General features: G+C 43.3%; 2 protein-coding genes across 2 annotated transcripts in view; both read left to right on the top strand.

The window, feature by feature from the left end:
- Positions 1–33811: 33811 nt before the first annotated feature.
- HTATIP2 (HIV-1 Tat interactive protein 2) lies at positions 33812–50286 on the top strand. The gene is made up of 5 exons (XM_032794602.2): positions 33812–34045; positions 34136–34243; positions 37409–37546; positions 49916–49977; positions 50058–50286. The coding sequence occupies exons 1-5, from the start codon at positions 33851–33853 to the stop codon at positions 50284–50286; spliced, it is 732 nt and encodes a 243-aa protein (XP_032650493.1). The 5' UTR covers positions 33812–33850.
- An 8878-nt stretch (positions 50287–59164) lies between these two features.
- PRMT3 (protein arginine methyltransferase 3) overlaps positions 59165–72089 on the top strand; it is a 108732-nt gene continuing 95807 nt past the window's right edge. The window contains exons 1-3 of the mRNA XM_032794571.2: positions 59165–59273; positions 59354–59486; positions 69175–69257. Coding sequence (XP_032650462.1) covers positions 59249–59273; positions 59354–59486; positions 69175–69257 — 241 coding nt within the window. The 5' untranslated portion in view covers positions 59165–59248. The remainder of the gene's footprint in view (positions 59274–59353; positions 59487–69174; positions 69258–72089) is intronic.

Below are 72089 nucleotides of genomic sequence, written 5' to 3'. Positions count from 1 at the left end.
GAGAAAAAACAACTGCGTGAGGTTTTTAGACTGTAGTGGTCTGGGAATAATATGTGGTTTTAATGTAAGGATATTTGTTTGAGGCACTTAGAGGAAAATTTATACAGTATCCGAGAAATGGAGATTGTATAATTAGGCTAGGACAACACAATAAATATGGACTTCCAAAAATGAAAGTGTCTGTGTGTGTAAACACATTCACACACATGTATACAGAGAAGTTGGAGCCATAAGTATAAACATACATATATACATACATACATAGCGATAAAACTATGATAACAATAAGAGCAAAATGGACAGCTGAACTGTATTCATTTCTTTCAGGCAGTCCTAATGAGAGCAAAATGGACAGCTGAACTGTATTCATTTCCATAGGGCAGTCCTGTTGATTAATGTGCCACCATCCCCAAAGAGAGAACTCAGAGCATATAATGCTGATTGAGTCTCTATTCTCTTTCCTGGGGATAAATATCAGGGAGGGAGAGGAATTATTTAAGCTTAGTATCAATGTGGCCACAAGAACAAATGGATATAAACTGGACACTAAGTAGTTTAGACTTGAAATTAGATTAGACTTGAAATTTCTAACCCTTAGAGGAGTGAAGTTCTGGAACAGCCTTCCAAGGGGAGTAGTGGGGGCAAAAGACATATCTGGCTTCAAGACTAAGCTTGATAAGTTTATGGAGGGGATGGTATGATAGGATCAATTAATTTCCAAAATTAAGCTATCTTTAATTATTAGCAGGTAAATAGGCCCAATGGTCTGTGATGGGATGTTAGATGGGTTGGGATCTGAGTTACTATAGAGAATTCTTTCCTGGGTGCTGACTGGTGAGTCTTGCCCACATGCTCAGGGTTTAACTGATCACCATATTTGGGGTCGGGAAGGAATTTTCCTCCAGAGCAGATTGGCAGAGGCCCTGGAGATTTTTCACCTTCCTGTGCAGCATGGGGCATGGGTCACTTGCTGGAGGATTCTCTGCACCTTGAGGTCTTTAAACCACGATTTGAGGACTTCAATAACTCAGACATAGGTTAGGGGTTTGTTACAGGAGTGGGTGGGTGAGATTCTGTTGCCTGCATTGTGCAGGTGGTCAGACTAGATGACCATAATGGTCCCTTCTGACCCTGAGTCTATGAGTCTATGACGCTCTCCATGTTTGAGTATGGTCCTGGTAGTGCAATTCAAATAGGCCCATGTTGCCAGGGAGCAAAGATGAGATACCTAGATTGGGTCAAAGAGGTGGAAGCATGAGGTATTCTGTGCGGATATCCCTGGTTTCTGGTGGATCCCATGACTTTGAAGACCAAACTTGCAGCTTATTCTGCAGGGAATGGGGCTTCTTAAATATTATACTTGAAATAGGATGATTAATCTTATTAGACTTCAGTGGGAACATTGCCTAAATAGACACTGGTTTAGGATTTAGTTTATAAAGATTATTGGTGGTATCGGGAAACAAATTAAAGATAATTTCTTGTCCACAGTATCTTAGTGAAGTGTACTCAATTATTTGACTTATTTATTATTGTATGACTTAGCAGATAATAATTGAACATGTGATTAATGAAAAGTTGACAAATTTCAGGCTTCTATTATATATTTATCAGAGGGATAGCCGTGTTAGTCTGGATCTGTAAAAGCAGCAAAGAGTCCTGTGGCACCTTGTAGACTAACAGACATATTGGAGCATGAGCTTTCGTGGATGAATGCATGCATCCAACGAAGTGGGTATTCACCCACGAAAGCTTATGCTCCAATACATCTGTTAGTCTATAAAGTGCCACAGGACTCTTTGCTGCTATTATATATTTATCATGTTTATTATGGTAGTGGCTAGAGACCAACTGACAGTGGGGACCCAGGATGCTAGATACTACGCAGGATATACACTTACAGTCCCTGACCCAAAGAGCTTACAGTCCTACCATGTTACCCATTTCTAATACACAGACATACAACGGCAAATTCTGCCCTCAAACTCTTATGCAACCCCAGAATGAGCGTGCACAAATGTAAGTAAGGGCAGAAGCAGGGCCAGCCTCAGCTTTTTTGTGGCCCCAAGCGGTGAAGGAAGAAAGAAAGGGAAAAAAAAAGAAAACTCCGATTGAGCTGCCGCCGAAGTGCAGCGGAAGAGAGGGACTGTAGGACCCGCCGCCGAATTGCCACCCCAGACCTGGATGTGCCGCCCCAACAATGGATGGACTTCTGCCCCTTTCTATTGGCCGCCCCAGGCACCTGCTTCCTTCGCTGGCGCCTGGAGCTGGACCTAGGCAGAAGAATTTGACTCTCTGGCAACATAGCTACCTACACCAACAGGATGGTTTCTCCCATTGCCATAGGTACTCCACCTCCCTGAGAAAATTCTCCCATTAACCTAACTGTGGGGGTTAGATCAGTTTAATTGTGTTGCTCAGGTGTGTGGATTTTTCATGCCCTTGTGCCAGGTAGTTATACTGACCTAATTTCCTAGTGTAGACCAGCCTCAGGCTAGATGGGGTCTAAGAAGTACCTTGTACAGTAATATTAACACCTTGTGAGAGAGTGAATTCCGCAACTTGCTGAGCACCTTTAACTCGCACTTACATCTCACTCACAGGATTGGGGCACTAGTCTGTTTATTGTCTTTATTATGTTGTACTCTGTGTTATTGCAGTTGCTATGGCAATGCTCATTTTTTGGCTCAAATGCCCAATTAAATATCATTGTTCTATTACCAGAGTTCATGGCAGATTTAGTTTAAGTGGTCCTCACTTTTTGGCTTGCCAGTGCTTGCATAGTTTTTATTAGTCTGCCTTTATGTTTGTTTTTTGTAGATCCTATTTGCTTCCCATGGAGGTGATAATTTTTCCCCACAAAGTAGAAATTGCACAAGTCATGTAAATGTATTTGTTCTTAGAAAATTTATGTTCTACACTTTCCCCCCGTATTTACTGAATTGAGCAGTGTTGGGCAGAGGGGGGGGAGGAGAAAATCTTCATAAACAGGGCACATAGCTTTTTTATGAATCAAAAATCTGAGAGCTTTTCAACATGGGTTTCAGATGCCAGGATCTAGCCTCAGCTGCTGGTTTTACAATAAGGTTCACTTGTAAATTAGTTCTTGGAAACAAAAATATTAATAGAAAAGATAATCTCTCATTGCATTAAATTACTTTAAAATACTACATCAGAATGCTAAGAACAGTGTTTCATTCTCAGACTACCCCAGTAGTTACCTGTGTATTGTTTGAAGATGTATTAATTTTTTCTCAGTAGTACAGCACAAAGATTTCAGACAGAAGGATGTCCCCTAATCTAGAGATGGGTTCAGCCAAAATTCTGGATCCAAACTCTGAATCCAACCTGAACTGTATCTTTGGGTCTTGCTGAACTCTGCTCAAAGAGCACTGGGGAGAGAGGGTGCTTCAGGACAAAGATTACTATATGCAACTTTTATGGTCGGTCACCTTCTATGTTGGGGTTGTCCAGGAGCTGGGGATCACTGCAGCACTCTAGCTACTCCTTCATCCGGTAGCCACTTCTCCAATGTGTCCCCTGAATTCAAGGCAGTGAGGGGGTTGCTTACACGGGCCCTACACCATTGGAATATTCCTATATACAAGGGGAACTCTCTGTTCCTGGCTTAGACATGTTAAATTGCTGGATGAAACTCTGGCCCCACTGAAGTCAATGGCAAAACTTCAATGGGGCAGCTGATGTCAACGATTTCTCCTGCTGTGCTTTGTCAGAATGGTATGAAACAGGTTTAATGAGGCCAGATATGGCCCCGTCTTCCTATAAGGGGCAAGATCAAAACATCAGAGTTGAATAATCTCCTATTTGGGTGGTTGAAATCTATATCCAAGCTTTTAACTCACATTGGCCCATTAAAAAACTAGAGCTGGTCAGGAAACCAATTTTTTTTTCTGTGACAAATGTTTAACAAAAATATTTTTGATTTTTTTCAGTCAAAAAGTTTCAGCTTTCCTGGGGGAAGGTGGATTTTTTTTTTAACATTTCACACACCCCACAATTAATGCAGTTTATATTTAAACTTTGCTTTATTTTGATTTTTCAGTTTAAAAAAACTGAAACAAAACAACATTTTAGGTCAAAACTAAGTTAACATTATGTTTTGAAACCAAAATGCAATGATATGTTAAGACTAAACAAGATTTGTTTTGTTTAGAAATCTCTTTCAGGAAAACAAATTTTTTCTTCAGCATCGACATTCTCTCATTACAAATTCTGGTTTGAATGAAACCATAGTTTTTTCCGAGGCAGCTTTCCGCACAAAAAGCTTTGGCTGGCTCCATTAGAAACACCAGTTTTAGCTGCTAACTTGGATCCAAGTCTAGATCTGGGATTTTGTTTCCGACCTAAATCTATCACTTTCAGGTCAGGACAAATGGCTTTGTAAAATGCTGGAGTGATTAGAGATGGGACTTTGCCCAACAAATTAAGCTAAGGCTGGCTCCATACCTTGTTTGTTGTTCTGTGGCTGACTCTTTTTAATGATAGGTACTGGAAAGAAAAGTGTAAAACTATGTCATGCGCTGTAACTTCTCTACAATATGCCTTTGGGCAGGGGGAGCTTATCTTCCTGCTCCTTCACCCTTCCAAGTGGTGATCATTTTATATCCAGAAGTCTGAGATTTGTTAACCCTTTAATTTTGTGTCTGACCCACTATAAAGTAACTGCAGGTTGTAATTTTTTCATACAGATCTCTAATTCCCTTAAAGGTTGCTAGTCTTTTTGCTTCTCTTACATTCTGTGGCAGTAATTTCCACGGGTTTATTATATATAGCATAACAATGCAGTTCTTTTGTCTGCTTTACATGGTCAGTCTTTCAATTATGTACCTGTGTCTTTTTGTTTGTATATTATGGAATAGAGTACATAGGAACCTTCAGCTGGCATCTCTGTACCCTTCAAAAAGAACAGGAGTACCTGTGGTACCTTAGGGTATGGCTACACTTGAAATTTCAAAGTGCTGCTGCAGCAGCGCTGTGCGAGCGCTGCCACGGCAGCGCTTTGAAGTGTGAGTGTGGTCGGAGCACCAGCGCTGGGAGAGAGCTCTCCCAGCGCTGCATGTAAACCACATCCTCTACGGGTGTAGGGTGCAGTGCTGGGAGCCGCGCTCCCAGCGCTGCCGCACTGATTACACTGAGGCTTTACAGCGCTGCATCTTGCAGTGCTCAGGGGGGTGTTTTTTCACACCCCTGAGCGTGAAAGTTGCAGCGCTGTAAAGTGCCAGTGTAGCCATACCCTTAGAGACTAACAAATTTATTGTAGCATAAGCTTTCATGGGCCACAGCTCACTTCATCGGATGCATGTAGTGGAAAATACAGAAGGAAGATATATATACACACACACACACAGAGGGAGCATGAAACAATGGGTGTTACCATACACATTATAATGAGAGTGATCAGTTAAGGTGAGCTGTTAGCAGCAGGAGAGAAAAATAACCGTTGCCAACTCTGTCCACATATCTATTCAGGGGATACCATCATAGGACCTAATCACATCAGCCATACTATCAGAGGCTCGTTCACCTGCACATCTACCAACATGATATATGCTATCATGTGCCAGCAATGCCCCTCTGCCATGTACATTGGCCAAACCGGACAGTCTCTATGTAAAAGAATAAATGGACACAAATCAGACATCAAGAATTATAACATTCAAAAACCAGTTGGAGAACCTTCAGTCTCCCTGGTCACTCGATTACAGACCTAAAAGTCACAATATTACAACAAAAAAACTTCAGAAACAGACTCCAACGAGAGACTGCTGAATTGAAATTAATTTGCAAATTGGACACCATTTAATTAGGTTTGAATAAAGACTGGGAGTGGATGGGCCATTACACAAAGTAAAACTATTTCCCCATGCTTATCTTCCCCCCACTACAGTTCTTTATATCTCTTTGTCAAGTGCAGGAAATGGGCCATTTTCATTACCACTGCAAACAGTTATTTTTCTTTCCTGCTGACAACAGCTCACCCTAAATGATCTCTCTCCTTATAGTGTGTATGGTAACACTCATTGTTTCATGTTTCCTGTGTGTATATATATATCTTCCCTCAGTATTTTCCACTACATGCATCCAATGAAGTGAGCTGTAGCCCATGAAAGCTTATGCTACAATAAATTTGTTAGTCTCTAAGGTGCCACAAGTAGTTCTATTCTTTTTGCGGATACAGACTAACACGGCTACTGCTCTGAAATCTGTACCCTTCCATAATTTATACACTGCTTTCATAACTCTGACTCTCCTCTTTTCCAAGTTAAATAGTCCTGAAGGCTTTGGATAACTCTATTCTATGGCTATGTCTACACTTTAAGCTGGGGTGCAATTCCCTTGCTCATGTATATATGTTCTCTGTAGGCCAGTGAGAGTTAACATGGGTGTAAATAGTAGTGTAGCTGTGGTAGCACAGGCAGTAGAAGTGGAGACGTGGCTGAGCTGTGCAGAGTAAAAACCCGACTTAAAATGGTGGGTACGTATTGGCACGGCTCAGCTGTGCCTTCCCTGCCACTGCATGTGCCATTATGGCTCACTACTATTTATATTTGTGCTACCTCTTATCGACCTACTGAGGGTATGTGTATTCGAGCAGGGGGATCACACCTCTAGCTTGTAGTGCAGACATAGTCTCCAGGGAGTGACCTTCCTCACTGGGGTAGACAGACTGATGCTAGCAGAACTCAAGCTACCACTCTACGAATAGCAGTGCAGACATTGTGACCTGGGCAGGAGCTCAGGCTCTCAAGCCCCCCAATCTGGAGAACCAGACCTACAGCCTGAGCTGGAATGTCTATATTGCTATATTTTAGCACAGTAGTTTGAGCCCTGCTAGTGTGAGTCTTGCTCCCAGCCGTCATGTAGATACCCTTATGGATTGATTTTCAAAGGCAATTAGGCACCCAATTCCTGTTGAAAATCAGTGGTAGCTTCAGTGCTCTTTTGAAAATCTCCCCCTTAAATAATCTATGACATTTTCATAAAGACTGACTAGGTTCCCTATATTTTTTATTGGGAACACAACAATGGAAAAAGACACTAAGCTCATACTAAAAGATGTGTTTCTTTGAATCACTGTTTAAGGAATTAGTTGAAACATAAGAAAGAAATGAGATGATGCTGTGCAGAAAAGTTACCTTTAGAAAATCCTGAGGTCAAACAGACTTATTGTTGGTCTTCTACAAGGAGAATTTTAAGAGGATCCCTCCCACATGGCAGTGCAAAGGGTTAAAGGTTAACAACTGACCAATTCTTAGGACAAGGTGTTATTCAAAATTAGGTACTTAAAACATTTGCTAGAGGACTTAGCCATTAGATTTATTTGGAATAAGTGCATTTCCCAACAGGGAAAGTATTTAGGGGACAAAAAGAATTTGGAGACAAAGAATTCCAGAAAGCTTGTTGCAGTCTCTTGTTACTGTATAAACTGAAAAACCCCAATTAGAAGTTGAGTCTCCTTAACAAAACCTGAAAATATCCACATGTGTTCTGGGGAAGGCATTCTTGGCAGAAAGAAAAAGCAAGCGTTCTCAATAAATAGAACTTAAATAAGGCAATCCTAAGTTAACTGCAACTTGCACATTGATTTTCTTTTCCCATGTCATTTGCCTTTGATGCTGTCACCTTTAAGAATTATGATGTCTATTTAGCCATCAATCACCTAGTCTATCTACTTATCAGACTAGTACTTATTTTAGGGCTGGCAGGAAGTGGTAATGTTATAATCAGTTCTGAATGGAAAAGACTGGCAGGGGATCTATTGTTCCATCAAAACTTGGAAATTATATTGTGATGCTTTGAAATCCAAAATGCCTTGGTCCTACTGTCACATAATGGAACTTTTTTTATAAACCTGGTTGTCCAGAAAATATTCATGTTGTTTAGTCTGAAGAGGCAACTGTTCTATATGTTTTCCGATCCAGCTTAGCAGGATTCTCTTCTAATTCTTTTTGCTTTTGAGGATCTTCTGTGTAGTAGAGCAGTTGCCTATTTCAGACAGACTGGACATCCATTCTTTGTCCATTCTACTCTTTAAACATTCTTCAAAATGTCACCATTGTCTTCAGCAGGATATAAACAAATGAAAGTCCTGGAGCTTCTGAGGGCACAAAAAGAAAGCCCTCCAAGGCAAAGTACCTTTTAGTCTGTGACCAAATGTCAAAATGTACATGTGGGTAAGCATGTGGGATCTTCTTGGATTCCTGTAAAATGGGTATAAGAATACATTCTACTCATGCTCATACTAATATTACTAGTTGGAGTGGGGTAGGAAGGGAATGTTGACTCCACTTCTCCAGCTACTAGTATCACTGTATTGGGGAGACCTGAGTTCTGTCCCTGGTTTTACCTGGAACTCACTTCTTCCTTGACCTTGGACAATACACAATCTCTGTGCCTTAGTTTCCCCATCAGTAAAACAAGAATAATAGTTCTTAGTACAGTGTTGTTGTCAGGCTAATGTCACCGATATTTGTAAAGTGGACCCTAATCCTCAGATTGAAATGGAAAGTATTAGTATATGTTTAAGTATATTTGTGAATAAAAACAAAATACATCTGTTAGTAATGAAATGCACTGAATTGTCAAGCACTGACTGTAGAGGTAAAGAAGCCCCTTAGTATTGAACTAATGTGAGACAGGACTTGCTTTAACATAACTTTTTGTATTTAGGAAGATTTTTAACAAGCAGTTGCTGGCATCTCTAAAAATAGACTATAGGGAGCTTTTAAAGTGCAAACATAATTCAAAGCCAAACCAAATACAGATAGAGAATGCTGACCTTTTGAAACAACGTAATTCTTTTTTGTCTCGGTCTTTGCCTTCTAGGAATAAAATTCTAAATAGAACATTGCACAGAGGTGCTTCTAACCCGCCTATCTCTTATGATTGCAAATACAGGTAATAGCTAGAATACCACATTCAAATGTGGACACTCTGAGGTTGGGATTTTCCCACTGGGAAGGAGTGAATGTCCTGTCCCTGACCCAGTTTGCATTTCATGGTATGATTTGAGTTTTACACATTTGTTACTCTAAGGAAGATGAGAAAGAATAAAAACATCTTAATCGTTTGAAGAAGTTTATTTGTGGCACTTAGCACTTACTCAGCAGCCAGAGAGCTTCTTGGGAAACTGAGAATGAGAGCTGGGACTTGCCCAAGAGCACATGGACCCATGGGAAGGAGACTCTGGAAAAATTTCACCACGATTTCAACAGCTTCCACCCCACCATCAACCTCAGCCTGGACCAATTCACGAGGGCACTTCTTAGCACCGTGGTCTTGTTGCATAAGTTGTAATGGTCCATTAAACCACCTTATCGAAACCTACGACGCTATGCCTACCTTCATGCTCCAGTTTCCATCCCCGGTCCTCACACGATCCTTGTCTTACAGCCAGCACTGGCGTACAACGCTCTGCTCTAACCCTGCAGAAGAGACCACACCTTACAAAATCCCACAAGCATGCCTACAAACTACAATCTCGCACAAGGAATAGAAGACAGATTCAACAGAGACAGCAGTTACCGAAGCTCTCTGCAAGCAACCCAAGAAAGAAACAACAGGGACTCCCTGGCATCATACAGCCCCCAGCTAAAAACCCCTCAACACATCATCGGGATCTACACCCATCCTGGGACAAATCCCACACTTTCAAGGCCTTGGGTGGCAGGCCAATCCTTGCCACAGACAACCTGCCAACCTGAAGTATTCTCACAGCAAGCTGCGACAACTTAGTAACTCTAGCTCCAGGAACCAGATCCATGCACAAACTCGATGCCCAACTCTGCCCACATATTTCACCGCGCACCATTCAGACCTAACCAGATCAGCCACCAACTCACGTTCATTCACCTGCACGATCCACCATGTAATATACCCCATCATATGCCAAGCATTTGGCCTTGCTATGTCTCGGCCCAAAATGGCACAGTCTCTATGGAAAAGGGAATAAATGGCACAAATCAGATATTAGGAATGGCAATTACCAAAAACTGGTAGGAGAGCCTTCACATCCTGCACCGTATAGACAGACCTTAAGGTCGGCCATGCCTGCAGCAAAAAACTTCAGGACCAAGACTTCAAGAGAAACTTGTGAGGCTGTCAGTTTCATCTGCAATTTGACACCAGCTCGGGTTGAACAAAGCTGTGAATAGTTGCCAACTACATGAACCGTTTCTCCTCTCTTGGTTTTCTCGCTATGCTTTAGACGGGCCTATCTCCCTTGATTGAACTAACCTCGTTATCTCTAGCTTGCTTGCTAGCATATATGTACCTGCCCCTGGAAATTTCCACTACATGCATCTGACGAAGTGGGTATTCGCCCACGAAAGCTCATGCTCCAAAATGTCTGTTAGTCTATAAGGTGCCACAGGATTCTCTGCTGCTTTTAAAAAAATTGGGTGTAAATGGGGTTTGGTTCAGGATCATGTTTCATTAACAGAATGTATTTAAACCCAACAGAATGGCTACATGATGATCAGTAATCAACCCCTCCTGGATATCATGAATATTCCTCATCTGCTGAGTTGGTTAGTTTTCCATCTAAAACTTCTTCAGTTGATTTGCTCAGTAATTAATGCATTGTATTTGGCTAAATACTTTAGAAATAGGTCTTATTAAACCTAGAGTGAGGACTCAGTTTTGTTGGTATCTGTGACAGACCTCCCTTAATCGGTCTTAGCAAATATGCTGACATCCTTCTCATTTATGGCAAACTGCCTCTTAAGTGAATGTGCAAGATGTGGGGCTAGATCCTCTGGTGTGGCAGAGATCCACTCAACATAGCAGGACACGAAAGAGTTGCCTGTCAGGAAACCAGTTATGGCTTTCTAATTCTTTGGTCAGTTCTGCGTCAGGCCAAGTGCTGCTGGAATAGAGTGCAGCTCAAGGGATCACCCATATCCTCCAATCACCACTCTCCACCCTCAAAACTGGGACTGCAGAGAAGTGGGGTATGGTAGTATGCTGGCTCTCAACTTACTGAGTAACACTGTCATTTCTTACTACACTACCACTATCGCTGTACTGGTGGAGCTGAACTGGGACAGCAATGATGGAAATTTTAGGAGGAAAATAGCCTAGTGCAGCCAAGATCCTAGAGACAAGAAACATCATTAAAATGTTATTCTAGTAATCCACACTACAGGTGATAATTGTACATTGGTAGAGTTTCCTTATCTAGAGTAATGGGCTTCCCATCCTTCAGTGGCTGGGTGTAGTTGCTGGGTGTAGTTTGAGAAAGAGGCTGGGGAAAGTAACTTCTCATGCAGGCTACTCTTATCAGAAGAAGGCTGGATTTACATGTTTGTTTACAATCCTGAATATTATTTGAAGTTGGACAGTGGAACTACATCAAGTTACACCCTTTAAAAATCTGGTCCATTTTATTTTGTTCTGACAAGGGACGTTAACATTTGGAACATTCTTTTTCATTGTACCTGAACATACAGTTTACTCTGTTAGGAGAGGTACTAAACAGGCTTCATGGATGTTCTCCACCTTCATCTCCCCTGTTCCCGGCCTGAGCTTTTAAAATTATGCATTCTTTACTGCCTTCTAAGAAGATTACCGAGCCAGATGACCCAAGCAGCAGTGGTATTAATTAGTCATCATTCAAAATTAATAAACGATATGATGATAACAAATAAAAGGATTGATTCTTCTGATGTGAGAATCATTTTAATTTAATCCTTGTTGAAAGATCAGCTGTGCACAGTCTTGCTCACCAGCAGGGCCCATTTGTCGCTGTCTGTCCCCATCACCTAAAGCCAGTGATTATCATCAGTAGCCAGCACTTAGGGAACAATAAGAAACAGATTGTACTGTCAGGCTTCATTAAAGATCATCATTATTATTCCAATTTGGAAACAATCAATCTATCCTAACCTTTTACCAATTCTTTTCGGGTGCTTTTGTGAACTTGGTTCAGCTGCTAAATGTAAAAAATTCTGTCTGGGCTTCTTTAAAGAAAATGCTGGATTTCGTTGATGCCTGTCAGTCTGCAGCTTAAGGACAAAGCTTCAGGGAAATAAATGTTATGCAACTACGTTCGAAACTATATCATGTGCAGCTGCTTATGATTTGAGTATTAATGGGCAATGAAACTTTTTTAAACTCACCCTTAACAATAATGAATGGAAATGAAATTGATATGGCACCTTCTTTTATCCTGCTGCTGAGATGTTTGGTCACAGGAGATGGTTTTTCAGGGATAGTTTTCTGGCTGTTCTCTTCCCCTTGATCTGGCTGTAGAGGGCATTTTGAGCATGTTGATGAGGTAGATGGAACTTTTAGATTTGTTTGCAGTTCCCCTTATCTTTTATACTAAGGTCAGAAGGGTTAGTCTGTTAGTTCTTGATTCTTACCACTGGAAATAGTTATGGACAAATGGATTATAGGATTTCAGTGTATGTTCCTATATGACCATCCCCACATCTCAGCTGTTCCCTCTGGCTGCACAAAATATACGTGCCCTGGATCTTAGTTTGTAAAACTTTGTCTGTTAGTTGTTAACCTCACTATTTTAATGTTCTTGAAATTTATTATTTGCTAATCAAAATTGGGACCCTGAAACAAGCAGCTTTACACAAGATGGGGGAAAATAAACCTATTTAAAAACGGGAGAAAAATATTTTGCCTGATGTGATGCAGATGGTGAAAAATTCAAAATGGTAGGATAAACGTGGGTTGGTGTTTCTTTTCGGATACACTGGTGCTAATCAGGAGTTACTCCACTGAAATCACTCAGGTTACATCTTTATAAACTGAGCTATATGGGAGTGGAATCAGGCCAATATAAAAAATCCTGAAACTCTCACTCACTAACTCTTAAAAATCTATTGTTTATGATTACTGTGCTATAGTAATACAAAACCATAACTATATTTGCTTTTCATGTTTATGAGGTAAATGTTTACCAGCTGTAAAAGACATAATCATCTCCTATGAGTTAGTGCTGCTGTATTTCCTCAAAATTTAAATACTTTAAGATCAGGAATATTTGAAATAAACTAACCATTCATTGCATTAACAAAGTTTTGGAATCTGTGAGTTCATTTTAAAAACAGATGAGCTTTTCTGCTTATAGAGATTCCTGTAGTGAGGAATGTCTGAGACCACTTCAAGCTATTTCAGGGTGGCAGCAAAGTTTATTGCTGAATACTCATCTAAAGCTTTGTATGGGTTTTTAAGTTAGTGACATGTTATGGAAATTAGTTACATAACTTGCACTGATAAGAAACATACATACTTACGTGAGGTTTTAGGGATCAGATGTATAATGCCATTTACTGGATGCTAATTTTCCAAACTATATTTTTTTATTTTTTTTATTATTTATACCGTTAGTGATTTATTCATTACTTTCTAACATCTGATATGATTATTTTATTAGCCATATGCAATATAAACCTGGGTGCAGAAGAAAGGCCAGATGGAGTTATTCCATAATTACAATAGTGCAACTGAGGCCTGAACTATGTTTATAAGCTTTGTTCTCAATAAGCATGGTGAAGAGCAAGAGGGTTTTGTTTTGTTTTATTTCTTACTGAATTAGGTCATCTCCACATGATGTGTTCCCTTTCACTCTTTTTGCAGCCCCTATTCTTTTGACTCTTTGACAACTCGTATATAACGTCTCATTCCTTGTCAGATTATTGCCATTTCTTTTTTGATTTTTGTGTCTTATATACCTAGGCTGGAAAGTGACATGCTTAAAATGTGAAATTCTTAGGAAGGAGCTGCTTGCATTGTGCTACTAACTTTATATTTTAAAAAGAACTTTTTATTGGATTTGTTTTATTTTGTGATGTTTTACATGAATTTAATACTTGTGAAAGGTGCCAGATTGAAAGCCCAGAGGCCCTAATTCCTGCTACAGGACACATGTAATGCCCATGACTTCAATGGGACTCATATCCTGCATTGGGAGAATAAAGCCTCAGGAGCAAAGGGCCACATCCTCTTTTGAATAAACTAATGTAGCTCCCTAGTAGACTATGAAGCTTTGCTGAATTACACCAGCTGAGTATCTGGCCCATGATCTCAAAGTGTCAGCTTCCCAGTACTACTAATGTACCCACAAACTGACCTGTAGAAACTATAAGGTCATTTCAGGCCTGATATTGTGTGGTGCTGAGCACATTTAGAAGAGGCACTACCACTTCACAGGATCAGGTGCTTTGACTCTATTATTGGGGATCTCTGCTTAAGACTTCAACAAAGGTGCCAACTGTGAAAATGTGGCTTTTTTTCTGATCGGGATGTCTATATAGAATAAGGCTGAAATAACTGGTTTATTTCATACTGGCCATGAAAGAGTCATCCAATGATAACATTGTTGACCTCAGCTGGATATGAAGTCATGAGCTAGATGTGAAAAATTCTATATAGCATGGCCCTGACACCATCTCCTCCTTGACTGAATGTTAAATGGAGACTTGCAAGACTGTAAAGATAAACCAAAAATAAATTTACTCAGACATAATGAAGCCTATTAAAATATGAATTCTAATCTATCTTAAAAATCATGTTATACAATAAAGATTATAACTGGCTTTAGTGATAAATATACATATACGTCCTTAATGAACACAACCAGCCACCAACAAAAAGGCCAAACATGACATGATTGGACTGGGCCTTTACTGTATAAATGTGTCAGTAACTGGTTCTGACAAATGTTGTGAAGCTACTGTATGGCATGTACTCCATGTAGTATTACTGATGAAATATCATCCATCTCGTTGAGCCGTTTTCTCTAGCCTCCAAACATGTCTCATTACTGAGGTATGTCACAAAACCCAGGCCGCTAGCAATGCTGGGATGGGGTGGGAAGTACATAAACGGCACATTCCCTTCGCTCTGCGCTGTCTATGATGTCTAAGATTAAAGTCAACCCCAGGCTAAACTGACTTTTCTTCATAGTAAATAATTTACATTCTTTCATTGCATTGGAGGCAAATAGACATGTGCTTTAAAAAAAATTCTTGGGCTAAACTGCACAGTGTTTTCATGCACAAAACTCCCATTCACTTCGATCAGAGTTTTGCTTGAGTGAAGATTACAGGATCGGGCCCAGTATCATTAATACTTTATTTTACAGAATCCTTTTAAACATGGTGCCCTGTTGAAAAAGATATTGTAAAATGAGTTAAACCAACTAGGAGAGACAGAGAGACAAGGAACAGTTAGTAAACACATTGTACAATGTAAGTTGTTCAAATATTAGTTTAGATAATGGGAGTGGAACAGCAAATGTTTGCTTAACAAGTTATCAGAGAGAAATGAGTTAAACCCCAACATTGTTTTTTCATTATTTGGCCAAATATTTTCCACCTGATTTTAAGAAAGACTAAACATACTCCTCTTAACCATGGCCAGCTTTCAGTCAATGGTAATCTTTCCAATGGCTTCAGTGGGCACTGGGGTGGGGTACATAGGGAACAATTTATCAGCCAAGGTATAGAATGGATTATTAAGATATGTGAATAGACCAGAGGTGGGCAAACTACGGCCCGCGGGACCCTCCTGCCCAGCCCCTGAGCTCCTGGGCCGGGAGGCTAGTCCCCGGCCCATACCCTGCTGTTCCCCCTCCCCTGCAGCCTCAGCTCACTGCACCGCTGCACAATACTCTGGGTGACGGGCTGCGATCTCCTGGGGCAGTGCAGCTGCAGAGCCCAGACTGACCCAGTGCTTTGTGCTGCGTGGTGCATGGGTGGTTGCAGCTGAGTGGCGCCACTGTCTGTCCTGGTGCAGCTGTGCTGCCAGCTACTGGTGCTCCAGGCAGTGTGGTAAGGAGGTAGAGAGCAGGGGGGTTGGATAGAGGGCAGGGGAGTTTGCGGTGGTGGTGATCATGGGGTAGTGGGGTTAAATGGGGGCCGGGGTCCCAGGGGGGAAGTCAGGAAGGAGGGAGGGTTGGATGGGGTGGCAGGAGGCAGTCAGAGGCAGGGGTTCCAGGGGCAGTCAGGGGACAGAGAGTGGGGGAGTGGATGGGGCAGGAGTCCCAGGGGGGCCGTTAAGAATGTGACGAGGGGTTGGATAGGGTGGTGGGGTGCAGTAAGTGGTGGAGGTTCTGGGGGTAGTCAGGGGACAGGGAGAAGGGGTGGTTGGAAGGGACAGTCAGGAAGGAGAGGGGTTGGATGGGGAGGCAGGGGGCAATGGGCCCAGGGGTGGTCAGGAAGAAGGAGTGGTTGGATGGGGTGAAGGTCCCAGGGGGCAGTCAGGGAGGAGTGGGGTTGGATGGGGTGGTGGTGGGCAGTTGGGGGCAGTCAGAGGACAGAGAGCAGGGGGGGTGGATGGGGCAGGAGTCTTGGGGAGAGCTGTCAATGAGCAAGAAGCGGGGACGGGGGTCAGATAGGGGGTGGGGTCCGGGCCACACGTGGCTGTTTCAGAAACCTGATGCGGCTCTTAGGCCAAAAAGTTTGCCCGCCCCTGGAAGAGACATACAGTTATTAGAGGCAACAACACGTTTGATTCAGAAATATTCTACATATGAATATACATATTCAGTCAAGCACTATTATACACAAGTATTTGATGTAATACTGTTGTTATAAGTCCACAGTAGTTAAAAGGGAAGAGGATAGAGGTGTGTGTGTTTAGATAAACAGATAAAATGAGTAATTGAAGACTAATGTAAAGCCCATTGAAAGTCAATAGAAAGAGTGATTGAAGACAGTGGACTTTGGATCAGGCCTTAGATGAAAAATCTCATTTTTATAATAGATTTTGGTCATATGTGTTTAAAAAGCACGGACACACACACACAGAGAACTCTATTTGGGATGAAACCTTTGTTGCTTGTAAGAACCTCTAAAATGAGCTTATAAAGTACAATGAAGGCTGACTGATCTTTCACTGCTGGCCAGCAGTATCAAGAACTCCTGTACTAATGCTGGGAACAAATTACTCTAACTGTAGTTGGTCCTGGAAGGGCTAGGCTAGACCTCACTCTTTTTGTCTACCTTACAACGTGCAGGTGTGGATGGATGTGTTTAAATTTTAGTCAATAGGACTACCATTCTTTCCTTTGTATATAAAAAAAATATGGGCAGAATTTACTTTTCATTAAAGTGAGAAACTAAAACTAGTCATTAGAGTTAGTGCAATGAAACATTGCTGAAAACTTGTCCAATGCACTTTGATCATACAACATCCCCTACTGTTTCAGACTCCAATCTCTCATAAGCAGGCATTGCCAGTCACACATGACACAGTTCTCTTTAATATGTGGAAAAATATTGAGAGGGGCTTGTAGGAAAACAACCAAATTCATTTTACTTTAGCCCTAAGCCAGAGTTCTAACTCCCTTCTCTAGAGATGAAAGGCTAGTGCACTAACCTACTGCATGGCTGAAAACAGTGTTCAGCTTATTTGATGTATGTGTGGCTAATACAGATCAATAATGTCCAGAAGAAGTTTAAACAGCTTTAGCTTGCAATGCTATTACTCAATGCCTTTGAAAAGATCAATTTCAGACAAACTAGGTCTGCTTTTGAACACTGAACAAAGAGGAACATAATGTGGTGCTAGCTGTCTGTCTCACATTTACAAATATGGGGCCAAATCCTGAAAGATGCTGAGCACTCGCATCTAGTCCCAAAATCAATGGGAACTGTAGTATTGCTAAGAAATCACAATCCTGTGCTGATAGAGCGATTCCAGTTCTTCACACTTAGGAAAATGAACATTCACCCTCCTTGTCTTTTTTTGCCCCTGATGTTACAAAGTTTCATTGTGTGGGGAGGCTGGGGAGGATAAAATAGAAAAATGTAGTAATTAAGTTGGGTTTTTAACTTGTAATACTGAGATGGATGACAGATATCAACCTTTAATGTCAGGATTGTGTTTCTTAGACTTTGACTGATCGTTTTCTGTGTTTATCACAACCCATAAACTTAACTTCTGCTTGATACAGAGAGCTGTACCCAGTTTAGAACTGCACTGCCCTCTTGTGTTCTCAGAGTGAAACTTGAGTGCAAGAAAGAAAGAAAGAAAGAAAAAGAATCCTTACTCTAAATCCTAAATAAGGACCCATATATTTGTAATTTAGAGTTAGATTTTTAGGTACTTAACTTTTAATTAAGTGATGAATTTGTCAACTGTAGCAGAATGAAATTATTCCTGTGCGAAACCAGTGATGAGGGGGCATAATCAAATTAGTTTAGTCTGTTCGGGGAAAATACATGCAATACAGGAGCAAGTGAGGGCAGAATTTGTCCATTCTGGACTACATGTTATCAGGTTGCTTTAGAGAACTCCAAATGTGTCTTTTGTCAAAAGTAACTAACTTTTTTTTTGTAATTATGAATCACTTGGGTTAAGAATTCTGAAACTTAATGAGATTTTATTTTTACAGATAATGAGTGTTTCATACTAACTGCAACTGTGGAAAAAGGTAACATGAAAAGATGTAAAAAAAAATTAAATCCTAAATATTTAACAAAATACTGATGTAAAATTACAAAAGAGTCCATTTTAAAATAACTTAGTTGAAATTAAAAATATATTGTGCATATATTCAAGCATCTCAGGTATTTTAGCAGTATTAATGAATCAGTATAGGTTAGGAATTACTATACTTGTTTTTAAAGATGGGGAAACCAAGGCATGTACCATTCCCCCATTCCTTAGAAAAGAGGTTCTCAAGTGGGGGGCACCCCCAAGGGGAGGTCTGTTGGATTTTCAAGGGGGATGCAGCAAGTCTTTTGATGGTTTGGTGGAAGTGAGCAAGTGCCAGTTGCAGCATCACTCCATCTAAGGGTAGTCAGGGTGTGGCAGCTGTCTGGGTACTCCCAGGCTGCTGTTCAAGATTCAGGACTGCACAGGATCAAGGACTGCTCTAGCTATAGGCAAACTGAGGGGGGTGGTCAAGCCAAATTTGAGTGAGTGGCATTGAAACCTGGTGCACAGTCCTGCACATCCTGGCCTCCACCCAATGGCTATTGAAACCATTTAGGCTGGGGCTATAACCCTAGTGGTTTCTCAGCCAACACACTACACATGGGAGCTCTGATTGGAAGATCACTTGGCTCCACTAATGGGTCCAGCTATGCCATTTAAACCAGGAGGAGGAACAGGAAATTTGTCTGAGCAACAAAGTGGATTCCTGTTGCAGCTGCATTGGACCTTGCTTGTGCCAGCTTCCTGTACCCAACCCTGTTTCTGGTTCCTGCTCTGCTCCTGGCTGCCTTACCCCCACCTTCACACCTGTACACATTATGCTCCTGCTCTGTGCTTGGTCCTTGCCTATTCTCCTGCCCTTATGTTTCACCTCCAGTGCTCAGTGACCAGTCATGGCTCCAACACTTGCCTCTGACTTCTGTTCCTGACTCCAGCTTGACCCTTGGCTCTGGCATTTGGCAGCTCAGCTCAGCTTTGATTCCTGATTCTGACTCTGGCTTGACCCTTGGCTCTGGTAACTGGCAATTGGCTCTGGTGCTGACCTTTGGCTCCATTCCCCAACCTGGATGCCTGATTTGCTCACTAGACCTGATTCCTGCTCTGATAAAGTAAGTGAGACTGCCTACATCTTGGTTCTAACAGCTCTTTCCTATCTCAGGGATGGTTACTAGTATCTGCCATACTTGTTTAATTTGGAATGCCGACAGGGCGAATAGTATTAACAAACAAAGTAATTGGCCCATGCTCTAAGGTACTTTAGCTTAATTCAGACCCACCCAATATGAATAGAAGGTGATGTAAGAATCTAAGACCTTGTTTACACTGGGCATTTGCCTCGTTACACATCAATGGCCAGCGGCTGATGTAGGTGAAGGATTGCAACCCTCTATTGCAGACAAAGCTGCTATAAGATGCGATTTGCACTAGTGCAATTTACCCTGGTTTCAATTAGGAATAAACTGCGCCATTGCAGATCTTGATTTATGTTGGTTTTGCCTGTGTACACTATTGGTTTACACCAGTCCAGCCACACAATTCTCTTCTATTCTATACAGGCTCTTACACCACACTCATCACTGTAGATCTGAGTGCCTTCCAGTAGTGCATTAAGCAACATAACTAACATCTGTCACGTGCTTGTTCTTTCATCCTCTTTGGAAGTGTGTTCAATGGAGAGTTTTGTTTTGGAATTTAAAATCTTGTTTTTTAATAACATCAGTATATACATACACATGTTTCAGTGTGTTTATGTTAGAGAAGGCAAGGTCAAAAAAGTGTGCCTGACCTTTGGAAGGGAAGGTGGTGAGGTTAGTTTCTGGCTGGATGTGTGTGTGTGTTCATTCTGCAGTCTTGGGCCGGCCCCTGAGAAAGCTTCACTCACTGCACAAAGGAGTCTTACCTTTATCATTCTTGCTTTAAGGTCCATACAAGGATTTTTTGTAGATTTCAAGACCATAAATTTTAAGAATCTGCCTGCTGACATTCTATCACTGTTGAGCATTTTGAAATATTGACATGTCAGCCCACCCTCCCCATAATCATCATTTGGTGCATATAAAAGCAAGGCAGAAGATTTCTACCACATGAAATGCATGTCCTCAACATTTGCAATATAAATAATAATCCATATTTGAATAATAGGGGCATACGAGGAGGGTGTTTGAGAATATAGAATAGACCTCAATTTTCATTTCATTCATTTCATTTTAATGTGAAAAATATCCAAGAAGTTATATTATAACAATAATATTAACCAAATACTGCAGTGGATAGTGGGGGTACATCTGGAGACAAAGCAATTTCCCCACATATGTGGCTGAATATGTGCTTGTTTTACATTTTCTATAAATGCCTCAGCTGTTGGTGGTAAGGAACTGAACTTTGGTGTTGACATGGTAATTTTGCCACATGTTGCTGCCCATGATTTCTGCCTTGCTTCAACATAGCAACGCAATGTGATTGACTGTAGCATGCGGCCAGTTCAATGACGTTGGGCACTGCTGCATTGATGTCACCCAGCAGAGAGAGGGAGTATCCAGCTCACAGAATCTTCAACACAGTGCCTCTGTGAGACCAAAATAGGAAGCTACTGTATCATAGCTTGAGAGTGCATGGGCAGCTAACAGTCCTGAGTCAATGTTCGGTGTTGTAATGTGGTAGTAATATGGATATCTATTACAGCTGTCTTGCAGTGGGGGGTTCCATAATCACTAAAGATGTTAGGCCTGGCTCAAGGTATTGGTGCAAGAGTAAAACAAATACCGCAATGTCATCTGATAATATTGGTATGCCCACTGCTTTCTCTTTTGTAACTGTCACCATTTATCATACAAAGATGTTGTTGGCGTCCTCATGCAGGGTGGCCATATCTTCTCTGTTGACCACCTTCCTGGTTTATTTCAATTAGGGTATTGTCTCTGCTTGTGCTTTAGTGAGTCATTGGTGAAACTGTATTTAATGAGTTCTATACAATTGATGTCAATCAACTCCTTTTCATTTTCAGTAATTGTCAGACAACTTTCTGTGGTGGTAGCTGTGTACTTATACTCTGCTGATATATTCTGCATGCTTCTGTGGCTATGCTAGATCTTGTGATTCTTTGTGGTGAAGTTTTTCTACCTGTCAAAGACACGATATGCATCTCCTGCCATTAGCTTGAGTTCAGTGTAGAGTCTGAAATTGGTCATAAAGTTCTTAATGATCCCACTTGCTGACCATTGTACTACCCAAAGAACTACGGAATCTTCAATCACTGTGCAGATTATTTCTCATGAAGTATGTCTAGTTGACGCTTCAGTCCAGAGCTGCTTCTTTAGGTTAGACTTAGCCTATGAGGTCCTCATGTAACCAGAGTCATGTAACCTCTTGTGAACTTGCCTATAGGCCTATTACTCTTGAATAGATAAGGTAGCTGTCTGATATCTTTGTTGGATGAACCTGTACGTGTTTTTTTGTTAATATCAGTGCCTCTGCTATCCTTGATATGGTATCCTAGAACCCTGGGCCAGCTATGCTCAAATTCTTGCATTTGGTGAATTTCAATTGTAGGTGTGTTGAAAGTGTACTTTTATTGACGGTGGTGCCACATGAACACTGACAATATTTATTATTGTTGTTGGGTGCTTAGGGATCAATGCACAACTCTAGTTTCTTACTAATGACGTCTCTGTCCCTTATATCTTCAACAATCCTTGATTTCATTTCTTCCTTGTGGATCTCTTGTATTTATGTCTCATTGGTGCCACCTATGTTTGCAATGTCTTCCACTAGTCAGCTGCATATGTGGAGGCTAAGAGCCCAGGTCTTAAGAGTCTTTGGTTTCAGGTTGATCCCAACCATGCGGCCATAGCCATGGCCATATCTCATGAAGGTGGTTTCAATGTACATGTCACTCCATATGCCTTTCCATATTCCTGGAACCTGGTGCCTCAAGAAAACAGCTGACCATGTGTTTGATTTATAATCTGTCCAATACCAGGAAACTAATTCTTATGAGTGAATATGTAAGAATATGTAAGAATTTGTTAAGTAAGTTCTGAGAGTACAAAAAGAATATGCCTTGTGTGTTGATTCAGGTATGGGGAAGGAACATATTAGCAAGATATACTGCTGGTACAGACACATATGTACCCCCTAGCTAATTATCTTCCATAACAAAGAATTAGCATGAAGTTTTCATTAAAAAATCATTGAAATCCAATTAAAGTTGTTTCATTGTCACCTGGCTTATGAATCTGGAGGGGAGGTGGTAATAAGCTCTCAACATAGTTCAGAATGCTTAATAATGACAAGATGTCATCAGGCGGTATCTTTGAATTTAGGGGTTTGAAATTCAGAATTCACAAAAAAAGTTTAATGGACACTGAAAAAGGTACTGCCAAAAACTTGCATTTGGCTACCTAATTAAATGTTCCACTATGCCAGAGGAGTTAAGTTGTAGATCATGGTCTTCATCCTGGAGCTTTAGGCAATATTTCAGATGTCCTTGGCCCTAGCTATTGAGTGTCTTGAAGATACTGACTGAAACCTTGAACTTGGATTTGTTCATGGAAGTTTGTGTTCCTGAGGAGGCGTCCTACGGCATTCAGTGCTAGCTGGAGTTTCCTATTGGTTGATGACTTCATGTCTAGGTACATTGCATTGTTGTGGTGCAGCCAAGAGGTGATGATGGCATGAACAACTTAGGGCAGGTCCTCATTTGCCAGGATGGGATGGAGTTTCTTAGCTAAAACAGAGATAGTAGAAAGCATTTTTCACAGATGCTGCTATGTGAGAGATTAGCGTCATTGAGAAATCCAGGAGCATTCCAAATGTATAGACTGAATTTACCAATTGTGTGTGTGTGCCTGCAACTAAAGGACAGTGTGCTGTGCTGTGAACTCTTTAAAATGCTTTCCTCTGCTCACCGGCAGCATCATATCTGACATGCCCTGTTTCAGCTTCTTGGTAGTGGTGGTGTGGTTGTACAGGGAAAAGGAAAGGTAGAGCTATGTGTTATCTGCATATTGCTGGCACTTTAGTCCTTGTAGTCTGACCAGATTATTTTGTGGCTGCATGTGTATGTTGAATAGGATCAGAGAGAGAACTGAACCTTGTGGGACTCCACAAGTGAGGGATCTAATTATAGAGAAGCAGTTTCTTCTCACTGTTTTTGGGTATACCTCCAGGAAGGCTCAGCCCATGTTAGCATTTCCCCTGGGATCCCTGTCACTTATCTCAAGTGATAGTGTTGCATATTGCAGAGAGGTCTATGAGGATGAGCCTGGATGTCAGTCCTTTATCCATTGACTAAGATATCAGCCAACAGTGCCACTAAATAAGTTTCAGTTCCATCTCCTGACCAGAATGTAGAATGTGCTTAGTCTAGGATATGAGCTTCAATCAGACAAGCTGGAAGTTGGCCTTTGCCTAGCTTCTCTATGAACTTGTTTGGGAATGGTAGGTTTGACACTGGGTAGTAGTTGGCTAGAACTGACAAGTGACTGGTCACTGAAGGCTGAAATCCCTGAAGTAGACAAAGCCTTGCAATGGTCATTTCTGAAAGTCTTCATTAAAGAGATGCTAAAGTCCAACTTTAATTATCTGTGTACTTTTGTTTGACTTAAGAGATAATGATTTAACAAAAACTTCTGCACACCTTGAATTGCTTACAGATTTAGGGCCAAATTCTTCTCTTGGGCCTTGTCAAATTTTGCTGCCATTGGCATCATCTAACTTTGCTCTTAGAACATGATCTACCATGCTTAAAATGCTTAAAATGTTGATAGCAATCAGCAGGCCATCTACATTACGGTGGAGATGAACCAGTGCTAGCAACAGTAAGATTTTTTTTTCAAAACAACCCAGAGGACAAAGCTTTACTTACATAGAGCTGCATCTGTATAAATGAGAAGTACACCCTTAATGTTTCCATCAGTGGTTGTGAAGAAACATGAACCCCCCATTTCATGTTTTGGCAATTAAAAAAACAAATCAGATTTATCAGAGGGAGTACAACTACAAACCACCCCTTGTTTGGCCTGAATTGTAAGGCTACAACCCATCCTTTACACTGTACGCTACTTGGGGTAGGTATCATGTATTAGGTATCATGTATTCCTTTGCAGCTTGTTTGGCACCAAACATCCAGTTGTTAACTAACAATTAATTTATAATAGTTATATTCATCCTGATGTTTAATGAACTCACCAGGCACTTAATAAAAGAGCTCCACAGTGTACAGGCCCTTTCCTTGTTCTTACCAAGCTTTGTATATTTAATTAATCTTGACCAAATGCAAGTAGAAACATTTTGGTGGATCAACAAGGAGATGATCAATAAAGATGATACTGAGCCATGTGATGGAAGGAAGAAAGAATGTTGCTGTAATTACTATTTAACATTTGTATTTGAGTAGTGCCTAGAGGCCCCAGCCTGGTCATGGCCCCATCGTGCTCAGTGTTGGACAGACATATATCAAAAGACAGTCCCTGCCCCCAGCAGTTTTCAATCTAAAGATGTAACAGGTGAATAAATAAACAAGCCTCTGGGAGTGGGAGGAGGCACAAGGTAAGAGTAATACAAGACACTTTTTTCATAGACTTGGCTTGCACAATTTGTAATTTTCTAAAATAGGAATAAAAGGTACATCTGCTCCTATGCAACTTACGGTGTATTTTTTTATTTTGTAAGTTGCAGCTAGGTGGTACATAAGAACGGCCATACTGGGTCAGACCAAAGGTCCATCTAGCCCAGTATCCTGTATTTCAACAGTGGCCAGGTGCCCTAGAGGGAATGAGCAGAACAGGTAATCATAAAGTGATCCTTTGGCTGTCACTCATTCCCAGCTTCTGGCAAACAGAGGCTAGGGACACCATCCCTGATGATCCTGGCTAATAGCGATTGATGGACCTATCCTCCATTAATTTATCTAGTTCTTTTTTGAACCTTGTTATAATCTTGGCCTTCACAACATCCTCTGGCAAAGAGTTCCACAGATTAACTGTGTGTTGTGTGAAGAAATGCTTCCTTTTGTTTATTTTAAACCTGCTGCCTATTAATTTCATTTAGTGACTCCTAGTTCTTGTGTTATAAGAAGGAATAAATAACACTTCCTTATTTACTTTCCCCACCCTAGTCATGATTTTATAGACCTCTATCATATCCGCTCTTAGTCGTCTCTTTTCCAAGCTGAAAAGTCCCAGTCTTATTAATCTCTCCTCATCCAGAAGCCATTCCATACCCCAATCATTTTAGTTGCCCTTTTCTGAACCTTTTCCAATTCCAATATATCTTTTTTGAGATGGGACAACCACATCTACACACAGTATTCAAGATGTGGGTGTACTATGAATTTATATTGAGGCAACATGATATTTTCTGTCTTATTATTTATCCCTTTCTTTATGATGCCCAGCATTCTGTTCGCTCTTTTGACTGCCACTGCACAGTGAGTGGATGTTTTTAGAGAACTATCCACAATGACTCCAAGATCTCTTTCTTGAGTGGTAACATCTAACTCAGACCCCATCATTTTATATATGTATAGTTGGGATTATGTTTTCCAATGTGCATTACTTTGCATTTATTAACATTGACTTTCATCTGTCATTTTGTTGCCAGCCACCCAGTTTTGAGAGATCCTTTTGTAGGTCTTTGCAGTCTGCCTGGGACTTAACTATCTTGAGTTGGTAGGATGATGCAACCAGAATTTCAACACAGTTCTGGTTACCAAATTTATGACTTGACAAGATCGTTATCTTTAACATACTCTCACTGGCTGAGTTTTACTTGTTTACTTCTTTAGTTTCTGTGGCAGAGTAAGAAGTGACTGCAATTCTTGGCTTGGTATTAAGCATACCCAGATAATGATCAGTTATTTTCAGGGTATATATATTTTAAAAAACAATGAAAACTGGGAAGCTTACAAGTCCTGGTGGGAGTACGAATTGATTGTCAGTTAAAATTGATTTCTGCAAATCGTATTTATCTTAAACTAGATCAGACTCTCCAACCCCCACACTCCGTACAAATGGAGTGGATGACAATTTGATAGTGCTTGGTTGTATTCACAGAGAAGTGTTCATCAGTGATGCAGAATGTTACTTCACAGGGAGAGAAGAAAACAAAGAAAAGCAGTCACAATGTGGTGGTGTTCCATGGCAAAAATGGACCAGCCCTGCAAACCCACGTTTGAGTTTATGTTTACAGGAACAGGGGCTATATACTTGGTAATTCAGAGAAGATCAAAGCAGTTGAGAAAGATATTTAGCTTCTGGTTTTTAAGATGATACTGCAAATATTACAAACAAGTAGTACAACAATTAAAAGTAAAAATGATTTAAAATGTGTAGCTGTCCTTATTAAAACAATAAATTATGAAAATAGATTCCACTCTTGCTTCCATAGTCCAAAAACCAACATAACACTATAAACTGTAGTGTTTTAGACCATTAGGATAGAATGCTATTGAATTATTAAGGGTAATAGAGTGTGATTAATTAAATGGAGACACTGTAGCTAAAACTTCTGACCCTCTTCACTCATGTGAAAATAAACTATGCTGCAGAAATGTGCAATTCAGATATGTGGCAAATACTGGAACAGTCCTGGGGGATGGTATAAAAACTCTTAATTTGCTGACATGCATTTCTGATCCTGTCTGATTCTAAGTATAATGATATAGGCCTGATCCAAAGTCTCTTACTTTTCATTTACTTCAAAGACTTCTGAATCAGCCTCTACAGGACCTAAATTTATGGGTCCACAAGCTGACAATTCATCAAGTGAAATTGATTTAATCCATGTGTATTAATGCACACCTACACAAATAGAAAAGACTGCATAATAAATATAGAAATATTATATTTCTGAATTCTAAACAACCTGTCATTGATAGTGGAAGATATAATATTACAAGTATCTTTTCTGTCTTATCTATCAAATTTATTTGCTCATCTGTCTTAAATATGTTGGGTCAGATCCTGGGTCCCACTAATGTGTTTTAATTTTGCCAGTGGCAGATCTAATAGCTGTCCTAATTGAGCTGGTTAGGATTCCTTGGTCAAATTCACCACTGGTTTAAAGCAAGAGTGACTGGTTCTACAGCAGGAGTTTCCTAACTTCCTTGACATAGGAGTGTTTTGGGAATGAGAGATTCATTGTGGGTGTGGCTGGAGCATATTTGTGGAAGGTGTGATGAGAATGATCAGTGTCTACTGAGTCAGAGAGCTCAGAGTTGCCTGCTTCTACAAAGAACACAGTTTTATAGGTAGCTGCTAACTCAGTTGATCTTTCTCTCATATTGCAAGTAAGTTGATGGTGATTTTGTGGACCTGTGAGGGGTTACTCTGTGAATTGCTCAGAGTGGGTTTTATGGAGTGGATGAGATAATGCAGATATGCATGTGTTGCTCAGTGGTGAGTGGTGCTGCCAAAACCATAGTGATAGCAACAGCTCTGCTTCTGCAGCATCTGGAGGACTTTGAGGTGATGTGATAAAGCAGAGAGTGGAGAGAATTGACCTGGGGATGCTGCGTGGGAGTTTTGCAGGTACTGTCTGCATGGTGATGGGATATCAGGGTGTGACTTCACTTGAGGGACAATAGCTGAGCATGTAACCTGAGCCCAGGAGGGGGATGGGGCCACGTGACACCTTCTGCCCTGGAAACTGGACAAAGGCTGGAAGAGGAGCAGGGGGGTGTGGCTGGAGGAGATGGCTGGAGGGGGGTTTCAGTATGGAGCTGCTAGGGAAATGGAGGGAGACCTGGGGACTGTGGTCTCCAGTTCCAGGGGTGGAGAAGTCTGTGGCTTGACACTGGGAGAGTGGTGGTGACCTGGAGAAGGTCTGGCAAGCTAGAAGTTCCTCCTGGAAACCACGGGGCGCTGAGAGCACGCAAGCCTGCGAGTCCAAGGTAACTACAGTAACTTGGGGCCGCCGGGGACAGGGCCAGCTTTAGGAAGTGTGGGGCCCAATTCAAACAGTTTCGACGGGGCCCCGGCAGGGAAGACAAAAAAAAAACATGTAAAAAAAAACACGTGGGGCTTGTACTCACCAGGAGGTACTCCGAGTCTTTGGTGGCACTTCGGCGGTGGGTCCTTCACTCGCTCCAGATCTTTGGCGGCACTGAAGGACCCGCCGCCGAAGACCCAGAACAAGCGAAGGATCCACTGCTGAAGTGCTGCTGAAGACCTGGAGCACCGGACCTGGAGCACCGCCAGGTGAGTAAAAATTAAAAAGGCGCCTCTAGCCAGGGAAGAGATTCTCACTGGGCGCAGGGCCCTCTTAGGTGCGAGGCCCGATTCGGGGGAATTGGTGGAATTGTCCTAAAGCCGGCCCTGGGCGGGGAGATGTATAACCATCACCTTAAGAGGGACCTGGTCGAGCTGTGCAAGCAGAGGGAGCTACGCATTGGGAAGCTCACCAAAGAACAGCTGATTGCCCAGCTGGAGGAGGAGGATTGCTCGGATTAACCGATCCCTGTCTCTGAGGAAAGCAGCCCCGCAGATGCAGGGAGAACACCGGGATCTGTCCCAGCAATGGTGTCTGTCCTGGTTGGGAGGGGTCAGACTGCTGCCGAGGGCATCCTGAGACCCCTCCTACCTATGGCTAGTGGAGGGGTTGGAAGGAGCCCAGGGAACACCAAGTTCCACCTCCCGGTGGAACTCCCCATCGCTGGAACTGAGGCAGCTGGAATGGACGAGGAAGCTAAAACTGAAAGAGCTGGAGATGAGGCAGCAGGAACAGCAGGAGTGGGAAGAACGGAAAAAGCAGCAAGAGGATTGCAAAAAGCAGCATCAGCATCAACTGGAGTAGGCGAGGCTGAGGAACAGAGAGCCCCCTGCTGTGGTGAGTGAGGGGGGACCCAAGACTGCATGGAGCTTTGATAAATGCATCCTGTCCCAGCATAAGGAAGGGGAGGACATAGATGAATTCCTGATTGCCTTTGAGAAGGCTTGTGTGTTGCACAGGGTTGACCCTGCAGTCAGGCTCCGGTTTCTCACCCCCTTACTGGACCCCAAAGCTGTGGGACTGTGCAGCCAAATGGAAGGGGTGGAGGCAGGAGACTATGAACAGTTCAAAAAGGCACTGCAACATGACATTGGGAAGACTCCTGAGGCATACCAGAAAAATTCCAGAGTTTGCATAAAACCCCTGAGGTCACATATCTGGAACTGATCCTCTGAATGCAGGGCTATGTCTACAAGTGGGCAGATGGGGCCCAGGCTAAGGAGGACATGGTTAACCTGATTGTACTGGAGCAACTGTATTAAACATTGACCATCTGACCTGAGGATGTGGTTGGGGACAAAAAGCCAGAGGACCTGTGGTGCACTGGGCAGCTGGCCTGTGAGTTGTGGACCGCCGGTTAGGGGGTGGACAGGAGGAGTCCCAAAGGAATAGGCCCACCGTGATGCAGAGAGAGAGTCACCCTGGGATTCCCCAAAGGGGGAATGTGGAGACCACCCTCGCCAGGGGAACAACCGGCATAAGGACCAACCACCCAAATCAAGGAGACCAACAAAATGTGATGTGTTGTTATTGTGGCCTGAGATGCCACATACGGACCCAGTCTATACTATATAGACCTAGCGGTCTATACCGAAAGCTGTTTTCCAACCAGCCAGGACTCACTAATCTGACTGTCCACTGGGTGAAGATGGGATCGCACCTGCCTATAAGATGCTCCCCCTTCCAAGTCACAGGGAAAACTGCTCAAGACTTGGAAAGAGAGGTCAATGACATGCTGGCTTTGGGAGTGATCCAGCCATCTTCTAGACCTTGGGCCTCGCCAGTGGTGCTGGTCCCCCAAAATGATGGGTCAATCTGGTTCTGTGTGGACTATCAGAAGCTCAATGCCATCACTGTATCTGATGCCTACCCCATGTCCAGGCCTGACGAGCTCCGAGACAAGCTGGGAGGAGCTCGCTATCTTACCACCATGGACCTTACAAAGGGCTACTGGGAAGTGCCACTGGATGCAGATGCCTTTATTACCCTTCTGGGGCTCTGTGAGTTCCTGACCCTGCCTTTCGGCCTCAAGGGGGTGCCGGCCACTTTCCAGCGCCTGGTGGATCAGCTACTGAGGGGGGTGAAGAGTTTTGCCATGGTGTATATTGATGACATGTGTCTCTTTAGCCGGACTTGGGAGGACCATGTGTCCCAGGTTAGACAAGTGCTGGACTGACTCCAGGAGGCTGGGCTGACCATAAAAGTGGAGAAGTGCAAGGTGGGGATGGCTGAAGTATCCTACCTGGGCCATTGGGTGGGGAGTGGCTGCCTAGATCCAGAACCAGCCAAAGTGGAAGTGATCAGAGACTGGCCCGTTCCCCAAACTAAAAAGCAGGTCCAAGTCTTTATTGGGATGGTGGGGTATTAGCAAAGATTTGTGCCACACTTTAGCTCCATAACCACCCCCATCACTGTGCTGTGCAAGAAGGAGAAGCCAGACAAGGTGGTCTGGACCGAGCAGTGCCAGAGGGCTCTCTGCACGTTGAAGGACGCTGTGGTCAGTGGTAAACACAGACTTTGACAAGCCCTTTATGGTGTTCACTGATGCCTCAGACACGGGGCTGAGTGCGGTGTTAAATCAGGTTGATGAAAAGGAGGAGAGACACCCCATTGTCTACTTGAGAAAGAAGTTGATACCCCGGGAGCAGAACTATGCGGCCATAGAGAAGGAATGCCTGGCAATGGTGCGGGCTCTTAAGAAACTTCAGCCATATCTTGTTGGGCAACACTTCACCGTGTACACCGACCACTCTCCTCTGACCTTGCTACATCAGATGAAAGGAGCCAGTGCCAAGCTCCTGAGGTGGAGCCTGCTCCTGCAGGATTATGATATGAACGTGGTCCATGTGAAGTGGAGTACTGATGCATTGTACTGGAGAGGAGGGCCTGAACTTCTCCAGGTCACTGGTTAGAGTGACCCCGCTCAGTTCAGTCTCGAAGGGGGGAGAGATGTGATGGAGCAGGTAGTGGGGAGGACTGACCTGGGGATATTGCGTGGGAGTTTTGCAGGTACTGTCTGAATGGTGATGGCCTATCAGGGTGTGACTTCACTTGAGGGATGATACCAGAGCATGTAACTTGAGCCCAGGAGGGGGATGGGTCTAGGTGACACCTTCTGCCCGGGAAACTGGACAAAGGCTGGAGGTGTGGATGGAGGGGGTTTCAGTTTGGAGCTGACTGGGGAAACAGAGGAGACCTCTCCCCCAAGGTATTCTGGGAGAGTTTTTTTTTTTTAATCCCCTTCCACAGCTGGAGATGGGGAAATTGGGTGGGTTGGGCCAGGTCTTTGAGGTAGCACTGAGCATTCTGTCTCTCAGCTGCTTGGCTGGCTGGTTATTGCTCACAGTTTCAGGGCCTAACTGATTATCATATGTGGGGTCAGGAAGGAATTTCTCCCAGGTCAGATCGGCAGTGACTTTGTGGGGCAGGGTGGTTCACCTTTCTCTGCAGCATATGGATGCTTGCCAAGATTATCTGGATATTTTTCACTTAATCATTTCCCTGACATTGCAGGGGCCTCGAGCACTGGTGCATCTCAAACCATCCTGTTTTCTGCCTGTGCTATATAACAACCGTGTCTCCTGTAGGCTCTAATACTTTGGACTTGTTTCGATTGTCGAGTTTCATGTGTAGCTGTTGAGTGGTGTTGATGGCCTGTGATATACAGAGGCCAGACTAGACGATCTAGTAGTTCCTTGTGATAGGGTATACAGACCCTACACTAGACAAGAGGGTGTTAAGGATCTGCTCTGAACTCAGTTGACTTTGCCCAACCACACCTGCAAAGCTTGCACTGGCTTGAGGAGGAACTTAAAAAGGGGAGCACAGTAGGGTCAGTGGAAGGCAGATAGTGGAGGTGAGTTGATTTACATGCTAAACTCCTGGGAAGGAGGCCTGCAGGAGTTTTTGCTGCCTGAGGCCTGGCTGTATTGGTGTGACCAAGCCTACAAGGAAGGCGCCTGTGACTCTCTGAAGGTCAGAGACTTTATGTTCAGTTCTTCACTTTACCCTGTGGGAAGAAAGCGGGCTTGTAGGAAGTGATCCAGGGAGGGAGCCACATAGTACCTGAGGGTGCAGAACTTAGCTACCTACCACTGGACTCTGCATCCGAGCTCAGTCGAGAGGGTGGGCCTGGGCTTTTCTACCACTCGCTGAAGAGAGACAACTATAAAAGCCTATCCCTCAGCGGGAAACCTGGTTGATGGAAGGTCCTGAAGATACAGGATTCTGGACCATGAGACCTCAATCTAAGTGGGAAGCCCTGAATCCCTCACTTGATCTTGAAAAACTCCCTGTTCTTGGACTTCTTATATGTACCCTAAAAGGGACAGACTTGAAACCATGACCAGGCTGAAGGTCTGAGGCATTGAACAGACAGACCGCAAGTCTACAAAATCACCATCAACTTACTTGCAATATGAGAGAGATCAACTGAGTCAGCAACTCCCCACAAACCGGCAGTCTAATTAATGCTGTAATACAGGGCCCATACCACCTGCCTGCTTTTACATCAAAGGATTGGGTTAGCCCTTTAAGCTACAGCATCGCACTGGGAACTCATGTCAACTCATTGTCTACTATGACCTGTAATTTCTTTTCATTGTCACTGCATTCCAGGATACGGTCCCCCGTTTTGCTTTCCAATCTGTAAAAGGGGAGTGATGATATTGACCTCCTTTGTAAAGCTCTTTGAGATCTATCAATAAAAGGCAATATTTAAGAACTAGGTATCAGCATTGTTTGTTCTTTGTAACCAGAGATCACCACCCCCTGAAGTATTATATGTAGTTCCAAGAGCTTCCTCATGCTGCCAGCCAGGATACCAGCAGCACACACCCCTGCCCCTCCACCAAGGCTTTGGTGCTCTACACTCAGAGAGCATTCAGGTTATTTATTAGAGAGACAGGTCCTATTTATGATTAGGGATAATTAGCTCTTTTATGTCAAACCTATTACCTTTCCCAGCAGATTTCCAGAAATAAACCATACACCCCCACCCTATGGTGGATACTGAATAATATGCAATGGTGATGGGATTTACTAGGGAGATATGAAACATGCCAAGTTCTCAGTCACTTTCAAGGATACTTCCTTATTTTGCATTAATGTTAAAGAAGTCATTTTCCAGCTCCCTGTTACAATGACAGGTTTCCTAGTGTATGTCAGACATAACATTTCACTTTTCATTAAAAAAAATATTTATTCAAATTGTCACAGTTTGAGAACAGTCCTGAGAGACTGAAGACATGGTTCAATGAAAAGTCTTTAAAATGTTTAAATCTTTCTTTTCTACTATTGAATAAAAACACAGTAAATCTGATATAACAGAAAAAATCAGTGTCTGCTTTTATACCTCTAGACAAAAGGATGTTTAAAAAAATCCATTGTGACTCTTTTAAAGAACTGTGTGTTTTTTTTTTTTCTTTTCATATACAGAATGGCTGAGCTTGAGAACATACAAAACCTTCGTGAAAACTTCAAGAAACAAAATAAATCTTGTTTTATCCTTGGTGTGTCAGGAGCAACTGGCAAAGAATTGTTAAAAGAAATTTTGAAACAGCAATTGTTTTCTAATGTCACCATCATAGGACGTAGAAAACTGACTTTTGAAGAAGTGGCATATCAAAATGTGGTAAGTAATATAACTGGCATACTTGTTGTCAGTTTTAACACTGCTTTATAGGTTAATGTTTTCATGTTATTTTGTATCCTTGTGTTTTAGAATCAACAGGTGGTAGACTTCGAAAAACTGGATGAATATTCTGCAGCATTTCAAGGTCATGATGTTGGATTCTGTTGTCTTGGTACCACAAAAGCAAAAGGAGGAGCAGTAAGGAAAAAACCCCATTGCTTAGTTTTCACTTTGCAGTAGTATATTACAAATCCCCTTGTTTCATTCTCTTCTTTCAAACAGCGCAGAACCTAATAACTTTCCCCCAACCCTCCCATTTAGGAAAATTTGGATTTAGTTCTGATTCTAGGTCAAAGCTTTACCACCTGGGGCCATGTTTTGTTTCACTCTTGTGAGTGATATTTGTCTTGTAAAGTAGATTTTTTACGGAAATTTCTGTCGGGGGAGGGCTGGAATTAAATGTATAAAAGAAATATAGAATGTGGAAAAGATTCCTTTAAAAGAGATACTAAAGAATCTACTTTGGCGACCTTTTAAACATTACACTTCAAGTGGATACTGTCAAGTTAACTGAGCCTAATTGCAGAGCTGAAATTTCAGCATGACAAAATCATCTATCTGAAACTTTACCTTTGTAATATTTCATTTGTAACTTGTGATGCAAAATTATCCACAATATGCACAGTCTAGACGTGATAAATCAACCCCTGAGTGCTCTCACGTCGACTCCTGTACTCCACTGCCATGAGAGGCGCAAGTAGAGTTGACGGGGGAGCCGCAGCATTAGACTCACCGCGTGTGGTCTAAGTACGTCGACTTTAGCTACATTATTCACATAGTTGAAGCTGCATAACTTAGATTGATTTCCAACCCCCCCCTGCCACTAATCAGTGTAGACCAGGCTTAGAGAATAGGGTTCTGCAAACAAGGCCTACACTAACTTGGGGGGGGGGAGGAAGGGACGGGATCGTGAATAACGTAGCTGAAGTTGATGTACTTAGATCTATTTACCACGGTGTCTTCACTGAGGTAGATTGACTGCTGATGCTCCCCGTCGACAATCCCCTGAGCACTGCAAGTTTCTGCACTGTAAAGTGCCAATGTAGACAGTGCACCAGTGCTGGGAGCCATTCCCCTCGTGGAGGCGGGTTTTTTTATAGCGCTGGGACAGTAGCACTTTAACGTTTCTAGTGAAGACATGCCCTTATTTATCAACATCATTGTGGTACGGTGAAGCAAGTAGATTTATGTTCATAATGCCACCCTGGCTCATCCTCTTCTGACATCAAAGAAGAAATGTTCATGACCCAATATACAAACAAATGGGCCATCAGAATGTACCAGGCTTTCCAATTGTTGAACATGGAGTATGTCATTCAGCAGTTAGTTAACTGTGTTGCCATTAATATACTATAACTAGAAGTTTTTTTTTTCTTTTTTTTTTTGCTGTGGCTGTTTCATTCTGCCTGGCTGCAGACTCAACAAAAATGCACTATGTTATTGTATGGAGCAGGGGAGGCAAAAAAAAGGTGTAGAAACTTTATTAGCACCATTTGGTTTTAAATGGAAGATTAGAAAGTAGAGGATCCAGTAGAAATCTTCATGGAGATCCTAAATCTATGGAGCTTTTTGTGCCAAAGATTTGATCATATTTAAAGTGTATCTTAAGTCTTTGCGAATTGATAGCCAGTTAAATGTAACATTAAAGACAACAGGCGTTTTTGGCTGTTGAGGTTTTGCTCTCAACTAAAATGCCACATGTTGGAGGTTGAGGGAGGAAAGGAGAAAACCCATCTGAATTTAGCAGCTTAGAAAAACAAATGTTTATAATCAGTTTGAGAGCTCAGTGGATTTGTGAAATCATTTGGGATTAACAGGCTATTGATTGCTAATAAAACAATATTTAGCTTTGTCCAGGGAACAGCAGTGGAAAAAACGTGTGGGCACCTTGTCAAACAGGACCCATTGAGGAGAGATGATGGGTTAAGTGTGGAGGTCTGAGTGGCAGCGTGGGTGCCAGTTCTTCAAGGAGAACTTGTCAGTTGTTAGTAAGGCTAGTGAAAGGAAGGACGCCAGCGTCTGATGGCTGGGGTAGTATTGATGGAAGTTAGCTGACTAATCAGATTGAAAAAGTCCCATGGTATTTATGTCACTTTAATTTTCATCAAACAATTGGAGACGACAGCACTCTATTAAGGAGAGGTTGATCCAGAACTAAAGCTAAATAAATTAGGGTCTCAGTTTAATCAAATTATCCCTTTACTGGCCTTGGATTAACTGAGAGAGACAGCGTCGGTCTAGGGACTTTTGATTGGCAATTTTTTTTAAGAAGCTGATACAAAGAATGAGAGATTTAACGCAGACGCCTACTACTCAAAATACCCCAAACAAGCACGTAAAAAAAAAGTTAAAATTAATATTTATCAGGAGCATTTGTAGTTTTATTGAGGGAAGCTTCTATTTTTTATTAGTTTTATAAGGCAAAAATCTCCATTTAGACTGAAGGGCTGAGGTTTGTCACATTTACAAAACAAGACAACTCTGAAAGCATACCCAGAAATCTAAGAACTATCCTAATGCTACTATGTAACCTTCTGAGGAAGTTTCTCTATTCTCCTAGATGGTGAATGACTTATAGATGCCTTGTTTATCTGCTTTTAAAATCTTCTGATTAAACAAAGATAAAATTTAGGAATTTACTTAACCGTGGGTTAAATAACTTGAATATTTGGCTACTTTTTGTTTTCTACGTGCTTTTAAATTCTACACTGGGGACAGATAGAACCAACTTGTGCTTGCAGGAGTAGATCCTATGGTGTTACTTCAGTAGGAATTTAGGGCATTCCTTATTTCTTAGGATGCACTCTGGATCTTTCAAGATTGGGCCATTAATGAAGTGTGCTTTACAAAGATTCTGCTCAACTGCAGTGATAAAACAACCAACTTTTGAATTACTGATTTAAATAGGACTGGAAGGGAGCACCTGAGTCATCAAATTCAGACCCTTGCTATCGCAGGCAAACCCTTGATAATAAATGTATTAAGAGCGATCTTAAAACTACCTAGGTTGTTTGCCTCCCCCCCGCCCAACCTGTTGGGAGGATGTTCCAAAACCTACTTCTTATAATGGTTAGAAACCATTTACTCACCCTTAGCTTAGTTAAGGATGAAATGATTTTCTAAAATGAAGTGCCATGAAATTTCCCTTCAGTCTTTGTTTCAAAAATGAGAGAAATTTTGAAGATAATGGAGAGTCACTGAATTTGGTCCCACTTATAGTTTTGCTTTCCCCCACCCCACACACTTTCCCTCTTCTGTGGATTCTTCTGACCTGGTTTTAATCCAAATAACTTTTTATCCTAGGATGGACTTGTTCGCGTTGATCGAGATTATGTTTGCATGTCAGCAGAGTTGGCAAAAGCTGGTGGTTGTAAACATTTCCTCTTGGTATCCAGGAGTGGAGCTGATAAGCACAGCATTTTTTTTATTTTAAAAATCAAGGTTGGTCTAAATCTTGTAATAATAATCTGGAGAAATTTATGTATGGTTTAAGTGTGTAAAGTCAAAATTTCCCTGTGAATTGTTCAAGCAGTTATCCAAAGTGGGGTGGGGGTGGGGGGATGACATGTTAACCAGGAGTAAAACCTAAACAAAGAAAAATTGGAGAAGATTCTTAGACAGCTCCAGTGACTGAGAAATTTAAAACTAGATTGGGGAAAAAAAAAAACACTAGAAAATGTACTATCAGAGATAATCCTGCACTGGCAGATGGATGGACTAGATATAAAGGTCCAGCTTTTCAAGGTATTTAGATGCCTTAAGTTGTGGATAGGTGCTTCTGAAAATCTCACTAGGGATGAAATTCACAAAGGTATCTATGCACCTAACTCCCATTGAAATCAATGTGAGTTAGGTGCCTAAAAACCTTTGTAATCCACCCTAGGTGCCGAACCTTGTTAGGTGCCTAAATATCTTTGAACATTTGGCCCAAGTTCTTTTTCATTTCTACTTTCTATGATTCTTTACAATTTAGCTACATTGTTGCCGTCTCGAGCTTCTCAGGATTCAGTTCTGTCCTTTTATGTGAATAAAATTCCCACTGCCTTCCAGAGGAGTTACACCTGTGTAACAGAGGACGCAAATGGGCCACATTTTCAAGTGCTCAACACCTACAATTTGGATCAGATTTTTAAAACATCTCAGCTCTCATTTACTTACCTAAATAAGGTCCACACTTTCCAAAGTGCTCAGTGCCCTCCAGCTCCCATTCTGATGTTTATGGTCAGCTTTTCAAAAAGAAAGTCAGCCCCCAGAAGTGGGTGCTGAGTTCCCTTGAAAATCTGGCCCTATCTGTTTTATCGGAGGTCCAACCTGCTAACTCATGTAAAAAACTACAAACTGCCTTGTCAGCACTTGGATTTTACCTTGAGTTAATTAATTCCAGTTAGCAAACTCAAGTTAAGAACTTTTTGTGTGTGTGAAGACAAGGCCTAAGGTAAACACAGAAGGTTAAATACTCGTCTTATTGACATCAATGGGAGAACTTCCACTGACTTCAAAAGAGCCAGGATTTCAGAGAGGAGAGAGATTCTTCATGCCTCTTGTTTTCCTGAGTGTCTTAATAACCATATATCTCCAGAACAGTTCCTTGAATCAAAATATATTTTTCATAATCATACATCGTACAGATGGAAAGTCCTACTGGGTTTCGGGTGACCAGATGTCCCGATTTTATAGGGACAGTCCTGATATTTGGGGCTTTTTTTTATATGGGCTCCTATTACCCCACCACCCTCTATCCCGCTTTTTCACACTTGCTGTCTGGTCATCCTAATTAGGTTACTAATTCATCCGCCTCACCAATGCTGGATTGTTCTCTAGTATGTTTACTAGTGGTTTGAGCTGACTTTGCTTTGAAGAGGTTAATACTATACACTTTGGAACAAATTCCTACAGGTCAGTTACCACCAGATATGTTTTTAATGCTACCACTTACAGTTACTTCAGTTTGAAGTGAGTTAGAACTCAGTTGTGTGGTAGTGTAATGGTGCAAGTCATCTGAGGTCATCCAGCTATTCCTAAGTGCATAGTCACTGCAGCCAGTATATGAGTGGTATTTTTTAGGGGTTGCCTCATTCCATTGCTCCAGGATAGATACAGTTCTCTCAGAAGAAGTCAGAAATCTGTCTTCTCTTCAAAGTGTACCTGAGTGCCACAGTGATTTTGACCTCTAAACAATCTACAGCCCTGTCTACACTGGGGATTTGTCCCAGTTACAACCAATGTTGTAACTCCACTGGGTCAAACCTCTTATGTAGGCAGGCAACGTTGCTATTTGCACCAGTGGTGCTAACCCCTGCTTGAAACTGAGGTAAGTTCCACTGGCGCAACTAGGTTTGACCTAGTGCTGGTCACAAGGGCTGTAACTGGGGCGAATCCCCAGTGCAGACAAAGCCTAAAGACTCAAGATTTTCTATCTTGCTTTTGATTAAAACTTATTAAAGTGATAAATGGTCTACAGATGATATCTGGTCTTATACTCAGTAAGAGTTTAATGACGTAGGCATAATTACAATGAGTAACATCTTACATTTATGAAAAATGTATCCTCTAGTGTTAATGTACCCACTCCCTCTGCCTCTCTTCCTGAGCAACCTGTGAGCAAAAAGCCTCTCTCCTTCAGATAGTCTCTTCACCCTCACAGCCCTGTTGTAATTTTCAGTTTCTTTGAGGTTTTTGTCCTTATCATCACATCACTCTGTCAAGAACCAGAGCAGAGCCAGTTTCTGGGCTACCTAACAAGTGTATCTGCAGTAGGTGCCCTGACTGGCTTTGCCGCCTGATCAGTTGGAAGGATCAGCTGACCCGCTCTTAAGCCTAGCTGCAATTCAGTGGCTGCTCCAAGCATCTGCTCATGGCTGTGGTAGCTTTTGTTTGTTCCCAGACTTGCCTGACTTCAGCTCTGACCTTTTGCTCCAATTCCTTCCTATTGACTCCTGTTCTGACTATTGGGCCTGACCACCCATGTCCTGGTCAAATGCACCTGCTCAAAGTGGTGTACCAAGTATTTCTGCACACTGGGTATTACTGTCTGTCTCCTGTCCCTTGAATTTTTTTTTCCAAAATCACTGGCTTTGTTTTTCCCATGTTGCTTTTAAAAGTTAGTCTGCCTAAAGTGTATACAAATAATGACTGATGATTGTTATCAGGAGATGTTTTCTGTCCCTGAATGAATGTGCTAACCTTGAAAACAGGTTATTATCTGCCTTACATCTGAGGTTACAGAGACAGGGCTCATAAAATTTTTATATTTTTTTCTTCTCTTTAAATTGATCCTATGTAAAATATGAATGATTGACATATTAACTCCAATCTACCACATTCTTCTTCCAAAAAGTTATAGAAATCTTATTCTTTCCTCTCACAAGTGTTAACAAAAAGGGAGATAATTTTGTCTGGTGTTTTTTATAACAACCATGGTTCATACCTCTATGGTACAGTACTGGGAGTCAGGAGATCTAAGTGTTACTCCCAGCTCCGCCATTGATTACCTGTATTACCTTGGCACATCAGTTAGCCTCTCTGTTCTTTAGTCTGTAAAATGGGCATAGTTATAGTTGCTCATCTTTTGGAGATCTCTGAGTGAAAAATGCTATGTAACTGAGATCTTCAGAGACTGAAAACTGTTGATAGGTCCCTCCCCAAGCTTTCCCACAGAGGCACTCAGGCATAAGAAGATCTAACAATCAGTCCATTTAATACAGTATCTCATCTCCAGCACTAGCCAGTACTAGATGCTTCAGAGGAAGATGAAATATGGAGTAACTTGCCCAGTGGAGAAATTCTTACTAACTTATGTCTATTAGTGGTTGCTTATACACTTTTATCCAGTATAACATAGTCGTGGATGTTCTAATTTTTCATAGAAATGTCTAATCCTTTCTTGAATCTTACTAAATTCTTACATTTCAACTGTATGTCGTAGCAATGAGCTCCACAGGTTAATTATGTGATTGCAATTTGATTACATTTATTTTGTGCAAACAGAACAGATTCCAAACAAGCTTTATATATACACATACACACACACACACACACTTATTGTTTTAAAAGTGCCAATTTCAGAAAGTTGAAAGCAATTATAAGCCAAATCAACTGAAAGTATTTTTTAAACCACTGTAGTCTTTTTGGATTGTGGCTTTTTGGGCATCTAATAAAATATTCTTATACCATTCCCAATTATCACTCACATTTTCCTGTTTAAATTCTCTCTCAGCTGATTTGGCTCATAACAACAAATAAAAGACCAGCCTGACTTAGAGGGGAAGTGAAAGAAGTTATAATATATGGCTGGGAAAGGTTAGATTTTTATTGGTAAATGATGATAAACAACACATACAACAATGAAAAAATATTTCCATCAATAATAGAAAATTACAGATAAGCAAAGTAAGAAAAATGCTGCTTGAAAACTTTATTAGAGTTTGATTTAAGGCTAAAATTTTGACACATAATATTTGCAGTTTCCCTTTTAGTGGTTATAAAGCTTTACTTTTTTGAATTTGTGTCTAGTGTCCTTTAATTATTACCTAACACGCCCCCATAATTTCCTGCAACTGTGAAAATTTAAATAAATAAAAATAGGGAATAAATGCTTAAAACCCATAATTTTCCACACTGTGAAAATTTAAATAAAATTTTAAAAAAGCTTCAGAATAAATGTGGAAATTACCCATAAAAATTAAAAAAAAAATCAAATTCTGCCAAGTCTCTATATACTTATATAAAAACAAATAGAAAAGGGGGGAAGTTGATAGTAGTGAACATAAATTAGAGGTTAAGAATGATAGAAAATTGATAAGGGAAACAAAAGGACACAAGGAGAAATCTCTGGCCAGTAGAGTTAAGGAAAAGAAGGACTCTTCTAAAAAGTATACTAGGAACAAAGGAAATCCTACCAATGGTATTTGTCTATTACTAGCTGGAAATGGTAGAATTGTTGTTGAAAAGGCACAAGTGCTGAATAAATACTTTTATTCCTCTTTGAGAAAAAACCAGATGATTTATTCATATTATATGATGATGATCAACTACTTTCCATTCTAACAATAACTCAGGTGAATGTTAAACAGCAGCTACTGAAGATAGCTACAGGTATTTTAAAATCAGGATGTCCAGATGACCTGCATCCAAAAACTTTAAAAAGCTGGCTGAGGAGCTTTCTTCAACATTAATGTTAATTTTCAGTAAGTCTTGGAACACTAGAGAAATTCCAGAGGACTAGAAGAAAGCTAATGTTACACTAATATTTAAACAGGTGTGACAGAGTGCTGAAATCTGACAAGGTGGGTCAGCACTCGGTCACTGTAGCCTCAGTTCTGCCAGTAACAGCTGATTGGATAATTAGCTAATCAGAAGGTGAGGCTGAGGAGGTAAGGAACTAATTAGCCCTTAGATGAATAACCTGATAAAAGCAGCAGAGAATCCTGTGGCACCTTATAGACTAACAGACGTTTTGGAGCGTGAGCTTTCGTGGGTGAATACCCACTTTGTCAGATGGTCGATCTTAGGATAGATAAAAAGATAGAAAGGAAGTGTTATGTGGGAGGATAGGGCTAGCTGAGTCTGGAATGAAGGAGTGTCCAACAGAGAGTGAGTGATCTATTCTTCTTCTAGGGCCTAGCAAAGAAGTGTTCAAAGATGTAAAGGTTAAAATGGTGATATTGCACTGTACTGAGTTAGTGTTTGGGTTTAAAATATAAAATATAGCCTACACACAAGGTGAAGGGAGAGGGATAGCTTAGTGGTTTGAGCACTAGCCTGCTAAAGCCAGGTTGTGAGTTTAATCCTTGAGGGCCACTTAGGATCTGGGGCAAAATCAGTACTTGTCCTAGTGTAAAGCAGGGGCTAGACTCAATGACCTCTGAGGGTCCCTTCCAGCTCTATGAGATAATAAAAAAATAATGTATTGAGAGATACTTAAGTGGGTCTGATCAGTTCCTGGGCATCAGAGTCAGGAGAGAGCATCTCTCCATTCACGACAAGGTAAGCAGGATGATTCTCGAGCCTATGTCCTACATCTTCTTGATCTCAGGCTATGTCTACACTACGGGATAACTTCAAATTAACATAACCAGTTTTATAAACAGATATTATAAAGTGATTGCACGCGGCCACACTAGGCACATTAATTCGGCGGTGTGCGTCCATGGTCTGAGGCTAGCATCGATTTCTGGAGCATTGCACTGCGGGTAGCTATTCCATAGTTCCCGCAGTCTCCCCTGCCCCTTGGAATTCTGGGTTGAGAGCCCAGTGCCTGATGGGGCAAAATCATTGTCGCGGGTGGTTCTGGTACAGCCTCACCCCTCCCTTCGTGAAAGCAGCAGACAACCATTTTGCGCCTTTTTTCCTGGGTGAACTGAGCAAACGCCATAGCACAGCAAGCATGGACCCTGCTCAGATCAATAGCGCAATCGTGGACGTTGTAAACACCTTGCGCATTCTTGTGCTGTCTATGGTGAACCATGAACTGCAAAGGCAGGCGAAGAGGAGGCAGCTACGGCAGCGTGGCGACGAAAGTGATGAGGACATGGACACTGAATTCTCCCTAACCGCAGGCCCTGCGCTTTGGAGCTCCTGCTGGTAATGGGGCAGGTTCTACCCACTGAAGCTAATTGTGCCGGGAAACAAGCACAGACTGGTGGGGACCGCATAGTTTTGCAGGTGTGGGACGATTCGCAGTGGCTGTGAAACTTTCGCATGTGTAAGAGCACTTTCTTTGAACTTTGTGACTTGCTTTCCCCTGCCCTGAAACGCCATAATACCAAGATGAGAGCAGCCCTCACAGTGGAGAAGCGAGTGGCAATAGCCCTCTCGGAAGCTTGCAACGCCAGACAGCTACCGGTCAGTCAGGAATCAATTTGGAGTGGGAAAATCTACTGTGGGGGCTGCTGTGATGGAAGTAGCCAAAGCAATCATTAAGCTGCTGCTACGAAAGGTTGTGACTCTGGGAAACGTGCAGGTCACAGTGGATGGCTTTGCTGCAATGGGATTCCCTAACTGTGGGGGGGGGGGGGGCGATAGATGGAACCCATATCCCTATCTTGGCACCGGAGCACCAGGGCACCCAGTACATAAACCGCAAGGGGTACTTTTCAATGGTGCTGCAAGCGCTGGTGGATCACAAGGGACGTTTCACCAACATCCATGTGGGATGGCCAGGAAGGGTTCATGATGCTCGTGTCTTCAGAAGCACTACTCTGTTTAAATGGCTGCTGTCATAAGGTATAATTCCCAAATCTGAACCTTAGCGTCCAAAAATTGGTACCTGCATGAATCCTCTAAGCTTAATTACCAGCTTAGATCCTGTACCGCTGCCACCAACCAGGAATTCCAGTGCCTGGTACACTCTGGTCCCCCAAAACCTTCCCTGGGGACCCAAGACTCAGATGCCTTGAGTCTCACAACAAAGGGAAATAACCCACTTCCTTCCCCTTCTTTATCTCCTCCCAGGCTTCCCCTCCCTGGGTTACCCTGGAAGATTACTGTACTTAAACTTGAATTACAAAACAGAGAGGACAATTTACCTTCTCCCTCCTTCTTTTTTCCCCATCCCAGTCTTTCCCCAAGAGAGACAGTAATCCTGGCACAGAGATTCCTATCCCCTTGAGCCTCAACTAGAAAAGAAAATCAAACAGGTCTTAAACAGAAAGCTTTTAATAAAAAGAAGAAAAAGACATAAAAATCGTCTCTGTAATCAAGATGAAAATATTACAGGGTCTGTTAACTTACAAAAAATGAATAAACAGCCTTATTCAGAAAAAATACAATTTAAACACTTCCAGCAAACTACACACTTGCAAATACCGAAAAGCAATGTAAAAGCCTATATTGTCTTTCTACCTGTACTTACAAATTGGAAACAGAAGATTAGAGAGCCTGGAGATAGTGTGATCACCCTCAGAGCCTAGAGAGCACACTGACCAGAACAAAGGACCACACCCCAAAACTTCCCTCCCTTGAGATTTGAAAGTTTCTTGTTTCCTGATTGGTTCTCTGGTCAGGTGTTGTTTGTTAACCTTTACAGGTGAAAGAGATATTAACCCTTAGCTATCTGTTTATGACAGCTGCAGCAAGGGAATTACTTCCCAGACCAGAAAATAACAGTTGGGGATGTTGAAATGCCTGTAGATATCCTGGGTGACCCAGCCTACGCCTTGATGCCATGGGTCATGAAGCCACACACAGGCAGCCTGGATAGTGGTCAGGAGCTGTTCAACTAGAGGCTGAGCAAGTGCAGGATGGTGGTAAATGTGCACTGGCCGTTTAAAGGCTCGCTGCGCACATTACTCACTCGCTCAGACCTCAGCCAAACCAATGTCCCTTTGTTATTACTGCTTGCTGTGTGCTCCACAATCTCTGTGAGAGTAAGGGGGAGACCTTTATGGCGGGGTGGGAGGCTGAGGCAAATCACCTGGCCGCTGATTATGCGCAGCCAGACACCAGGGCGATTAGAAGAGCTCACAAGGAGTGCGTGCATCAGGAAGCCTTGAAAACGAGTTTCATCACACGCCAGGGTACAGTGTGACTGCTGTGTTTGTTTCCCCTTCATGATCCCCCCACCCCTTTATTGACTCCTTCCCTGTAAGCAACCCACCTCCCCCTTCGATTACAGCTTGCTTAAGGAATAAAGTCACTATCATTTAAAAATCATGTATTTTTTATTAAAAGTCATTCCCTGTAAGCAACCCACCCTCCCCTTCGATTACAGCTTGCTTAAGGAAATAGGAGTCACTATCGTTCAAAAATCATGTATTCTTTATTAAAAAGTAATTATAAAAAGAGGCAGAGAATTAACAAGGTATCCCGGGTGTGGTTTGGGAGGAGGATAGGGGGAAGGAAAAAGCCATTAAGCACATTTCAATGTAATGACAGCCTTTTGGTTGGACTGTCCATGGGGGTGGAGTGGGCAGGTGCACAAAGCCTTCCCCCACACGTTCTTACACGTCTGGGTGAGGAAAGCTATGGAACATGGTGAGTACTGAGGGTGGTTAAACATGGGCTGCAGCGGCACTCTGTGACCCCGTGCTCTTCCTAAAGATCCACCAGACGTCTGAGGATATCAGTTTGATCACGCAGCAGCTCCAGCGTTGCATCCCGCCACCGCTGATCTTCCTGCCTACACCTCTCATCTCGAGCGTCTCTCCTATCCTCACGTTCACTGGCATCTTTCCTGTACTTTGCTACCACGTCCTTCCACTCGTTCAGTGAGCTCTTTCATTGCGAGTTACTTCCATGATTTCCCGAGAACATTTCATCTTGCGTCCTCTTCTTCCTCCGCCTTATCTGAGCTAGCCTTCGGGATGGAGTAGAGGCTTGAAAAATGTGCAGCTGCATGAGGGAGGGAAAAAAGGGAGAGAAGTATTTAAAAAGATACATTTTACAGAACAATGGTTATACTCTTTCACAGTGAACAACACTATTCACCTTACATAGCACATGTGATTTCACTATAAGGTCGCATTTTGCATCTTTTAATATTGAGTGCCTGCGGCTCTCGTGTTACAGATCTCACAGACGCAGATGCGGGCATCAGAATTCAGCTTTCATGCGGCCATGGTAAGCCATTGTCTTTCAGCTTCTCCAGCCTTCATATACACAGTGGCCTCTGATGCTTCTTTCCTGTTAACAAGCAGCAGCAGACGCCAACCCCTCCCTCCCCAATCCAATTCTCTAGGATTGCTTTACCCCTCCCCCACCACATGGCTGGTATCATGGAAGATCACTGCTAATCACCCCCTTCCCCCCCCCCCCACCACATGACTGGTAGCTGGAAGATTCCTGCTGGCCAAACGCTAAAAAGCTCAGCGCTATCCTTCCTCCCCCCCCCACTTTGCTACGTGCAAGGAAGGATTCTTTTAAGCAACTGCCCAGTAGGAAAATGGCCATCTCTGTCCCCTTAATTAAATTCCTGAATTTCAACCAGTTACCATGAACGGTATCACTCTGCTGAGGATAACAGAGCGAGATAAAGAACGGATGTTTCTTGAATGCCAGCAATCACCGGGACCATACGCAGCTATGCTTTGTCATGCAATGATACCGATTACTTGCTACATGCATGGCATGGTAAAGTGTCCTACCATGGTGGATGGAACAAGGCTGCCTTGCCCAGAAACCTTCTGCAAAGGCTTTTGGAGTACCTCCAGGAGCGCTTCATGGAGATGTCCTCGGAAGATTTCCGCTCCATCCCCAGACATGTTAACAAACTTTTCCAGTAACTTTATGGCTCCGAATGCATCCCAAGCCCTCATGGCAAATCAATCATTAAAAAAATGCTTGCTTTTTAACCATGTTTACAAAGGTACACTCACCAGAGGTCGCTTCCATGGCTAACTGTCTGGGCTAGTGGCTTGGGAGGGTAATTCCGTCAGGGTCACAAAAAGCTCCTGGCTGTTAGGGCTAACGGCGTGCTGTGTGCTCGCTGCAAGGTCGTCCTCCTCTTCCTCCTCCTCATCTTCCCCCTCCGCTGAATCCTCAGCCATGGTTGAGATTATAACCCCCACCTCGGAATCCACGACAGGGATGGGTAGTGGTGGCGCAGCCCCCTAAAATTACATGCAGCTCAGCGTAGAAGCGGCATGTTTTCGGCCCTGACCCGGATCTTCCGTTTGCTGCTTTGGTTTTCTGGTATGCTTGTCTGAGCTCCTTAACTTTCACTCTGCACTGCACTGAGTCCCTGTGTAGCCTTTTCCCATCATAGCCTTTGAAATTTTTTCAATATTTTTTCATTTCGTCTTTTGGAACGGAGTTCTGTTAACACTGAATCCTCTCCCCATATAGCGATGAGATCCAGTACCTCTCGTGTGGTCCATGCTGGTGCTCTTTTTCGATTCTCAGGAGACCGCATTGCTACCTGTGCTGATGAGCTCTGCGTGGTCACCTGTGCTGATCAGAGCTCCAAGCTGGCCAAACAGGAATGCAATTCAAAAGTTCGCAGGGCTTTTCCTGTTACCTGGCCAGTGCATGCGAGTTCAGATCTGTGGGACACCGCCCGGAGGCCAATACCGTCGATTTGCGGCCACACTAACCCTAATCCGATATGTTAATATCGATTTTAGTGTTACTCCTCTCGTTGGGGAGGAGTACAGAAATCGATTTAAAGAGCCCTTTAAATCGATATAAAGTGCATTGTAGTGTGGACGGGTACAGCGTTAAATCGATTTAACGCTGTTAAAATCGGTTTAACAGCGTAGTGTAGACCAGGCCTCAGTAACTATAGGCTTGTAGCCTGCCATCCATTCCAGGCAGATTAAGGGAATGGCTAAAACAGGATTTGATTGATGAGGAATTAAAGGAAAGTAATATAATTAATACCAATCAACATAGCTTTATGAAAGGTCATTAAACAAACTTGATTTTTTTATAGGATTACAAATTTGGTAAAGGTAATAGTGTTAACATATTATACTCCTGTTCTGCATGGCATTTGACATAGTACCACACAATATTTTGATTAAGAACAAGAACAATACAAAATCAAAATGGTCTTAAAATGTAATTGTAGTGGAGTCCCTTACGGATTGGATCTTAGCCCTATGCTCTTTAACATTTGTATCAATAACCTGGAAGAAAAGAAAAAGAAAATCATTACTGACAAAGAGAGCAGCTAACACGAAGATTGGGGGAGTTCACTGATTTAGAGCTACCTGGATTGCTTGGTAAACTGGGTGCAAGCAAACAATGCACATTTCAATATGGATAATTGTAAAGTCATACCTATAGGAACAATGACTACAGGCCATACTTAGAGGAGAGGGACTCTATCTGGAGAAGCAATGATTCTTAAAAGATTTTGGGATCATGATGGATAATCAGTTAAACGTGCCCTCCCAGTGTGATGCTGTGGCCAAAAGTGCAAATGCAATCTAATCTAAAGATAGGAATATTGATTGGGAGTAGACAGGTTATATAATCTCTATATTTGGTACTGGTGTGACTGCTACTGAAATGCTGTGTCCAGTTCTGGTATCATGAATTCAAGAAGGATGTTGATAAAATAGAGAGCATTCAGAGGATAGCTGCAAGAATGATAAAGGATTGGAAAATATGCCTTATGCATAGGGCCATTTTGGTCAATTTCATGGTCATAGGCTCTTAAAAATCATAAATGTCATGATTTCAGCTATTTAAATCTGAAATGTCATGGTGTTGTAACTGTAGGGGTCTTGACCCAAAAAAGAGTTGTGGGGGGTTGAAAGGTTACTCTGTGTGTGTTTGGGGGTGGGGGGTGCACGGTACTGCTACCCTTACTTCTGTGCTACTGCAGGTGGCAGTGGTGGGCAGCTAAGAGCAGCAGCTGTACACCAGAAGCCCCATTCTGAAGGCAGAGCCACCACCAGCAGCAGTGCAGAAGTAAGGATGGTATAGTATGGTATTGCCACCCTTACTTCTGCACTGCTGGCTTCAGAGCTGGCACTCAGTCAGCAGCTGCCCATCCCCAGCTGCCCAGCTCTGAAGGCAGTGTGGCTGCCAGCAGCAGCACAGAAGTAAGGGTAGCAGTAGAGGGTGAAAATAGTTGGGTAGGGGGAAAGAGAGAATGGCTAACAGTAATATATTTTGCTATAGACTAACTGCATGTGCAACTTGTGGATACAGCTGGTTTGGTTGGGTTTTTTGTAATTGTTAGGAGACAAAAAAGCAGATCCGCAGTAGTAACCTATGGTGTATAATACACAGTTCTAAAGTCTTTTGCTCTCAAGGTTGAATCTTTTGTCAGGATTGTACTGACAATACTTTAAGTATGCTAGAATGATGAGCAGTAATTCTGGGGTCCTTGTTTAAATATGTAATGGATTTTGTTTATTTAAGGGTGAAGCAGAAGTTAAAATTGAAGAACTTAATTTTGATCGCTGCACTATATTTAAACCTGCGTAAGTAACTGTTGACGTGTGAGTGGAAACTGTTTGCTATTTACTACCTCTTCTTAATCCCTCTCCTTTTTTTTTTAAAGATTGATTTTATGTGACCGAGAAGAGTCACGTCCATTAGAATGGTGTGCTAGAAAAATTCTGGGTTGCCTCTCTCATGTGATGTCTATTACTGCACTTTCTGTGCCCATTGCAACATTAGCAAGAGCTATGGTGAACAGTGCAGTAATCCCAAGTAACGAGAAGGTGGAGCTGTTAGAGAACAAGGATATCCACATGATTGGAAACCAAGATGAAACAAAGACCAGCTAAATGGTGTGATTATCAGATATTGTGTACTTCTGCCCCTCCCTAACAGCATCACCAATTCCTATTTCAGCATCCGGAAAAAGTTTGCAATGCAGTAAAATTTTGTTAAACATTTGTGGTTTCTTCCTGCTGCCCCAGGCTTATGAAATAGTAATCTATTACATTGTAAATCGTGCTGTACCATGAAATCCTTTTATAAGGATTATGAGATTGTAACAATGATATGAGTCGTTTTTTCAGGACGTATTTAATGAAAATGATACTTTTCCTGCAGAATTTTTTAGTATGATTTTCATCCAGCCTATTACATGCATCGATCCAAATGAACAGGTGCCTTTCATTTATTAAATAGTATTTTAATATATGTAATAAGAAGGAGGGTTCAGTTACAAGACTGTGGCACATTCAGTCAGTTATTCTCAGAACTAAACACTAGCAAAGGGTGTGCAATGGAGCAAAGACTATGCAATCAGTGACCCTTTGCCCCTTCACTGGGAGAGAATTTCAGTATAACACAAAGAAGCTGCTGTTACTAGTTTTGCTGCTGTCAGCCAGGGACCGCCTGGAGAATGGTTGCTGTTGAATTTGTGCTTGTGATTATGTTATTAACTAACTATAGAGGGAAAAATAATTTATCTAATGATTTTATTGCAACTAAGCCTTGCTGCATAAAGTTGAAACCATTTGGCTTGCAAAGGGTTCTTGTGTAGATTGATTAACAAGAAAATATATATCTGTTTGCAAAGGGTTCATACTGTTTCCTAGTCTTAGGAATTCCTTATCCTATACTACATAGGAGAAACCCTAGAGAAAAAAATCTTTATCAGTAACAATGTTTATCAAAAATCAACCAATGTTTGAAGAGTCACTAATTTGATATACCTCAATTTTTATAATCAGAGATGGGTCCAAAGGACCCTCTTCAAATTTCACTGGGGTTGTGTTTTTTTTATGTTAAATTAAATTTCCACATTAAAACATGTAGTTTTGGTACTGGGTCATATGTAAAATTTAAGAGGCCAATATTCTGGTTTCAATGTCATGAAATGCTTTGACTTCTTCACAGGTGATTTTTAGCCCAAGGTAATAGACATTGGAGTGATTTCTGTGGTTCTGGAGCTGAGTAATTTGAAACAAAAGCCTACTCAGAATCTAATCTGATCTAAACACTTTTTTTAAATCTAATCTATCCATGTGTAAACTGTTCTTAGTCACTGCTATTGTATTTGAGCCTCTTCTTTGCTTAAAATAGGAATAGGAAAAAGGAGAAGAGAGCCAATTTTTGGAGGAGATACTAAACTTCCCTGGCCCAGATTCTGTTCTCAGTTACACCTCTGTAGATCTAGAATTACACCAGTGGAGTTACTCTGAATTTACTGTGCTGTAACTGAGATCAGTGTCTGACTTGGTCCCAATGTGTTAATAATTAGAATTTGGGCCAATAGCCCAAATACTTGAATCACAAAAAGTAATGCCGGTGTTCCCTCTGGTGGTTGTACAGTGGTAAATAAGCACTGTCCAAAGGGCACTTGACATCTATAATTATGCTGATAGCAAAGATGCTGGGCGATTACTGTTACCTCAAATGAATTGTTTCTGAAACAAACATGATGCATGAAGATGGGAGTTGCAGAGAAGAGAAACCATGTTTGTCAGTGGAATGCAAATAGGGGAAAGCAGGACTTAGCAGAAAGGAACGTGCCTTGACCTTCTCAGAGAGTACTACAACTACTCCAGTTACATAAGAATTAAAGGAGATTAAAAGGAAATACATGACAGTATCTTTCTATATGAAAACCAAAGTCCCAAACCTGCATTACCTTATGTTGGATTTGACTCTGTTTGTCACACCAAAAAATCAGTATGTATCCCTCTGGAGCTGTGCCAGTTTGTTAACCAGGTTACAGTGCTTAGCTGAAATTACCAGTGCCAGAAGGGTGCACAGCATGTGCTTATTGTTGCAAATAGGAGATGTCACAGTCAAATAGAGTAGCTGGATTTAAAGGGGAGGCCAGATAATTTCATGGACCATATTAATATTTGTAACTATACAAATTTAAAGGGAGCAATCAACTCCAGTGCTTGAGGGCATAAACTGATCACTGCAGGGGGCAGGAAAGAGTCCAGTTCCTCCACCTCTTCTCTGTGTGCTTCATTGCACAATTGGAGCTTGATCCAATTCTCATTCAAGTCAATGAAAAGTTAGCTTCACTGGGAGGTGGACTGAGTTTCAGTCAGGCAGAGGGTCAATCAGAATAGTAGACTTGATAGGCTGTGTCACACAAGGTCAGACCAATGGCCAATCTTCCTCGATGGTGGCCCTCGCACTTTATATTCATATTTATTTCATATTGCAAATTAAAATAATTTTGAAAGCTATTGTACCTTTTGAATGAAAATTAGGATCTTTGTTACACTAAATAATAAAAAGCTGGTGCCAAACTTTGAAACAGTTGATTTTTCTGCCTTTTTAGATATTTAATTTCTTAACTAGTCACAATGACACTCATCTTTGATAAGAAAGGGTGAATCATTTTGCTTTAATTTCCTTTAAGAAATAATTTAAATCCAAAACTGGTAATTAGCACTATGTTAAGTGCCTGACTTTATTATTCTAAGTTCTTAGCAATATGATAAGTAGTAATAATTACAGACCCTCAGCTTGTGTAAACTGGAGTAGTTCCACTGACTTCAATAATGCTATACTGATTTATATCAGCTGAGGACTTGGTCCTTTATCTCCCTCTTTCTCGTGTCACAGTTATATATACATATGTATTTGATGCCATAAATTTACACAATGCTTTTCAAACACATAGTAAGATGCAATTTGTATCCCAAGCAGTTTACAATCCACATATACACGATATATACAGTCAATGGAGGCAAGGATTGATTGCAAAGTACTGAGTACATGTGTATATATCAGTGTTTGAGTACAGTTTGTATGGACTTGAGAGGGGGCACTGCAGATGTCAAGGAGGCCAGAGAAGAGTTATCTGGAATCAAGAAAAATCTACAGCTAGACAGAGCAGTCAATCAGAGTAGCTAAAATGGCAAATACCAAACAAGCTGTTAATAGATCATGACAATTTTAGCAATCACTTATGATTCTTAGTCTCCTGCTTTTTTTTTTTTTGCATTTATTTCCTAGTCATATGCTTACAGGTATCTGTCCCTTACACCGCTTGCCTTGTACTACTGTAAAAAAAATAATGGTGTGCAAAGAACGGTGTGGCCACTGATGTATATTAGAGTAGTAAATATTCTTGATTCTATTATTTTTGTTACTACTGACTTCAAGCCTCAAAGAGGCTATGTAAAGTAATGCTTTACGATACCTCAGAAGACACTGCATATTGTAAAATTAGTATGAATTAAATTGTATTGTTTAATAATTAGCACTCAAGTCCTGTGCCTAAACATGTTTTCTGCTTATCAAATATTTGTTTAGAATATATTTAAAATGTTTCTAAAAATAGCAGCTGCTGCATATTTTTAATTTTAGAAAATGTGACATGCACTCTCCCTTTCTTGATTTTTTTTGTTTTAAATGGAATCTGGTCCTAAATTAGGATATGTATTATTTTTCTTAGACAAATTTTGCTATTGCAGGTTTGGCTCTTATAGTGTACTTGGTTTTTCCTCTCATTCCGCACAAGGTGGAATCATCAGCTTTCTGGGCCCAGAAAACATACAGATGAAAACATTTAGTAATAGCATGAGTTGTACAGTATGTGTTGTTATTAAAGTAAATAGTATTGCCAACTGCAAAAGCTCAAAAAACATGTCACCTCCCCTCCCCAAATAACGCGATTTAATTCAAAAGAGGTGATGTTTTCTAATCTGTCTTCTGCTTTTGGGACTCCTGCTGAGCATGTGTGAGCGAGAGAATGAATATAGTGTTGCTATCATTCCCGGATCTATAAAGTAAGGGAGTTTTTGGCCCCAGCTTCAGGAGCTCTCCCTGAGATCAAATTATAAAGAGCTGTATAAAATGCTCTATGATAGTGTGCAGTTTCCCTTTTTCCTGAACCCCCCCCCCCCATTTTAATTATTTGCCCCCCAGCTGCTCCAGGTCTGCTGTCCCCAGTCCATGAATTATACTATCTCCTAGCCCCACATCTGCTCCTTCACCCTCAGCACAGGTGCTTGCTTCTAGTTGTGCTGGGGGGTGCTCAATCCCTGCTCAGGCCCTGCCCCCACTCCACTCCTTCCCCCCCATGCCCCACCCCCACCTTGCCTCTTCCTGCCCCAGCTCTGCCCTTATCCTGCTTCTTTTTGCCCCATCCCTGCTTCTCTCCCTCCCTCCCACCTGCTGCAATCAGCTTCTCTGCAGAGTGCAGAAGGAGGGAGAAGAGGAGTTGATTACAGAGCCCCAGGGAGGCAGGAGCCACTGGGGGCAGGGGAAGAGGGGAGCTTAGCTGCTGGTGGGTGCTAAGCACCTGCAATTTTTTTTTCTGTGGGTGCTCCAGCCCTGAAGCACCCATGGAGTCGGTACCTATGCCCCTCAGCGCATCTCTGCAGCTGCAGGGGTTCTTCACCTCCTTCTCCCAGGCCTGGGGAGAAGCTCTGAGGGTTGTTTAGCTTAGTGGGGCAGCACTGAGGTTCCTTGGCAGAGAGTCTCCCTGTTCAAAGGTGACATGTAGGAGGGTGTATGTGGGGGTCAGATATCCCCCCCATATTTCTGCCAGGGTTTGCCAGCCCTGCTCAGTCACATGGTGTGACTAGCCCCTCTCCCTGCTTTGCAGCTGTCAGAGCCAGTGAGTTTCAAGCTGTGCCACATGGGGAGAGGCAGAAGCAACAGCTGGGAGTTCCAGGGAGGGGCTCTGGTTTCCATGAGGGGAAATTGATTGTAAGAGGGGTCTTACCTGAGGGGTGTGTGTGACTTGAACTGTTGTTCCAGGGACAGCTGAACCTTTAAATTGTCTCTCCATCTCCTCACTAATAGCAAGTACAGGTGGTCTCTGCCTGTTCTTTGGAAACAATTCTGATGTCTGACCAGACAAACTCACTATACCAAACACAGCTTGCAGAATATTTAGCCATAAAGAATAACATGAGATATCTATAGATAAGATTCATAATCATTGCAAGATGTATGCACAGGTAATAGTTAAGAAATAATGTGTTTATATTGAAAGCATGGTTTATGGACTGGGAATAAAAGTTAATCCCCACTGGATATTATGTCTGTGATAAACCATTTGGTTGTGCTGCTGCAGAAGAGGATCTGGGGGGTCTTGGGGATTACCACCTGCCTATGAGTCAGCAGCAATGTGATGCAGCTGCAAGGAATTGTCTAGCCTTGCTCCATCCCAAAACTTTTAATGGCAAACCATCAGAGCCCACTGCAAACCATCAAAATCACTTGAAGGTAAAAAAAGGAACATTACAACAGACAGAGCCTCACCCTGATGGTCTAAGCATAACACAGAGTGGGAAAAGGCACTCTGGATCCTTTAACTGAGGAGACATCTTGGGGAGTAGGGACGTTCTCATGAAAAACTGAATCCTGGTTCCTGTGAAACCAGCCAGCTAAGTTGCAGACTGACCTTGGTGTGAGGGCGGGACCTTTATTTTATTATGTTTGTGTTTTATGATTTTGTTTTGTAGAGGAACTGTTTGTTTCCATCACTTTCTCTCATTTCTAGTTAAATCTTTACCCTTTCTTAAATAAACATTTTGTTTTATTATAAGTGCTTACAAGTGCTGTGTGGTTCACAGTGGAGCGGTGATTAAGGTAAATGCAGTAAACTGGGATAAGCTGCATCTCTGTGGGCAGAGGATCTGGGATTGGTGTGAGTAGCCAGTATCAGGCTGGATATTATAGGGAAACACTTCTATGGGATTTGAAATTGGGGTGCACCTATTGTTAACCTACACGATGAACAGAGGGCTCGCATAGCCCAGAGGAGAGTGCTTGAGTGGCTGAAAGGTTGGGAGCATTAGGGAGTTGAAACCCAGCCAGGCCCAGGCAAGAATCCCTCACAATGGACGCAGGGCATAACAAAAAGACTCACAGTCCTGGGAGGCCCAAGAACCATCATACATCTCCAGGGGTTCTTCACCACCCCATTTTTCACAGGAGGGAAAGGGGAATATACTGGGATAATGTGGGTTACATATACAACAGAGTGCAGGTGGGAAGCAGAGGACTGTCCCTGCATCGTAATAAAAAGTTGACCTTCTTTCTTCTTCATATGGCTGATGTAAAGGTAGAGCAACAACCTATAATTTTACATGCAGATGGGTAAGCCAGATAATTGTGTCTGGCGTAGCATATTGCTGTGATGCCTCCATATTTGTTATAGGTTCAATGGTCTGTTAATAAAAAGACTGAACAACAAAAAACAAGCCTGAATGTGTCTGTTGCCCAGGGCACATTGCACACAGTGTTAAATTTCCCACATTTTTTGGAAGCATGAGAAGGGTTATGGCACTAGTTTGGGATTCAGGAGAGCCAGATTCAATTCCCTGTTCTGCCACATACTTCTGCTCTATGAACCTGTGCAAGTCACTTATGTAATCAGACACGTGTAGGCCTGGAAGAGACTCTGAAAAGACATCCACCCCAGCCTTGTGCTGAAACAGGACCAAGTAAACCTAGACCTTCCTTGTCAGATGTTTGTCCAATGACAGGGTTTCCACAACCTCCCTTGGAAGCCTATTCCAGAGCTAAACTACCATTATAGTTGGCAAGCTTTTCCTAATATTTGACCTAAATCTCCCTTGCTGCAGATTAAGCCCATTACGTCTTGTCCTATTGTCAATGGACAAGGAGAACAATTCTTTTTGTATGTGGCTACACTGTGAAGAAAAACTAACAATGCCGTATCTCAGAGCATGGATCAGTTGACTCAGGCTCAGGTTTGGGCTTCAGGACTAAAAACTGCTGGAGCCTGGGCTCTGAAGCTTGGTGACGGGGAGGGTCAGAACATCTACACTATTATTTATGGCTCTGCAGCTCTAGCCGCGCAAGCTTGAGTCAAGTGTCCCAGTCACTGAGATGCAGTCCTGCGGGTTTGCAGGGAAGACATACCCTTGAGTACAGCCCATAACTTATTTGAAGACTGTTATCAAGTCATCTCCCCCAAGTTTATTTTCTCAAGACTAAACATGCCTAGTTTTTTTTGGTTTTTTTTGAACTTTTCCTTCTAGGTCAGGTTTTCTAACCTTTCATCACTTCCGTTGCTCTCCTCCGGGCTCCTTCAATTTGTTGACAATTTTCCTAAAGTTTTGCGCCCAGAAGTGGACACAGAACTCCTGCGGTGCCCCTCCTAAAATGAAGCAGTGTGATACAATTACCTCCTCAGTCCCTACCACACTGCTGCTAATGCACCTGAGAATATTAGCTTTCCTTGCAGCTGCATCACATTGCTGCTGACTCATAGGCAGGTGGTAATCCCCAAGACCCCCCCAGATCTTCTTCTGCAGCAGAACAACCATTGCCTAATCCAGGGGTTTTCAACCTGCAGGTCGCAACCCAATACTGGGACATGGACTGTAAGACACTGGGTTGTGGTGGCTCTGGTCAGCACCGCCAACCAGGCTATTAATAGTCCTGTTGGCAATGCTGCCTGGCTAAGGCAGGCTAATGCCTACCTGTTTGACACTGCGCTGCACCCCGGAAGGGGCCAGCAGCAGGTTCCAGTCCTAGGCAGGGGGGTGCTGCCCCAGTCCTAGCACTGGCGGTCAATGGGAGCGGGGTGGTGGTGCCTGCAGGTGAGATCCATGTGGAGCAACTTGCATAGGGTGACCAGCTGTCCCATTTTATAGGGACATTTCTGATTTTGAGGGCTTTTTCTTATATAGGCACTTATTACCCCCACCCCCATCCTGATTTTTTACACTTGCTATCTGGTCACCCTACACTTGCGTGCCTCCAGCAAAGAGCTGGACCTGCTGCTGGCCGCTTCTGGGATTCAGCACGGTCCATGCTGCCAGGATAGGCAGGAAGCCTATCCTGCCTATCCAACCCCCTGCCCCATCCCTGAACTCCCTGCAAACCCAGAGCCCCTTCCTGCACCCCAACCCAGAGCCCTGACCCACTCCTGCACCCCAACCCCCAGCCCCCCCAACCTGGATCCCCTTCCTGCACCCCAAACCCCTCATGCCTAGCCTGACTCCAGAGCCCTCACCCCCAATCCAGAGCCCTCACCCCTCCCACACCCCAACCCTGAACACCCCCAAACCCAGATCCTCCTTCTACAGCCCAAACCACCCATCCCTAGCCCAGACCACCTTCCACACCATGAACCCCTCTGCCCCCCAGCCCTCACCCCTGCACCCCAACCCTCTGCCCCCACCTTGAGCCCCAAACCCCTCAGCCCCAGCTCCGTTGGGTCGCAGGCATCAACAATTTTCTTCAACTGGGTCGCCCTAAAACCACTGCCTGGGGGGCAGTCTCTCTTCCCAGTGGGGCGGGGCGGGGCAAGGCCGGCCTGGCCCCCCCGCGGAGGTTCAATGTCCCCAGGCGGCACGCGAGGCGCTCTCACACCAGGGTGAGGGGCTGGGCTGTGCTGTCTGCGCTCACCCGCGTGTGTCCCATTGCCGCCTCCGGCGGCGGGTGACACGCTCCGCCCGCGAACCAGGGTAGCCGGCGTGACCCCGCCCACACGCACGGGACGAGCCCGGGATCCTCCCGCAGCCAGCGCCCCGCCCCCCTCTCTCACACCGGCCATGGCATGTTTACCCACCTGCTGTCTGGGGGCTATTTCCTCGCACGGGCAGCAGGGGCCGCTAAGCCGAGCAGTGGCCTCCTCCTCGCAAGCCCTTCGAGCCTCTCTTGGCCCATTCTCCTCCTGGCGCCGTAACCTCGACCCCGCCCCTCCACGCACGTTCTCTCCGAACCCTATTGGGCGATGTCTGTAACTGCAACCCGGAAGTGGGGCGGGGCGGTCACTGTGCTACCCGCACGCACGTGGGTGAGGTGCCGGTGCGTGGCGCATTCCGTGGTGTCTGTATGTGTTCCAGGGCAGCCCCCGCAGGTGGGTACCCGGACAGCCCCGTTCCCCCCCCCCCCCGGGGCAGCGCGCGGGTCGCTCACCCCTCTTCCTTGTCCCCGCAGCTTCGGGGCCCGGCCAGGCAGCGGCGGCGGAGGAGGCGGAGATGCCGGAGCTGTCTGACAGCAGCGGCGAGGAGGCCTGGGAGGACGAGGAGGACATCGCGGAGCTGCAGACCCCCTGCCTCTTTTGTGACCGGTTCGTGCGCGCAGCCGGGGAGCTGGTCTCGGGGGCCGAGGAGGGAGCGGCTACGTCGGTTCCTCGTGTCTGCTTCTGGCTTGATGCTGGGGGCGGAGGGGCCCTTGCGGGCAGACTGGTCACTGGTGGCTGGCTGGGCCTGGGAGAGGCCCCGCGGGTGGCGTCCCGTAGTCGCTCCCCAGTTGTCCGTTGCTCCCTGGGGTGATGCGCTTCCTTCTCGGACCCGCTTGCCTCCTAGAGCGCCTGCTCCGAACCTAGCTGCCTTCAGACGAGCAGTTTGTGTTTGCGGTGCTGTTTTCTCAAAGCAGATATCCTAGAGCACGTTATTTCTACGTGTTTTCCTGTTAGTCGAGCCCAGCTCTGCTGCTGATTTGCTGAGTGATTGTGAGTAACTCGTGCTCCCTTTCTGTGCCCCTGTTTCTGTTCCCATTCACTGTGTCTTGTCTGCTTAATACCTATTCCAAAGTTTACGATCTGATGCTGTAGGGCTCTACAGTGCCTCGCACAATGGGTCTCTGATCTCAACTGGCACTTTTAGTTGCTATTGTAATATTAATACTAACTTTAGTTTATAGGTGGGAATAGTGATTGGCACAGGTTGAGAAAATAAATAGATCATAGTTTGAAATTTGCAGGTGTTTTGCTAGAAAGATACAGAGTCCATAGGGACAAGGTTAAAGTAGGGGAAAATTGTGTGTGTTTGTTTTGTTTTAAGATTGTGTTTCTGGGAGGAAAACAAAGGGCTGTCTTTCTCTTTATTCCTCAGCAAATAGAGGCTTTTAGTCTCATATGACATGGGTGTCATGTTGTCTGGAGTGTCTTATAATTGCCTGCCTCAAGGCAGACTCAGAATCAGGGCAGACACCTCAAACTGGAGGTATGTTCCACAATTAGATTTCATTAACCCAGTACCAGATGTAAACTCCCAAAGTACTACAACAGTCTATACTGTAATCTGGGAAATTACCGACAAGTCAGCTTAACTTCTGTACCTGAAAAGATAATAGAGTAAATTATTAAGAAATCAATTTGCAAACACCTAGAAGATAATGAGGTGATAAGTAATAGTCAGCATTGATTTATCAAAAACAAATCATGTCAAACCACCCTAATAACTTTCTTTGACAGGGTAACAAACCTTGTGGATAGGGAGGGAAGTGGTAGATGTGATATATCTTGACTTTAGTAAGGCTTTTGATACTGTCTCGCATGACCGCCTCATAAACAAACTAAGGAAATACAACCTAGATGGACTTACTATAAGGTGGGTGCATAACTGGTTGGAAAATGATTCCCAGAGAGTAGTTATTGTTATACCAATATAATAAAAACCAGCAGGATCTTATTAAAGGGATAAGGCAAAGATTCCACATTTATGGTAAATAGTAAGGCAAAAGATATAAGCAAACAATGTTGATTTACTACTTATTCCTATCACTACTTATTCCATATATGTATACACACACACACTCACTCACTCTCATTCATTCAGGTTCTGTATAGGTGTTATAGTTACCAGCCTAGAAGTTGCTCATGCCAAGTTACTGGCCAGGTATCTTGGTCATGAGGATGGAGCCGAGTCTGTGTCAGATGCACCTGATGCTCCTGGAGGTTGGCAGCAGGACCAGGGACTCAAAGTCCTCAGTTTTTAGAGTCCCTTTTTATAGGAATTAATTCTTATGTTAGTCTATGGGAACTGTTTCATCCTGCTGTTGTTGGCTCAATCAGCAGGTGACACATTCCTGGTGGCTCCATATTGTTTAAAGTGGCACGTTTCTTCCAGATGTTTGAGGTGGATCTCAGTTTACCCTCTGCGGGTTGTCTCGTGGTCCACTTGACACATTCTTTGGCCGATGGATCCTTTCCAGGCTGGCACCTCCCTAACCATTCACGTACATCAAACATTCATCAACATACATTCCTATCTTAACCATATTTTAATTTACTGTCTCTACCATTTTTGGGGGGTGTGTTAAGTCCTATGAGATTTCCGGCCTTATAATCACAGAGGGTGGGAGCCTGTTTGTTTACATTGTATCAATTACAGCTTAAGTCTAGCATAGTGATTACTTCAAGAACAAAGTCAATTAACTTGTTTGTAAGTTTTACATGGTAATAGAGTATCTTTCACAGGACAGATATAATCAGTGTTTTCTGCAGACAGGAGCTTACAAATTTTAACATAAGAACTACAAGATTTTTGTACTTGGTGAAACGTGGGGGATCACGGTTAGTACCTTTTTTTAATATCCCTACCTTATCACTGGTTCACAGTCATGCTGGAAGGGCATGACGAGTGGGGCCCCTCAGGGATAGGTTCTGGGTCTGGTTCTGTTCACAACTACATCAATGATTTAGATAATGGGCATAGTTATAAAGTTTTTGAACGATACCAAGATGGGAGAGGTTGCAAGTGCTATGGAGGATAGTTTTAAATTGAAAATGATCTGGACAAACTGGAGAAATGATCTGAAGTAAATAGGATGAAATATCACGTAGACAAATCCACGTACGCTACCTTAAGGTATAACAGCAGTTACAACACATTACAAAATGGATGATGCTAAGAAGATTACCGGCAAGATCTACGGATCACTAGATGTGACCCACAAGCTAAATATGAGTTAACAGAGGTAACACTTGCACCAAAAAAAAAAAAAAAAAAAGAGCAAACATCATTCTGGGAGTATTAACGGGAGTATTGTAAGCAAGACGTGAGAAGTAATTCTTCCGCTCTACTCCGCTCTGATTTGGCCTCAACTGGATTATTGTGTCCAGTTCTGAGCACCACATTTCAGGAAAGATATGGACAAAAGTCCAGAGAAGAGCAACAAAAATGATTAAAGGTCTAGACAACATGACCTATGAGGGAAGATTGGAAAAAATTGAGTTTGTTTAGTGTGGAGAAGAAAAGACTGAAAGGAGACATGAGAACAGTTTCAAGTACGTAAAAGGTTGTTACAAGGAGGAGGGAGAAAAATTGTTCTTATAAACCTCTGAGGATAGGAGAATGGGCTTAAATTGCAGCGGAGGCGGTTTAGGTTGGACATTAGGAAAAGCTTCCTCTCTGTCAAAGTGGTTAAGCACTGGAATAAATTACCTAGGGAGGCTGTGGAATCTCTATAATTTGAGGATTTTTAAGAGCAGGTTGGACAAACACCTGTCAGGGATGGTCTCGATAATACTTAGTCTGCCTTGAGTGCAGGGGACTTGACTAGATGACCTCTAGAGATCCCTTCCAGTTCTGTGATTCTGGTCATGTAATGGAGTCAGCCCTTTTAGATGCTCCTGTTTATCTTGCCACCCAGGCAAGCTGGACTGTGATATAAATGGTGATTTATGCCAGAAATCACAAAATACTCATGTTACATCCAATCCCAAGAGACTAATCACTCAGGTGGATGTGCATCCTAGATTTCACACCAAAGACAACCTCGGGAACTTACTGTAGAATTGGCTAAGGGCACATCTACACTTAAAATGCTGCATCAGCACAGCTGCAGAGATTTAATGCTGACCCTCTTAAGTTGATGGGAGAGAGCTTGTCCAGTAGGCTTAAGGCATGGCTACACTTGCAGATGTAGAGTACTTTGAGTTAAACCAGCCTGTATAGAGCGCAGTGGGGAAAGCACTGCAATCTGTCCACACTTACAGCTTCAAGTGCAGTGGCGTGGCCACATTTGCGGCACTTGCAGCAGCATTGGGAGTGGTGTGTTATGGGCAGCTATCCCAGCCTGCAAGTGACTGCAACGTGCTTTTAAAATGGGAGGTGGTGTGGAGTGTGACAGGGAGTGTGTTGTGTGTATGTTGAGGGGGAGAGTGGGTTTTTGGGAGGCTGAGAATATGGGTATGGCTACACTTACATTTTTGCAGCGCTGGTAGTTACAGCTGTGGTCGTACAGCTGTGTAGGGCCAGCGCTACAGTGTGTCCACACTGACAGTGACCAGCGCTGCAGTGTGTCCACACTTGCAAGCATTTGCAGCGCTGTTGTGAGTGGTGCATTGTGGGCAGCTATCCCACAGAGCACCTCGTCCCATTTTTTGGCGCTGTGGGTTGTGGGAAGGGGACGGAAGGGTGCGGGTCATTCCGCTTCCTGTTCCAACGACCCGTGGTGCATCGCTTCCCTTTTCAACCGTTTTGTGCCATTGTGAGTCTGCCGCGTGATTTCAGTAAGAAATGGAGACCGAGCTGCTGAGGACTTTGCTGATGAATGTTGCCAGCACATCACGGTCTGGCAGTTGAGCTATTCCTTATGCTCCAAAGTGACAGTGAGGAGAGCTCAGATGATGAAATAGATTCGGGCTGACGCGCCTGACACTAAATTGCTTGTGGCAGTAACGGACGTTGCTCAGCACCGTGGAACGCCGCCTTTGGGCTCGGGAAACAAGCACTGAGTGGTGGGATCACATCGTCATGCAAGTCTGGGATGACGAGCAGTGGCTGCAGAACTTTAGGATGAGAAAAGCCACTTTCATGGGACTGTGTGCTGAGCTCGCCCCAACCCCTGCAGCGCAAGGACACGAGACTGAGAGCTGCCCTGTCAGCAGTGGAGAAGCGGGTGGCTATTGCAGTCTGGAAGCTGGCAACTCCAGACAGCTACCGATCGGTCGCAAACCAGTTTGGAGTGGGAAAGTCGACCGTTGGAATAGTGGTGATGCAAGTTTGCAGGCCATTAATCGCGATCCTGCTAAGAAGAACCGTGACTCTGGGAATGTGCAGAGGGACATTGTGGATGGCTTTGCACAAATGGGTTTCCCTAACTGTGGAGGGGCAATAGATGGGACGCATATTCCTATTCTGGCACCACCCCACCTGGCATCCGAGTACGTTAATCGGAAGGGGTATTTCTCTATGGTTCTCCAGGCGCTTGTGGATCACCGTGGGCGTTTCACTGACATTTACACAGGATGGCCTGGAAAGGTGCATGATGCACGCATCTTTCGGAACAGTGGCATGTTCAGGAAGCTGCAGGCAGGGACTTTTTTTCCCAGACAGGAAGATCACAGTGGGGATGTCGAAATGCGCCCATTGTGATCCTTGGAGACCCCCGCTTACCCGTTAATGCCTTGGCTCATGAAACCGTATACAGGAAGCTTGACAGGAGCAAGGACCGGTTCAACTACAGGCTGAGCCGGTGCAGAATGACTGTGGAGTGTGCTTTTGGCCGTTTAAAGGGGAGATGGAGAAGTCTCTACGGGAAGCTAGACGTGGGGGAAAGCAGCATCCCAGCGATTATAACCGCGTGCTGTATCCTCCATAATATTTGTGAAGGGAAGGGTGAAAACCTTCAGTGACGAATGGACCTCCGAGGTTCAACGCCTGGAGGCTGAATTTGCACAGCCAGAGAGCAGGGCTACTAGAGAGGCCCAGCACAGTGCTTCAAGGATTAGGGATGCCTTAAGGAGCAATTTGAGGCTGAAAGCCAACAGTAATGTTGGGTGCCTTCCACAGGAGTGAAGTGCAGTGTGCAATGATTTGCAGTGCCTATTTGCCTATTTTTCACTTGGTAGGTACAGTATGTTACACTTTCTGTAATATAATAGAATTTGCAGTTGCAGTTGTGAAGTGGTGCATTCGTGGGGGCAGCTATTCCACCAGAGCATCTCGTCCCAATTTCTTTGGGCTGTGGGTTGTGGGAAGGGACGGAAGGTATGTCGAGTGCGGGTTTCATTCCGCTTCCTGTTATTTTTTTCTCCCAACGACCCGTTGGTGTGCATCGCTTCGCCTTTTCAACCGTTTGTATGCCATTGTTGAGTCTGCGCGTGATTTCAGTAAGAAAATGGAGACCGTGCTGCTGAGGACTTTGCTAAATGAATTTGGCCAGCACATCACATCATTGCAATTGAGTATTCCTTTCTGCCTCCAAAAGTTGCAGTGAGGAGAGAGAGTCATTCAGATGATGAATCATAGAGGAATAGGATCGGCTGACGACGGGGGGGCCTGACACTAAATTGCTTTTTGTATCTGGCAGTATACGATACGGTGCTCAAGCACCGATGGAACGCCGCTTTGGGGTCGGGGGGAAACACAGCACTGCGAAGTACGGTTGAATCACATCGTTTCATGCAAAAAAAAAAGTCTGATTCTTTGGGATGATGAATCAGTGGCTGCAGAACCTTGTAGGATGAGAGGGTAAAAGTCAATACCTTTCATGGGACTGTGTTGCTGAGCTCGCCCCAACCCTTGCAGCGCAAGGGACACGAGACTGAGAGCTGTCCTGTCAGATGGACAGAAGAGAGAGAGAAGCGGGTGGGTGGCTCTTGCAGTTGGGAAAAGCTGGGCAACCTCCAGGACAGCTTACCCTGATTCGGTCGGCAAAAAACCCAGTTTGAGTGAGAAAGTTCGACCGAGTTGGAAATGAGTCGGATGTGATGCAAAATGTTTTGCGGCCATTAAACCTGCTATAAGAACGAACCGTATGACTCTGGGAAATGTGCAGGGGACATTGGGATGGCTTTGCACAAATCGGTTTCCCTAACTTGGGAAGGGGCCAATAGATCGGGCCGCATTTTCCTATTCTAGGCAACCACGCCCCCTGCTGGGCATCCGGAGTACGTTAATCGGAAGGTATTTCTCTATTGTTTTTTCTCTCCAGGGGAGCTTGTCTGTCACCGTGGGGGGGCGTATTTTTTTTATTTTTTCACTGACACCAATATTTACACAGGATCGGCCTGAAAGTGGCATGAATGACGCATTCTTTCGAACCAGTTGTCGTTGGCATTGCTTCAGGAGCCTGCAAGGCAGGACATTTTTTTCCCAGCACAGGGAAGATTCACAGTGCAGGGATGTCGAAAAATTGATGCGCTTGTGATCCTTTGGGAGACCCGCTTACCCGGTTAATGCCTTAGCTCAAATATTGAAACCCGATATACTACGGAATGTTGACAGGAGCAAAAGGACCGGTTTCAATTACAGGCTATGAGCCGGTGCCCAAGAAATGACTTGATGGAGTGTGCTTTGGCCGTTTTTTTTTAAAGGGGAGGATGAGGAGAGAGAGAGGGAGAAAGGAGAACGAATCTTACGGGAAGCATAGACGTATGGAGAAAAAGCGCATCCAGCGAATATTTTATTTTTTAATTAATAACGCGTGGCCTTCGCGTGCTGTATCCTCCATATATTTGTGAGGGAAGGGTGAAAACCTTCAGTGAACAAATGATGGAACCTCGAGGAGGTTTTCAATGCTGGATGGCTGAATTTGCACAGCCAGAGAGCGAGCGGGGAGCTACTGACGAGCCGCACAGAGCTTCAATTCAAAGGTTTAGGAATGCACTTGAGGGCAGCAATTTGAGCGGGGCTAAGTCTAAAACCAGTCATGTTGGGTCTGCGTTCACAGGAGTGCAAGCAGTGGTTTGCCAATGATTTTGCAGCTGCCTATTTTTAAATTTTTCACTTCTGTACAGTATATTGGTGTATTTTTGGTTTATTGTTCACTTTCTGTATAAATTTTAAAAAAAACTGTTTTTTTTTTTTTTTTTTTTTTTTTTTTTTTTTTTTTTTTTTTTTTTTTTTTTTTTTTTTTTTTTTTTTTTTTTTATTTGTTTATTTTTTTTTTTTTTTTATTTTTTTTTTTTTTTTTTTTTTTTTTTTTTTTTTTTTTTTATTTTTTTTTTTTTTTTTTTTTTTTTTTTTTTTTTTTTTTTTTTTTTTACAGTTTTTTTTTTTTTTATTTTCTTTTTTTTTTTTTTAAAAGACAGAAATCGTTTATTTTAAAAATATTAGTACTAAATCTCCTCTTTTTCGTAGCAGACCAGGAGTACAGCCAGCGCTGCAGACAGGGAGTTGCAGCGCTGGCTGAGCTTTGTAAGTGTGGACACCGAGTAAGTTGCAGCGCTGTAACCCCCTCACCAGCGCTGCAACTTGCAAGTGTAGCCAAGGCCTATGTCAGCATGCTGTCTTGTAAGTTCAGACAGCAGCAGACCTTCCCTCCCACTCCCCGCCTCTGTCTCTCACAGACAGCATTCCACAGTAACAGCTTGTATGCTGGCTGTCAGAAACAGAGCTTTGAAAGGGCTTTTCTGCATTCCTACAGGAGTTCAAAACAATGACAAGAGTGGCCACTTGACTTAAGGGGATTATGGGACATTTCCAGAGGCTGATCAGAGGGCAGTAATGCAACACCTTGTTCACACTGACGCCCGGGTGTTGTAGCCAAGGCGCAGTAAACATTCTTCTTGCCGAGGTGGAGTACTAGCAGCCCTGTAGCCGAGGAGTCAGCTCTATGTGCCTTACCAGTGTGGACGAGTAGTGAGCTTGTGCACCTGGGACTTCTTTATTGCACTGTAACTCACAATTGTAGCCAAACCTTATCTACTGTCTCTAAGGGAAGTGGGTTAACTATGTGGGTGGGAGAAGCTCTTTTGCTGTCATAGCACTGTCTACACAAGGAGCTAGTTATACTGATCTATGTTGCTCGGGGATGTGGATTTTTCACACCCCTGAGCAACATAGTTATATCAATATAAGTCTAGTATAGACCTAAGTAAAGGTTTATCATCTGAGAAAAAGGAACGAGAGTTATTGAGAAGTTAAAGTGAGTAAAAATATATGTACAGGTAGATTACTACATCTCTGCTATCTTTTGAAACCACAGATTAATCTGCCAGTTTCTCAAAAGTCTTTTAGGGCTATAACTGGGGATCTCCATCTTCTCATTTGGTTACGCTGCACTGTTAGAATCCCAACAGTCCAGAGATGAAGAATTCTTCCTTGTATCCATATTTATAGCTTCTTCTCACAGAAATTAAGCTGACAGCAAGCCATGTTGTTCCCTTCTTTGTGGAGGAGCTGGGGGAAGGAATGCACTTAACAGAGTCTTTGAACTTTGATCTCGCACACAATGACCATTTGCTTTCAGTGTTCAGGAATTAGCACTTTCCTGTTAAAGTTCTTCATTTACATTACACTGGCATTTTTCTCACTTGATGGGTTACTTCGTGCAGTGCAAATGTTGGCCATCATATTGTAACAGGGTACAGTACAGATAAGTGCAAACAGTGCACGCAACATCCCACCAGTTTTTCATGAAGTTTAAACACTAAACACGTTATCTATTTTAAACTATACTAACTGTTGGGAATGGCCACATCCACCCTAATTGAATTAACCTCATTAGTACCGACCCTCCCACACTTGGTAAGGCAACTCCCATCTTTTTATGTGCTGTCAATTTATATCTGCTTACTGTATTTTCCACTCCATGCATCTGATGAGGTGGGTTATAGCCCATGAAAGCTTATGCTCAAATAAATTTGTTAGTCTCTAAGGTGCCACAAGGACTCCTCGTCATTTTTACTGATACAGAATAACACGGCTACCTCTCTGAAACCTGTCTTCCTTACCAGTGAGCACATGAAAATCATAGCGTGACATCTAGCTTTTGTCAATAAAATGAATCCTGTGGTGTTTGTCTGTATGTTATCTTGGTGTTTGTCTGTCATGTTATCTCAAAGCACTCCACAAAAAACAATTAGGCTACGCAACTTTGTTGTGGTAGGTAAGAAATATTTAGGCACCACTTAATACTTCCTTTACTAAAATGGAAAAGTTTGTTTAAATGATTTATAACATCAGCATGGGATAGGTTAGACTCTTGCATGTATGTCACACCAAAAAAAAAAATCTAATTTTAAATTAATGTTATAATACTATTGACTCAGTGTATATTCATCTCTCTCTTTTTACCTGCAGGCTGTTCAGTTCTGCTGAAGATACATTTTCCCACTGTAAATCGGTGCATCAGTTTAATATTAGTAACATGATCCATAAGCATGGTAAGTACTTCTGTGATAATTTTTAACTCTTTGCCACGAAATGACATTTTATTTAAATTTTTTTTTGTGGACCATAAAAGGAAAATCGTTTAAAAAGGAAAAAAAAAACCCTCCTTCTGAAGACTCGGCAAACAAAACATATTTCTGTCTGGGCCATTTATGCCCTACTAAGCCTAATAAAATACCTATACAATATTTCAATGTTGGGCACTTTTTGTCCTTTATTTCAATCAGTAAACCGGTTCTGTCTACAGTTTAGGTAGGTGTGAACAGCTTAAGTGTGAACAGCATCTGACAGTTACTGCGAACATAGCTGAGTGCATCTGCCCAAGAGCCATCTTCCCTTCTTAGCTCTTTCTGCTTTTTCATACCTGCTACACTGAACAGCCATGTTTGTACTAGGGCATTCTAAGATCTGAAAATGCCTCAACTCTTTTTCACTGGGTGCAGTCCCATCTACATTTATAATTCTGCTGTTGCCAGGGGACCCATCTTAAAAGGTTGTTATCCTTTTGACATGTTGGGGTTTAGATCATTTTAAATAAGACCTATTTACACTGCAGAATAGAACTGCCTTATGGTGTCAGGGCAGTCATGTTGTAACCAGGTTCCCTGTCATGGTGCTACAAGTAGTGTAGGATAAATCTCAGAAATTATTTACTAGGGAGAGAGGTGAAAGTGGATTGGATGTGAAGAGAATAGGGAGATGTTAAAGCAGGGTGGTAGATATGGGAGCTCCTAGTGAGGGGAGGTTGATGTGAAGCAGATGGTGGTGAGGGGGTGGAACTGATGGAATTACAGGCACTCAGATACTAAGATATTACAGTGACAGACATGGTAATAAGAACCTAGACAGGGAGGTGTCACGAAGTTTGGAGGAGACAAGGCCCTGCACCTCCGGCTTCCTGCAATTCACAGGTGGTTTATTTAGATGACAGGAACACAGTCCAAGACAGATCTTGCAGGTACAGACAACAGGACCCCTTCAGTTAGGTCCACCTTGGGGGTGGGGGGGGGGAGGGGGTCAGGGAGACCAGAGCCCCATTTGGGCTCCCCTCCATTTTCCCAGCCAGCTCCAAACGGAAACTCCCTCCAGCTGTCTCAGCCTCCCCCAGCCTTTGTCCAGTTTCCCGGGCAAAGGTGTCACCTGGTCTCCAACTCCCCTCCTGGGTTCTCATGTTACATGCTCAGGTATCCTCCCTCAAGGAAAGTCTCCCATTCCCAATGCAGACAGTCCCAACAAAACTCCTCTGAAACCTTCCCAGGTCAATACTCCCCACTCAGTATTCAAAAAAAAACATTAAGAACATTCCCACTCCGTCACATCTCTCCCCACTTCGAGACTGAACTGAGCGGGGTCACTCTGCCCAGTGACCTGGGGAAGTTCAAACCCACCAACATTCCCATGGATGCCCCAGCATCCCTCTCATTCCTTGGTGGGAATTACACCAGGCCCTTCCAGTTTCATGCCCGCTTTAGGTCGAGCATACTCGACCTACACTTGTAGTCCACATGTGGTAAGGCTTATGCGCCCCGTGCCCTTTTCCCACCCCAATACCCCTGGGGTTTAAACTGGGTTTGGGTCTTCTCCCAGCGTTCCAGTCTGGAGGGCTGTAATTCAGGCTCTCTTGGCTAAGAGCCCCCCTTTTGACCTTGGCCACCCTCTGGAAAGGCTTCTCTATGATGGGCAAGGGCCTTAAAGCCATTTTCCCCTTGTCCCGGGCTTTTCTCACCCTCTGACATGGGCAACAGGACAGGCAATACTGTCAGACAGTAATAAAGTTCCCAGGCCAGTAAAAGTTCTGTAGCAGCCTCTGCCTGGTGTACCAGATTCCCTGGTGCCTTGACAGGGGAATGTCATGGGCCAGGTACAGTAGCTGGCTGTGATACTTCCGGGGTACCAACAGCTGTCTCCTGATTCCCCCGCACCATGCCTCCATTTCCCCTGGAGAAGCCCATTCTCGGTACAGGAATCCCTTCTCCCACAGGAACATTTTCTGGCAACCTCTCCTCCTGGTCTGTACCACACTGAGGTCAGCCAGATTCCTTAGCTTCTGCTAGGAGGGATCTTTCTGCAACTCGGCCTGGAACTCAGCAGCTGGGACAGGGATGGGGACCTACTTCCTCGCTGGCTGGGTCTGAAACCGCAGCCACCCTGAGCCTTGTCTCTGGGTACTCCTTCCCCACTGGGGTAGGGTCCTGCAGCTCTGGCAAGGTACCCTTCCCGAGGTTAGGGCGCAGTGCCCCTTGCTGTCTATGGGTCAAGACCAGGGTGTTTCGGTGATTGCTTGGCCAGTCTTCCAGGTCCCCCCCATTAACACCTCAGTGGGCAAATGGTGGTGCATCCCCACATCCTTGAGGTCCTCCTGGCCCCCCCATTTCAGATGTACCCTCGCCACAGGCACCTTGAATGGGGCCCTGCTTACCCCCATCAGGGTCAGATAAGTGTTGGGCATCACTTAAGCTGAAGGTACCACCTTGGGCCGGGCCAGCATCACCTCAGCACCCGTATCCCAGTATCCATTGACCTTCCTCCTGTCCACCTCCAGGGGAGCGAGGCACTTGTTCTGCATAGATAGCCCCATGCCCACCCCGTAAACAGAGAACCTTGTGTCAGGAGCATTCAGTCCTCCAGAGGAGCTGGCCTGAGGCACTCCTCCCTCCTGAGCAGTTGGGAAGCTGTCAGCCCCCCTTTCCTGGGAAGCTGGCCCTTCATCCGGATGGGTCCCTACCCCCAGTTAACCCTGTGTGGGTTTGGTCTGCTCAATTTGTCCTTGAGTGTGGGGCACTCTCTGGCCACAGTGATAGCAGCTCATGCCCCTTGGTCCTGAT

This window comes from Chelonoidis abingdonii, chromosome 4, assembly GCF_003597395.2.
Source record: "Chelonoidis abingdonii isolate Lonesome George chromosome 4, CheloAbing_2.0, whole genome shotgun sequence".
NCBI classification, from domain to species: domain Eukaryota; kingdom Metazoa; phylum Chordata; order Testudines; family Testudinidae; genus Chelonoidis; species Chelonoidis abingdonii.
Note: the sequence above shows the minus strand (reverse complement) of the source record. Positions and strands in the feature narration are given on the sequence as shown.

What these genes read in the sequence shown, in the direction of transcription:
- HTATIP2 (XM_032794602.2), top strand. Translation starts at nt 33,851, where the DNA reads ATGGCTGAGCTTGAGAACATACAAAACCTTCGTGAAAACTTCAAGAAA. An exon ending in AAGTGGCATATCAAAATGTG is followed by an intron (nt 34,046 to 34,135) that starts GTAAGTAATATA and finishes CTTGTGTTTTAG; the next exon opens with AATCAACAGGTGGTAGACTT. An exon ending in CAAAAGCAAAAGGAGGAGCA is followed by an intron (nt 34,244 to 37,408) that starts GTAAGGAAAAAA and finishes TTTTTATCCTAG; the next exon opens with GATGGACTTGTTCGCGTTGA.